General features: G+C 41.5%; 2 protein-coding genes across 3 annotated transcripts; one reads left to right on the top strand and one right to left on the bottom strand.

Annotated features, from left to right (window-relative positions):
• Positions 1-594: 594 nt before the first annotated feature.
• On the top strand, positions 595-39291 carry zdhhc17 (zDHHC palmitoyltransferase 17). The gene is made up of 17 exons (XM_080051278.1): positions 595-670; positions 11528-11634; positions 13218-13340; positions 15834-15911; positions 17367-17511; positions 18086-18150; positions 18861-19023; positions 19179-19304; positions 21307-21449; positions 24103-24215; positions 31082-31194; positions 35000-35062; positions 35180-35273; positions 36662-36745; positions 38164-38321; positions 38423-38517; positions 39051-39291. Exons 1-17 carry the CDS (start codon positions 608-610, stop codon positions 39187-39189), a joined length of 1872 nt encoding a protein of 623 aa, XP_079907404.1. The 5' UTR covers positions 595-607; the 3' UTR covers positions 39190-39291.
• Positions 39292-42092: 2801 nt separating this feature from the next.
• Positions 42093-56753, bottom strand: csrp2 (cysteine and glycine-rich protein 2). Of its 2 annotated transcripts, XM_080051269.1 has the most exons (7): positions 56632-56753; positions 53374-53502; positions 50310-50478; positions 48402-48531; positions 45898-45991; positions 42303-42397; positions 42094-42218 (listed from the first exon to the last, which is right to left on the bottom strand). In XM_080051269.1, exons 2-6 carry the CDS (start codon positions 53483-53485, stop codon positions 42321-42323), a joined length of 582 nt encoding a protein of 193 aa, XP_079907395.1. In that variant the 5' UTR covers positions 53486-53502; positions 56632-56753; the 3' UTR covers positions 42094-42218; positions 42303-42320. The 2 variants fall into 2 exon arrangements, with proteins under 2 accessions (XP_079907394.1, XP_079907395.1); XM_080051268.1 differs by having other exon boundaries at positions 42093-42397.
• Positions 56754-60948: the final 4195 nt, after the last annotated feature.

The raw sequence follows: 60948 nt of genomic DNA, 5'->3' as shown, positions 1-60948 counted from the left end.
AGCAACACATACAACATCACACACATGTGTTGGACTATGACCGACACATAATAATGCAGGTTTTAGGATTGTGGCGTGGGGTTTAAGACAGTCCGGGGAGGATATCTATCTCATTTTCCCCCTCGCTCGTCCACTACAACCCCACAGTGGCCAGATACAGCAATAGCAGGTTATTCATACATAAAAGCTTGGTGTTTTCAATGAGAATGAGAATGAAACTTCTCAAGATATATTGTGTGCAGTTAACATGCAGTTGCACGCAATGAAATTCTTACTTGTTTGTTTGCTCTCCAACACATGACAACATATAGCCAAAACAACATATAGCTTATAACAAAAATATAGTAAAACAATAAACAAATATAGGCTATAAGGGAACATGTGAACTGTGTGCAATATATCGTACATTGTAAATATTATTTGATATGATGTGCAACATGCTCTGCTATAATTGTGAACCGTGTGTGTTTGTGTTTCTGTAGCCATATGACATGGCCTGCCCATCAGTGTTTTCTGTCAAGCCCTCTCTCCTCCTCCTCCTCTGTTTGTGTCCCCCCTACACAGCCTCTATCGTTTCCCACAATGCTCAGCGAGCTTCACCACCAAGATGGCTGACGCTATGGAGGAATATGAGAAAGAAGCTGGCTGCGTCCCTATTCTCCATCCCGAGGTATGTTTTCCCTTCGCACTCCAAGCCGTCGCGCGCCTATACACACGAACCCACGCAAACCACAAAACACTAGCCCCGCGTACGGGCGGTTGCGTTATCTTGCCGTGCATTCATTTTTTTTTAGAAACTCCCGATGCCCCCTGCAAAACCACCGGTGGTGGTGGCGGTGGTGGAGGGGGGTGGCAGGTAGCTAGCGATGCTAAAGGTGCTAACGCTAGCCCCCTCCTCCCCTTCTGCTGCTGCATAGCAAGTAAATGCTGGGCAAGCATTAGCGTTAATGTCAACACTTCATTTAGGCGGTGGCTTCCGTGGCTGTGAGGCCGTGCGAATGGTAAACAAGTCCGTGGGCTGCGTGCTTGAGCCCGTCATGACGGGGGAAAAAGAGTCACGTTAATGCTTAATCCTCACAGGCGCACGGCGTTAGCACGGTTAAGCTAAAGTGGTACTGCTGGCTGCTGCGAGGATGCAAATTGGGGTCAAGTGTACGTCGGCATATTGAGCTGGGGTGTCCATTATGTGGTCAGAATAAGTTAATGAATGAAATGAATATATAATGAAAAAACATAATTGTTTGTTCGTGTGAATGTGGGCTGTCAGTCTCAGCTAGCTAACCCACAGCAGCCTCACTTGGAGGGGCTTGTCAGTTACGTTATGTGATCTGTCATCCAGTATCGATAAAACAGGCTTTACCGGCTATAGTATATTACAAATCTACTCAAGAAGGACTAATTGTGTAAATGAACGATTAAGGGAACTGTCTAAATTCATTAATCTTATTAACTCAGGGAAATTAATTCCATTGCAGCTGAATGTGATGCATGGCTATATAACCTCGCAGGAGCCTATTTGTTCAAAATTCTCCCCCTTGACTTGCTAGTTTAGACCTATTTAAGCCCGAGTCGCCCATCTTCACTATGTTTAACTTACATTACTATGCACATTTGCTAATGCTAACACTGTCACATGAAACCTAAACCAGAATGGCGTTTACATGGGGTGTAACCATTATTTTAACCTCAAACCAAAAACCTGTAATTCACTCCCTTATTTTCTACATCACGTGCAATAAAGAGCTATAGCTGCCCACAGAACATGTGTGTACTTAAATTGACCGGCTCTGTGTAGTGGCACTGTGTGGGGTTTGTTTACGGAACACAGCACGAGTATCAGTTATTATTATCTTTGCTGGGCAGGCACTCTTGGATAAATACAGTTGTGTGCCACAATGATAGTTGATTTAGCAAGTTGTCTAATAGAAAATTGCAGTTTAAACAATAGTATAGGCTACCTCCAGGCCTAGTCAGTAACCGTTAAATCTGGCAATGTGCAGTTCTAATGATTCATGTCTTGCACAAAGGAAGACAGTGGTTTGTAATGTTATCCTCCATCTCTTTGTTCAGCAAGTCTGTAGGACTAGAGCTCAAGCATTTTTAGATTATGAACACCTCCTCTATCTTGGATGCTGCAGTGTAACTTTATACCACTTTTGATCTGAACCTGTTGGGTTTAACCCACATCAGTTGATTGCTCAACATATTCTGTTTATCGCCACTCCAGACCTACGTGGAATGCAGCAGGTCGGACCTTATTTTGCTCTGGTGAACCGATGTCTCTATTTAGAATGATGTTTGATGTAATGGTATTATTGACATACATATTCCATTTGACCTACACCATGAAAACCATGAGATAGACAGAGACCAGCAAGTGTGGAAATTAGTGGTGAACTGATTAATCCAGCCGCTTGACCAATTAATCAAGCAGATTTACCAAATAGGCATAATATATTGACGCATCGTCTGCCTCTACTGGCCTGGGCCTTTGAAAAACCCATATCGGTCAACCACCAATGGAAATGAGAAACAGGCTGTTGAAAGCATGGAAACATACATGTGTTTTGGTACTTAAATAATGTAATTTTCTGTGTTGTGTTGAAGATAGGTTTATGGAACAACAGATGAAAACAGTGACAGCAGTCTCATAACCAGGTCAGGCATACCAAACTGACTTGAGCAAGGCTTTACACCAGGCCTATTCAACTAGCGGCCCATGGCCTTCTTAATTTTTTTCTGGCCCGCAAGAGGTTGCCTGCAAACCAAAAAAATAAATAGCAAAATCAAGGCAGTGCAATTTCTCTCACTTACTGAAACAGGCTCAAAACGTCTTATATGTACAGTAGTTCTGTTTTGTGATGATTCCAACAACATTGTTGAATTATAAAAAATTGTTAAATATGTAAGAACAAAAATGATTATAAATCTGTTCAAGATATGTAAGAACAAACGTTGTTAAGATACAATTCAAAGTGAAGAAGAAAGGAATGCGTCTGACAAGTTTATTCCATTTGGTAGTAATATATCTATTGAGTTAACACTACCTTGAGTTCGATTTATTTGTTGCGATTCATTGGCAGTTTTACTGTATGTGTGGCCCATGAACCCCCAGTGGTTTTCCTTTTTGGCCCACTTGTTAAGGAGGTTGAATAGCCTTACACCCAAACACACACTCACTCACTCACTCACTCACTCACTCACTCACTCACTCACTCACTCACTCACTCACTCACTCACTCACTCACTCACTCACTCACTCACTCACTCACTCACTCACTCACTCACTCACTCACTCACTCACTCACTCACTCACTCACTCACTCACTCACTCACTCACTCACTCACTTACGGTTATTTAAGATAACTAATAGATAAATGCCAATCTGGAATGTCTTTATTGATCAGTTTAGCCAAGGTTGTAATTGGTCTTCCTTTGCATTATTCTGGTTGCATACACACATCTAGTCTGCTACCAATTTGCATTCAAACTGCATTGTTTTCTGACAAGAGCAATTGCTTCCTCTCTGTGGCTCTGTAACTTTCAGGTGTAAACTGACCCAATCATCTCGCTGTTATTGCTGACGTTGAAAAAAAAAATCCTCTTTGACATGTAGGAAAGATTTTCCCAAATAATTGAAATATAGCTACCAGATGTTCTTTGCTACTATGAAACAATGATTCATGAGTGATTCCTTCCTCTGTTTGTTTGTCTGGATGACAGGCTTAAACTGACTGGAAAGTCTGATACCCCTTTTCCACCAGCGCCAACCAGGTTCCAGTTCCGGGCTAATGCAAACACGGCTTATCCAGCGTATTTGGGATTTTGTTTTGATTACGTCTCCTAGTAGCCACGTTTTTACGTATGGCGGTCAATAGTTTTAGTTTCTCTGGTTGGTCAGAATAATCCCAGCCACTGACAGAAGAGGTTCCCAGTTCCAGAACAGCAAATAGTTGGTGCCGCTCTGGGAACCGGTTCTCTTGCTGTGGAAAAGCAAAGAACTGGTTCTCTAAAGGCCCGAACACACCGGCCCGATAATCAACGTCGTAGAGTCTTTAGGGGGCGGGGACACAAATCTGTTTGGTGTGTGCCGTGAAATCGGTCGTCGTAGATGTCGTCGGGCTTCTTTTGAGCCGCGGGCAGTCTTTCAGTTGGAGCAATTTGATTTGTGGAGGGCTAGCGAATCAGTGAAGCCCGGAAGTGAGGCGGGTAGCACAAACAGCTAACAACAGTTAGCCATTGTTTTAATGTGTTTGTTTGTTTCGTTCAGCGAGTACTCACATGCATCAACCCTTGTTGACTGCTCGACAACATGCTCGACACTCTGCTAAAAATGGTGCTCTTTATGGTCCATAAATATAAATACGTATTTCTATCTATGTTTATGGTCTAGAGAGCCGTCCCATCATTTCCGGCTTCCGTATTTTTTCGGGCCACAATACAGATTAGCGCCGCTGTTATGGAGACATTACGTCCCGCGCAAGCGCAGAGCGTACGGAAAGTCAGCAGTCGGCTTGGTGTGTTCTTTGCACTTTTTTGGCCGCGACGGGAAGACTGGAGCTGCCGGAATCGGCAAACTTCATTTTCGGGTAGTCGGACTGGTGTGTCCTGTCCTTAATGGACACCGCCCCCGAAACTGCATCGGGGGGAAAGGGGTCTGAGAGACTCACTAACTCGGTGGAGCAGACTTGTCAGTCTGGATTTAGTGTTGGAGGCTGAGCCTGTGCTTAACTTTACATACAGATACAAAAACACAGGAAGATAGAGGTGGCTGCTTTCTGTCAGGTGAAGCTTAATATACAGACAATAACTGGTGGCAAGGATTTAGGGCACACTCACACTAGACAAAGTTGCCCCTTACTGTGCCCATGCGCAATTGTGATTGAGAATGTGCCCTTAAAAAGTGTAAAAATGCAGCCAATGTCACGGCATGGCAGAGCTCAGGGAGTTTTATTTTAATGCTATTTATTGACCTCTGTTTTGCAGGAGTGGGTGGCAAATATTCCGCATAGCTAAACAATATTGGGCACTGTGTTGACTTAATATACAACACCACACAACTGGGCCTGGCCCTGCACTCTGTCCAATGATTCAATTTCTCTGATCTTGCAAGGCATAAAGCATCTGCCGTGAATTTGGAGGTGCCACCGCCCAGCTTGGGTAAATTATTGCACAAGGGCATACACAATTTGACCCTTGGCTGTGCATCTAGCTGTCATATTGAAGTAATATGTGCCCACTGTGGCTTCATCATAAATTGTGTTTATTTTCTCCTTTAAGCCAATACAGGCCTTGGCTTCAAGTTCTGTTTCTCTGTTGTTCAGCAGGGTGCTGCTTGGAAACTGGGTCATCTCGTAAAATTGTAGTGAAGCTGAATGCAGGAGGCACCTGAATTAGAGCATCGCAAGTTTATCCTTAGAAGTGAAGTAACTCTTTTTTTCCCTCTCTCTCTCTTTGAACCAGTTCTACATGTAAAATACAAACATTTGTTCTCCTGAGAAATCTAAGGCATAACTGCCCTCAGCTTCCAAACTCATTTGAAAATGCAAACAAGCGTGTTTTTGCATAAAAGGCACGTTCAGGTAGGGGGAACGTGGACAACCACTTGATTTAATACTTTAGTGTTTGTGCAAAGAGATAAATGCAATTTTTTCCCCCCTTGGAGCATTCCCATTATTTCCCTCACATCTCTCATCTGCTTCCTCCCCATCCATGGATGTAAACTGTGTTTTGAATATTGAATTATCCCTTGAAATGGCTCCATATCAATTTTGAGCAATGGCTACAGCCAGCAAGAAAAACATCACAATAACAGAGTAATCTAGTCTCTGCAAAATAGTAATTACAGATGCAGCGCTATTATCTTTTCTATTTCTGTATTTTTTCCCCCCCAATTGTATCCAAACATCGTTCTTAAACTGAGAATTGGTTAGCCTGATTGCACTGTTGCCGTCACTAGTATTACTACTGCTGATAGTACTGTTGATTTGACAGAAAACATGGAGTTTCAGAAATGGTGCTTTCTAACAGTTTTACCTCAAGGAAAGTGACCTGCAAACCCCCTAAGGAGTGTTTGCCATATGGCTCTCACCGACCAGCACTGTTGACAAAAGCCAAGCCTGCTGCCTCACCCAGCGGATAGGGTTTCAACCTTAAAATCAATGCCTAGCGTGAGATGGATAATATGCTTCAATGACAATATCCTCACTGCTGCCTGTCTGGCTGTGAATGCATCACGTGTACACACAGGCACGTAATTTAAGGAGTGAGAAAATACAACAGGCTGCAATTATCACTACAGTGCCATATGCCACCGTCAGCTTTTTTTTAGATGGCAGGCGAGAATGGAGACTGGCAGTAGCGGTCAAAGGTTACCACCACGGAAGTTGAAGATGCATAAAGTTCTTTACCATCTGGTGTGTGGAGATGGGCCGTCTGCCCCCTGTCCCTGGACTGACAGAGAAGCAGTTTTCCACATCAATAATTTGCCAGCACTTTCCCCTCAACTCAATATCCAGATGAGAGAGGAGGCTTTGGTTGCGTTCCGAATCGCATACTCTTTCTTTTTTCTATTCTACATCCGACGATAAAAAGAATCTAGTTAGGATGCAGTAGGCATACTATTGGGACATACTTTACTCTCTTATTTCATCATAACATTGCACCTTGATCTTGCCTTTTGCTTTTATATCCATCGCATCCCCGTTTGTTTTCATATGGAGGCTTCGTCGATGTGATGTCACTTCACGTGCGCACTGGATTGTGGGTCAGAATCGCCCAAATAGGATGCAGTTTCCAACACTAACAATCTTGGCCGCATGAAGTAGGACATCCGGGTACTTCTAACCATCCTAAATCTGGCCACAAGAATCGGGACATCCTAAATCTTTTTTCTACATACTATATAGTAGAAAGTATGCGATTCGGAACGCAACCTTAGAGTTCAGTCTTAGGAGGAAAAACTCAACACAGTCACATGGTAACTGACTCACACCTGCCCACTCTTTTTTCTGTGGAATGAGGAAGTGACCAAAACTTGGCAGGGAATATTACAAGCACCTCCGATGGCGGCATGGACACATTAAAAATACTTTTTTTTTTAAATGTGTCGCAATCTACCCTTTATTCAGTCTGACTTACTCTCTAAAATGAAATCCCTCTTCTGCTTAGCTTCTGTGTTGGGTGTTTGTCCCTTGTATTACACACCATCATGGATACTAGTGCTTGATGAAAGCTGACTCTGCTGTTAAAGTAAAAGCATTGACTTGGGGGCAACAGCATCAGAGAATGTAAAGAGGATGGATACAGGTCACTGGTTTTATTTGATTGTGACATGATGTAGAGTTGTCATTTTTGATGTGATGTGGTTTTTGACAGCTGACATCACAAGGTTTACTGACGTGGCATTAACATGTTGGTTGTGCAACTAAAGTGGCTTTATTTAGTTATTTATAGCTACAAGGAAACCATATTTGAGTTGCGTGTTGCAACTGTTTTCACTTTGTGTCAGAATATTGAGACACCACATAATTGTTAAGATACTTGTTAAGTTTGGGTAGATGTCAGGGTTTTTCCTGGCTCAGAATGGGCCTTTGGGGGGGTCAGTACACGGCCGACTTTTCTTGGAGTCGCAACTATTTGCAACAGTAAAGGCAAACGGTTTGTGTATTTTAAGAGGGTGTGGGGTTGGGAGAGGGGAGTTTCTGTCCAGCTCAAGAGCATTTCAGCCAGCCTGTCAATCACTGTGTTACCATGGAGCTCACTGACGCTTATGAAATCACAATGAACAACCTGTAGATATGAAGTCAAAATACTAATGATGAATATCTATTTAATACTTTAATTGTTTCTAATTGATCTAAACCATGGAAGAAGGTAGGGCTGCTCGATTATGAAAAAAATCATAATCTTGATTATTTTGAGTAATCACATTGTGTTATCACGATTATTAAAGACAGTTAATCATTGATTTAAGAACATTATGCATTTATTTGACTTTTAACAAGGTTTTTTTCTAATAACACCATGACTTTGGACTTTAAACAAAGGCCTAATTGAACTGAAAACAGGGAGAATAGAAATAGGCTAAATAAGTGAAACATATTTTTAATAATTTAATAAAATAAATATGTCAAAATAAAAATAACCCGTTGTAAATGGTGTTGATAGGGCACGTCTTTTGATAGCATTAAATGTAAGGGCATGATTTATTTATGTCAAGGAGCAGGGTGGATAGGCAGTTGCATTGTAGTGTTGACAGTTGTGGTGGCAGGAGTCAAGGAGCTTTAAACTTCCTGTGTTTTTTATTCAGTGATAGCTTGGTCATAGACCACTATGATTCAACTTAAAGTGAATAAACAAATTGGTCGGGATGTTGAGAGGTGCAGATCAGGTATTATATGCCTTTTTCCTCTCTCTCGCGGTCGCGTATGTCACGTGACTCGCGTGTCCGCGCGTGACATATCTTGCACATTATTTTAGTTTGTTGTGACAACAAAAACAAAAAACAATTAGTTTTACCTTTATTCTCGTCATCTAGAAGTTTTTCAAAACACCCAGCAATGCGCGACATCTCCCTCATACTCTCTGGACCAGCCGATAGCTAAACTATCAGGTGAGGGAGGGGCCAAGCAGGGCTCACGGCTGAAAGGGTTTGCTGCATTTAAAAGCCTGCATGCCCCGGCATGCGGAACAATGATAGTTTAATAACGATTATTTTGTTTTCATGATTGAGGGAATCTGTAATAGTAATCGGAAAATGAAATTCAAGTTATTGCCCAGCCCCTCAAGAAGGATGACTTAAATTGGGCTGAATTTGGAGAGGCTTTAAATAGATATATTTATTCTCAATCTTTATCATTTTGGCGCTAGTGATTTTCCTTTGGCGCTGGATAAATCCGCTTTGGCGGGCGCCAACATTTTCTCTATGCAGGAAAAACCCTGGATGTGTGTTTAAGTTCCACCTTTCATACAGCTAGCACTGGTTAAGAAACAAACACAAAAACATAGTTTTCCAGAATGTCACGTACTACATATTTTTTATTAATTCATTATTTGAACTATACGTGCTATTCATGTATGCACACACTATACTGTAGGTATTCAGAGTTGACCATTTTATTACATAATGAGAGTTGAGTCTGAACTAATTGTTTTTATATAATAACTTGGAAAATAACAATTTTCAAATTGCGAGAGCTGCTGTTTTATTAAAGGAATACTTCACCCATACGGAACCAGCGTTCTATCATTATAAAATAACTATTGTAATATAATGAATGAGGTTTTTCTTCCCTCAGTCTTCCCTTAGTCTTCCCTTGGCCCAGCTGTCCTGCAAATCCTAGCCCTTACTGTGATGTCACAGTAAGGAAAATGTAGGGTTAGACAGTGAGACCATAAAACACTCTTTCTGCCTTTTCTCAGGCTAGGATGATCCGATTATTTATTTATTTTGCACATTCATACTAAATAGGATCTCCGAGTTCAATACACCTTCATATTCCAACCGGTGAAGTAGGCCTTTAATAATTATTAACGGTGTATTAAACCTTTTGCTACAGATTAAAGGTAACTTGTAGAGGTTTTGAGCACTATTGAGCAGTTTATCTATGTGCACTGCTGGTCCCAGTTGTGTTGTTTTTCCACAGGTGCCAAGAAACACTTAAACTTAAATCGGAGAGAAAAGGAATGCTTGCATTTTCAAACTTTCTGGGAGGAAATTACTTTGCAAATGTTTTTATGAGGAGACAGCTCCACAGGGCACCTGTAAGACTGTGACAGTTCACTGGCTGTAATGACAGCTGTCACTGGCTAATGGTAAATAGATATACATTCACATATCTAAGGGTGGTTTTGTGGAAAAACTTTTTCATGATTTAAAAAAATTTGAATTTTCTGTGTTGAACCAACATTAAAACAATTATTTATTTTATTTTACATTAATGATCCAGGTGTCAGACCTGTGGTTTTTAATGTTTAGAATGTAATACAAATTTAAATTGGCAATAACGCTGTTGATCAGAACATTTTAATTTGAAAATTTCAATAGCTTCCAGCCATTCCATCTCAGTGTAAAACTAAATCTTTGTGTATTAGTTTTCCTCATGCGGCCTCTCCATCTTGCTTGCCCCCTCCCCCCCTGTCTCCATGCTGGCAGGATGCTGGCTCAGCACATCCTCAGCTCAGCATGGTATACAGCTCTTATTCTCTGTCGCCCGCTAGCCTCGGGCTACCCACCAGCTCCACACACCAGTCTGCCATGTCTCACTGTTATTTAGCAGCCAAAAAGCCTTGCATGCCAACATACTGAGCCCTATAAAGGTGGTGAAGCTGTTGAAACACCCCAATGTTTTATTCCAACCCAACAGTGATATCATAGTTTTTTCTTTGTCTACCTCCATCTTTAGCAAGCTAAGCAGTTTGGCAAATATAGCTCAATTCAGTAACTTGACTTAAAGGTGGAGTCAGCAATTCTGGACAATGCTTGGTGTCAAAATCACTTTTTGAGCCCCATTTGTTTACATAGGCCTACCCTTTGTTTACATACCAGTTTACAGAGCCTAGGTTGTGTATTAGCGCTTTACAGTGCTCACACTGTACAGACAGGTTCTGGAATCGTGAGGAGATATTAACTGATTTTGACAAAGTGATTTGGACAACAAGCATTGACTCCACCTTTAAGTGTGTGTGTGTGTGTGTGTGTGTGTGTGTGTGTGTGTGTGTGTGTGTGTGTGTGTGTGTGTGTGTGTGTGTGTGTGTGTGTGTGTGTGTGTGTGTGTGTGTGTGTGTGTGTGTGTGTGTGTGTGTGTGTGTGTGTGTGTGTGTGTGTGTGTGTGTGTGTGTGTGTGTACCAGATCCAGCCCTTGTTTCCGGGCGATGGAGGCTAATTGTGGTTTCCGTGGCGTTACTATGGAGGCTAATTGAATGTGAGCTGCACAGTCGCCACATCTGTGCCACGGATTAGATCTTCAGCAGAAACAGGACTAGACAAGCCTGTGTCTTTGTCCCTCTGCCTTTTATATTTCCTCTCTAAATGCCCAGGTCAATTATTAAAATGAATGTTTAAGTGTCTGGTAGCAGAAGGCACTGTGTGTCTGCCATTGCCGGGGGCTCTGTCCTGTCGTCCTGTTTATCTTGCACTTTATATGTCATTTTGCTCTCTAAATAGATCTGGCTAGCTGAAAGGTTGGCAAGTTTCGGAGCACTCTTCTTTCTTCATTGCGCCCAGATTCACAGACGTCCATTTTTTCTTTGCCTTTTTGACATGTCGTAACAGAAAAGGCCCCGGTGGAAACTAATAACATTGAAAATGGCTCAATTCCAACAATCATTGAAGTGCAATTCAGCAGTTAATGACAGCATTACACATTTGTTTGACAAGCCTAAATGAGAAAGGATATATTCCGCTTTGAAGCCCCAACACACACACACACACACACACACACACACACACACACACACACACACACACACACACACACACACACACGTGTCCTCTCTAACGTTGTCTTCCCTCTTTCTCTTCAGGAAATCAAACCCCAGAGTCATTACAACCACGGCTACAGTGAGCCCGTCAGCAGCCGCAAGAACCATGTGGACGACTACAGCACCTGGGACATTGTCAAAGCCACACAGTGAGTGGGTGATACGGGTGCATCTGCTTATCGTAGTCTCATAAGGACATCTGGATACGCTTTGGGTCAGCCTGTCATGTGGTCAGATTTTGATACATTGTTTGGTCCATGTCCTAATTCACTGTGTTCTGTCTCACTATGGTAAACACATAGCCGATAGTTTGACATTTAAAGTCTTGTTCGGACGTGGGAGAGGCTAAGATATTCTAACTCTAGTGACCTGTTTGAAATCAATTTACACAGCAGACCGTTAATGCATAGCAAATCGTTTTTTCTTAGGGTTTCGGCAGAGGGCACAAATGTGTTAAAAGCTTGGCCTATTGGACACCCTATACACTCAATGGAGGTGGACACTAGCGAGAATACCTTTACTGATCAGATAATCACGACAATTAAGCAGTTTAGAAACAGTGTGTGCAATCAATAAGGGAGGCAGCGATAGCACAACAAACAATTGCAGCGTCATTGACATAACACAATTTTATCACACCATACTGAAAACTATAAACTATATGGTTTGTGTTTTAATTCAAACAGATGGTCAGTCTGAATTGGATAAAGATTGACTTTTTAGAAAAGTGACTAAGGCCCAGTTGACATTGTTGACCACTTACTGACTGGCCTAATAGGAGCCCTCACTTCTTCACTTACGTGTTCTTTTTTGTTATGTTATCAAGATTCCAAAATGTATAAATGCGGAACGTACGCCACCAATGTTTTCTACTGTGGTTGTGTTATTGAGCACATGTCATAGAAGTCATTTCATTTCTTAATTATAGAATGTGGGGGGGGGGGGCAATGTGGAAATGTCTTCCTTGGGGCGCCCTTAGCTCAGTTGGTAGGGTGCAGCAGACCCAGGTTCGATTCCCGCCCGCGGTCGTCCTCTGCATGTCACTCCCCTCTCTGCCCCATTTCAACTCTCTCTCTGCACTATCAATAAAGCATAAAAATGCCCCGCCCCCCCCAAAAAAAGAAGAAAAAAAAGGAAATGTCTTCCTGAAAAAGCAGTGGAAGCTTTGTCTGAGATGTAGTTGCATTTCACAACAACATAATTAAGTTGTTTTGATTTAAGGTTAGTAATATCCGCTTAATGACAGCGAGTGCCAAATTAAGCCACAGTGTGGGTGTGTTGTTTGTGTCAAAGGAATTATTCAAGTTGTCAGTTTGTGTGTGAGTGTTATTAAGTATGTCTGCAATTTGTCAGTGTTTGTCATGTATTTAGTCTTTCTGCGTTCCAAATTGCATGCTCTTTCTTTTTTCTATTCTACATACTAAATCTGACCATAAAAAGAATCTAGTTATGATGCAGTAGGCATACAATTTGGGATATACTTTTACTTATTTATTTCAACCTTACATGGCTCCTTGAGCTTGCCTCTAGCTTTTATATCCGTCGCATCCCCGGTTGTTTTCATTTGGAAGCTCCGTCTATGTGACGTCACTTCCGGTGTGCACTGGCTCGGCCAAATAAAAATAAAAATTCTACCATACTAAATAGCAGAAAGTATGCGATTTGGAATGCAGGGTTTGTTTGCACGTTTATTTGTGTACCTTGAGACTTAAATCCCTCTCTCTTTCCTCAGGTACGGCATCTTTGAGCGATGCAGGGAGCTGGTGGAGGCGGGCTACGATGTGCGGCAGCCAGACAAAGAAAACGTAACACTCCTCCACTGGGCCGCCATCAACAATAGGATAGACCTGGTCAAGTGAGTCCATTCAGTTCTTACGTAAAGATTTGCCTACCAGTAGGGTTGCAAAATTTCGGGAATTTTCAAAGTTGGAAACTTTCCATGGGAATTAACGGGAATAAACGGGAATTTACTCAATTGAAAGCAAACCAAATGCACTAAATCCTTCTAACTATGTTATTTCAGTCCTGGCAAACGTTCTAGACTGTAAAAAGACTGTTTTTTTTGTGTACGTTTTATAATATTTATGAACATTTAACTTCAAATCAGATTTTTTTTAAAGCTTATTGAGACACCCAACTTGATATCATATATTGCTTTTTACTAGACCGGGTTTACAGAGGCTTAAACAGTGATTTTGAATATAGTTGGGCAAAATCTTGACTAAAACTACCAGATTTCATGCAAGTACACTTGGCAAGTTGCACATAGCACTACTGCAGGGGTACTGAGGCCACGCCCCCTACATGCACTGTGCATTCCTCCATCACATGGGGGGGCATTTACTTAATTTATTGAATGGGTTGGGTCAGACAGATGACTTATATTTTACTCAACATTCATCTTTTTGTTGTTCAGTGAAATTATTGATTGTTCATAAAATATCAAAACTTGATAAAGTTCTACTTACAAATAAATCTGTTCAAATGTAATGTTTTTTTTATTGTATTAGTTTGCATGGATGTCTGCCTATGACAAAACATAATGTTTATATGTTAAGATTATTGTTTGGATATGAAAAAAAATCATTTAAATGACCGCCATTTAGTTGATTCCTATATTTCCCAATTTTGAATATTCCCGAGCGAAAGTTCCCGTGGAAAGTTTCCGGAAAGTTTCCAGAAATTTACCAGAAACTTTCCACCCCTTTGCAACCCTACCTACCATACATTATAAGACTCTGAAAATACTTTTTAAATTCCTAAAGTCTGACACCATCTCACATCTAACAACAACATGTCATAAGTCACTGAGTTTTTGTAGGATTTTGTAATGACAAGGGATCTTATATTTGCAGGACTAAATGTGTAGGTAAAGTACTAGGTTTGTGTTAAAGTGTTGAACTATTCCTTTAAGACAGCTTTGTAACCACGTTAAGGCGCGCGCCCCAACTCTAGCAAGCCTCCCATGATTTCATTCCGTCATTGGAAATTTGTCTTTGACGGTGATATCTTGTGAGAAGTCGATTTTGTGCAAGGTCGGACTCGGGATTAGTCGCAGCAAGGGGGCCTAGAGAGTTGAGTTTGTGGTTTGATAGATGTGAGTCTGAATCCAAAGACATATACAGTTGCACTGGTCAGTCCCCAGAAGTTTACTCAGGCAGCTTACCATGAATAAATAATACATAGACATAATTCAAGGCTGCTGATTTTCTCTGTTTTCCCTTATCCCCATCAGAGCAAAGCAGATGCCTTGTTCTTTAGCACACTTAGAAGATAACCCATCTTTATTCAGGGTGCTTACAGAAAAAAAGGCTAATACTAAGATGTATTGAGGTGTGAAAGACGACATAATTGTTCTCCTCCTCTGTTAATACAACTGTCAGTGTCAGACCCTTTAAAGCACCTCTTGTCCTTTTAACTAATTACAGCAGGATTTCAGAAGTCAAGTCAAGGATTTAAGAAGTTTAGCTCTCCAATCAAACCCGGCCCTGCCCTTAATCAAGGCATTAACAAAGTGTTGAATGTATAGTTCTATGTTATCAAATGGATTACTAATATTAAAACTATCCATTTTAAAAGTTTAAATATGTATTTAGATCATATACAGATGGATGACATCATATGTAATTTTCGTACTCATTGAACCACATCTGAGTCTTATTTTGCTTCACTTATTCAAGTTTATTTAACCCCAGGTCGTTTAAGTAATGGCTGATTTGAATGCTGTGCTAGTCTCCTGGATATTCGTTATTCATAGTTTGCATTTTATTGTTAACTTATATAAGTTAGATTGATGAATTAACAAAGAATATATTTCACTTCCCATGACACAACTATTGACACTATTGATTCATATTCTCAAATAATCAACCTATTGTTTAGTCTAGAACTGTCAGAAATTGTGAAAGAATGCTCGAAACGACTTCTTCCAAATGCTTCTATTGTCCAACCTACACCAAAGCCAAAGCTTATCAATTTACAATGACATGAAATAGAGAAATCCTCACTTTGGAGAAGCTGGAACCAAAGAATGTTTGGGAGTTTTCCCATGATAAATGACGGAAACAGTTGTCATTTGTCATCAATTGTCAAATAAGTATATGACAGCTGCAGTACAACTTGGCGATTTTTATTTGGTGGAAAATAAATGTTTGGCTAGGCGTTGCATACTGACTACATTCTGCGTGGGCTCCAGGTCTTGGCGTGTGCGACACCCATCTGCATTCTTTTCCTACTCAAAAGAACAGCCAGTCCATTCTCGATTAGACCAGCTCTACAGCCTACACCTAGATAAGAATAACCAAATGATATGTCTGAGTTTCACCTGCTGATTGTGTGTGTGTAATAGGTACTACATATCAAAGGGCGCCGTAGTGGACCAGCTGGGAGGAGACCTCAACTCCACACCGCTGCACTGGGCCACCAGGTAACACACACACACACACACACACACACACACACACACACACACACACACACACACACACACACACACACACACAGCCTTTTTTTGTTTTTATTTGAAATATGTGCTTTTGAAAAATATTTCCTTGCAACCTTCGTTTTTCCACTCATGATAGATGGCAACTAAGCGACACCAGTGTTAGCTTCTCTTTTCTGAGTTTACAGGCAGCCATAAATGTTCGAAATTATAGTTTTATTGTACTTTCCAGAGATGAAATTAACAAGCATGGCAAGGTCCGTTCTGCCATAATCCAGGGCCACCGTGCCCCGAGGAGATGAAGGCACTCAATCACTCATTCAAACACACATTTATGAACTTATTCCATAACCCTTTAGTATTCTCTGCTCGTCGCCGCTATTGGTTTTACGACAAAATCCTCCATCTCAACTTGATTGTTTGAAGGTCTTTTATTCCGTGTGATCACTCAGCCATGTTGTAACCAGTGATAAACCCCGCCCCTCCCAAACACACTCAGGGGGGCATGAAGCGCTCCCGTCTTGAATTATTGATAAACTAACAACAGGAATCCTGTGTCACCTTCCACCATAGCCGATGACCTTTCAAAGCCCCCAGGCCCCCTCTGTCTGTCTGTACGACCTCAGCCATTTAGACACAGGCTAAGTGCTGGCTGTGACAGGCTTTGTCCCTCCAGGTTCAAACACTGTTTACACATGACTTTCATATCATTTTTTACCCGTATATTTTTGATCTTTATTATCCTATTATAGGGGGGAAGTTTACATTGCAGTTAGTATAGTAATGAGAATACATTTTACAAAGTCAGTATGCTGTAATAAAAGCAGGTATCAAATTACTGAGACAAACATGAAATGATAAGAGCAGACAGGCAGCAGTATGAGGCTGCATCATTTCATGTGTAAACATAACAGCTGAGCCGCAGTGGGAGTAAATGAGACTACAGCCTGGTCACTTCCTCTGTGTCTATGTGGGTGATAAAGTGAGCTATTTGGTCCTGCATGTTCCTGGCTTTTACCTATACAATTCTGCAACATTAAATCATTTAGTAGGTTTACACTGCTGACACTAAAAGAAAATATGTTTTTTTTTAAAGAAATCCCCCACAAAAAACAACCACTTATTATAGCCAGAAGCTAAAAAAAATAGATAAAAACATCTGGGTCTCAAATTTCCTACTGTCCATGAATGCATCTGGGCAACTCTCTGGGTCGTTGTGTTAAATAACTCCAAAGTTAAGCCATAAAAGCACTGCATCATCTGAATCTAGCATTCCATGTGTCCTTTCTCAAATAATTGCCAAAAACCATTTGCATGATCATGAGATGCAAGACCTGCAGATAGTGTAAAAAAGGGAATAAGTTGTCATAAAAAAGTGAACATTTCTGATTTTATTGTACCTAAAATTGATTCCTTTGGTGTTTCTCCTCCCCCCCCCAGACAAGGCCACCTATCCATGGTGGTGCAGCTCATGAAGTATGGCGCAGACCCGTCTTTGATCGACGGCGAGGGCTGCAGCTGTGGTCACCTGGCCGCCCAGTTTGGCCACACCTCCATCGTGGCCTACCTCATCGCCAAAGGACAGGTAGAACACACTCACCTGTAGAGGCTCATTGGTCAGGAAGAGAGCAGCATCTTAAAATGCACAGAATGGTCCTTTTTCCCGACAGCATTATGTGCTTGACTGATAGGAGATCTGAAGGATGATTGACGATGATCCACATTTAAAGGTCACCTAATATGCAATATGGACTTTTTCAACTTTAAAAATTAGTTTGGGTCCCTGGTGTGTGAAGAGAAAAAATACAACCCTCTCTCTTTGTCTCTACCTCCAAATTTCTGAAACCTGTGTTTCAGATTTCAAGGCCAATCAGATTGGCCAATTTTGAACCTGACAATTAGCATAATACAGTATGTGACCTTTTAACAACACGGGTTGTAAATCGTAGAATAGGCACTAAGCTACTCCCGTGGCCTTACCATCTCTCTTCCCTGTTTATGTCTGTGTCATTAGGGATTTGTCAGTCATTTGGGGACAAGTCTTGTGTGCTGAATACATGTAGTACCAGTCCTGGCCATCAGGGGGAGCCCTGCTGCTTCTCCTCTCTCTTCTCTGTCATCTCCTCCAGTTTGTTTATTGTGTCTGTCCTCTCCATCAGGATGTGGACATGATGGATCAGAACGGCATGACTCCTCTGATGTGGGCGGCTTACAGGACACACAGGTGTGTATGTGAAGACTTACTGTCCCTACAGCTTGAAGATGAGTTGTTGAGTTCTGGCTCTTAATGGACACAGATAGACTTGATACTGAATACATTTCAACATCAAGAACCTGATACCTGGGAAATGTCTTGAATTCTGACACTCAAGCTGTGGAGAGGTTCCCAAAAAAAAACCCACGTACAAGCAAGAGCATGTTTCTGCTGACTGCACACGCACACACACACACACATACACACCGTCCTCAGACACACACACACACACACACCGTCCCCGTCACCAGACACACAGGTAAACATGTTAGCCCTGTATTGTGGCTAAGTTTCATGTATTTATTCCCTGATAAGCATCTTTCTGAGGGATCTTTTCTATTTAATATCGAGTCATTTAACTCACAGACCCAAGATGGGAAATAACATAGTTGACAGCTAAAAAATAGATGCTGCTTGGGAAAGATGGGGCTTATGATTTAGAAAGTATATCAATCAAATTTTTAATAGATGTATTATGACATTAGGGGTGTTAGATGAGATAATCAATAATGAAAATATTTGTCAGTCTCAGCCTTAATCACCACCTATCTCCTGTCTTGATGCTAACGTGTGATTTCTCAAATGTGTGTCTTGCCCTTCTTCAGCCTATTTGTCAAGTGGGTTTTCTAAGTAGTTTGACCTCAGCTAAACTTGACTTGTGTGTGTGTGTGTGTTGACAGTGTGGATCCCACCCGGCTGCTGCTGACCTTCAACGTGTCCGTCAACCTGGGAGACAAATATCACAAGAACACAGCGCTGCACTGGGCCGTGCTAGCCGGCAACACCACCGTCATCAGCTTGCTACTGGATGCTAACGCTAACGTGGACGCACAGAACATCAAGGTAGGGAGCTTCCTAGTAGCTTCCATCTGCTTTCTCCATGTACCAATATTGCTGTAGTATTTTTCTGCCGGAGTAAAAACTTGTGTCAACACAGGAGACCGTCATTAAATGTTCCCAGAGTATTCAGTGATGATAGACGTTTTGTTTTTCTTTAGGGAGAAACTCCGCTAGATCTTGCCAAGCAAAGGAAGAACGTTTGGATGATCAATCACTTACAGGAAGCGCGGCAAGCTAAAGGCTACGACAGCCCGTCCTACCTGAAGAGATTGAAGATGAACAAGGTACACACACACACACACTCACACGCACAAAAACATATGTTCAAATATGTGACATTATATCGCAAATGAGAAGGGCAGGCAGACAAAGGTTATGGGAATTATGGCTACTGCCGAAGTTGTAGAACAAACATTAGACAGGCGGCTAATTTAAATTCCCTTCACTAGGATAGCGCGTTACCATCTTAACACACAGCTTTGTGGCCTTCTGTTTGACACCTCTGTCTCAGTTCAAACAGACGTGTTGAGACCAGCCTTGTCCAGACTGAACCTTTGCACTGCTGCCGTGTCCCAGCATGCCCCGGGGTGTTGTGATCACCTTTCATTGTAAAGCTGTCAGTTTGTCAAGACGTTTACAACCTCTCAAGTCTCCAATCAGTCAGTCTGACAGGAAGGAGATGACTCTTAAAGTGACGGCGTATATTTGAACAACTAACTTAAAACACCGCAAACAAACACAGTAACTTTTATAGCATCTGCTCTGACTAAAGTGGATGATAATCAACATGTGTCCTGATTAACAACCACTTGCACTGTTTTGATAGAAACAAAATTAAATGGACAAAATTCCCACCCACGGTATGTTTTGTCGCTAATGTATCAGTTTGCTGTATCGGATCAGATAACCCCAGGTTTCTTTCAACTCTATGTGAAAATGTACCACAAACTTAAACTTTTTCTTGTTGTTGCTAGGCTGTTTTAACTCTGCTTGCATTTGTTGTTGTCTTTCCACTTCTCTGCTGGGATATTTGGTAGATGATGAAGGTAAATTTTCGCATTAGACTGTAGGGCTGTCACTTTTTATTCCAAATTTGAATATCCGTTTGAGCGCAGGGTGAAAATGTCATATTGGAACTGTAAATGACCTGCTCGATCAGACCATTTGAAGGAGCAGTTACCCATGTGATTGCTGACAGGAAATTTCAATTTCTTTGAAAACGTGAAAGCCCTACTAGACAGTGAGTTTGCATACAAATAGACTAATAGAACCGATGTCCATTCTCCGTAGAGATTAAAACAATGTGTCACTGTCTATACAGACGAGTAGTGTACCAATACCAGTAGTTTAGTGAGTAGAGCTTCTGTAGATTACATAGTAAATTGCTTATATTGCTCCTAAAAAATCTAATTTCACATATCCAGGGTTTGGGACACTTCAGTCTTTATACCCAGGCATTTTGACTTCATCAACAACTATATGTCGGCTGTTATATTGTGCAGAATCTAATGTGATAGAGAAGATAAAAGCTAAAGTTGCTGTGTGCATACCATGAAGCTTTGCATCTTGAGCTATGATTTCTTTTTATACTGTCAACACTGCAGCTTCAGCATCCTCCATCCCAACCCAGAAACGGCCATTCTAGGCTCGTCACAACAACCAGAGACTATAGGTCGTACGAAAGCTTTGTCTATCCAGTATGGGAAGGTTATCGCAAAAAAATAAATGATTCTTAAAGTTTGGAATAAGGAGATAGCCCCCTGCGTTGAGGAGTTCTGAAGTACACTATTTATGGAGAAAATCCGTTATGAGATCTCAAGGAAAGAAGGAAAATGTAAACAGATAGCCTATCCTGGACTTTATAGCAGCGCTGAAGTGACTTTTTATTTTTTGCTTCACATTTACCATTTAGTTTAAACAATGTCCTTAGAAACCTGTAAAGTAGAGTACGCCATGTTAGTTGTAGTTGTTAGTTCTGTGTTTGTGTTCTGGAGGGGGGGGGGGGGGAATCTGCTGCTTCAAATAGAAACTATTGGAAAGTCATGTTGTAACCGATCACCCAGTAGGTAGATGTGCACTCTCATGATTCACCATCATTCATGACTGATAGGAATTTTAGATCAAACTCTGTCCCCTCTCTCAGCTTTTTTTTTCACCTCCATCCTCTTGTCTGCTTTGTCACCATTTCTATGACATGTTCTCTCCCCTTCCGATATGTCCTACCTTTATGTGTTTATTTCCTTGTGATTTATCCATCCTAATCGGTCTATCTCTTGGTCTTAACAGGAGTTCAGGCAGAAGGTGATGCTGGGAACCCCCTTCCTGGTCATCTGGTTGGTTGGTTTCATCGCTGACCTGGACATCGACTCCTGGCTCGCCAAGGGCCTCATGTACGCCGGGGTCTGGATCTCAGTGCAGTTCCTCTCCAAGTACGACTCAGTCACACACACACGCACACACACACACACAGTGGTTGATGTGTGTACCACTTGTTCTATAGTCATTTTCCTGTTCTTTTATTATCTAAATTGATTGATTGTTGTCATATCATTATTTGTCAAAATCAGTGAAATGTCTCCTTACGATCCACTACCTGGCCGTACTGTGTGTGAGCTGCGTTGATTCCATCTTTAAGTTATGAGCTGGTTTGGTCAATTTGAGCTTTTACCACTATCTATTAACCCATTGATGACTATGGCAATCTAGGATGCATGTCCTTAATGCCTGAGGGTTTTCTGAAAAAATAGTATGAATTGTCAAGTCTACCAAAACCTTAATATCTAAGCCTGTGTAGCACATAGAAACATGAAATAAAATACATTTAAAAGTTAAGGTTCACAGGTTTTATTTAAACATGCTCCCTTAGCGCTTACAAACCAACAAAATGTTCTAAAAATCGTCAAAATTAGATGGGGTAGAAAAAAAAGAATAAATAATATAAAATATTTAAAAATAATGTGCTAAATGAGGTTATAATCCTGCTTCCTTTTAGCATGGATAGTAGTGACTGAGTGGGCAGTGGAGGGATAAAGATAGACAGATATAGGAAGGAGAAGATAGCTTTATTTTATTATTTAGTTCAGTTATCACTGGCACCATAAATCCGACTTCCCAGTACAACTGGAACGCAGACTGACTCCTGCTGTCGGGAGCCGATCAGCTGGTCCAAACGGCTGTATACCACGGAGATGAAAACGAAACTGAAACTTAAAGCTCCCATATTATACACTTTTCGGTACTATTATACACCATATTATATGGTCTTAGTGGTCCCTAATACGTTTTTCTTTAATTGTTTGCTGAAAAAAACTTTCAGATAATTTATTATACTATGCTGATGTTCAGCTAATCTCACAATGGCCTATTTTTTAAAAAGAGCTGCAGCTCCCCTCGTAAATATACAATCTTTGAGCTGCCCCTGTCCGGAAGCGAAGCCAGATACGCCTCGCCCTCTGTCTGTCAGGGCCGTGGACCAATAAGAAATAGGGGTGTGGGCTGCACAGTGGAAGCTTCTGGCTTTCCAGTTTGTGAGGTCAGAAAAGGGGAAAATTCTGACTGGAGTATATTGGGGGGGAGGGGTGGGGGTTTCAGAAAGGGGGAGAGTGAGAACAGGAGAGATTGTTATTTTTTTAAATATTTTGGCAGTCTCTAGGCACACCGTGGACCCATGGATATGTTAGAACACATTTAAAAAGTGTATTTAGCATAATATGTGACCTTTAACTATCGCCTGGCTGGGCTGAATTTGAGTTGGAGTAGCAAAATATAGCCTAAATTCATAAATATTGTTAATAAATAGATGCAATGTGTTGTGTGATTTTTGTCAGTAGCCTATAGTAGACCTAGATTCTGCGCTCCGAACGCCACTAACTGTTCTGTAATACACTATCGCCGACACAGCTGGCGTATTTTTTTTATAAATATTTTTTATTTATTTATTTTTTATTTTTTTGATTGGCGTGATTTTCGGCAAACCACACAACTTTTGGGTGGTCACGTGGTCTTAAAAAATCAACAAAACCCACCTCATGTGTATTTGAACCAATCATGGTGCATTCTATGCTGCGCACGCCATGAAAATTAGATAAAGTAACAATGCTGCACGACGCAGCATCAGGCAGGAGATACAATGTGGCATCGCGCAGCAGCCGTCATCAATGGGTTAACCTGAGATAAAGTTACAGCCATGCCATGTTAGTTAAATTTGGATTTAGCGTTTTTTATGTTATGCGAGGAAAAATGCACACTTCATGGCACTGAAACAAACAAACTGTTGGTGCACATATTCTTAAAAAAACACGTAATTTCTAACATTCCACCCCATGCAGTGGCAGTGACAGATGCTCCCTTAAAAACACACACACACACACACACACACGTACGCACACGCCTTGTTAAACCCATTACAAAAGCCATCTGGTCCTGCTGCTTTAGTTTGTTGTGTCCCTCACTACTGCTAGCTCTGTGACTATAAACAAACCACGCATTAGCCTGTTAGCTTTACATTTACTGAAATACTTGAAATACTTACTGGGTTGGAGAAAAAACAAACAGTTGTGAATATGAGTCCAGCTGCAGTGTGCGTCATCAGGTCCTGGTTTGGTTTATTGTTGCTGCCGTCTCACTGCACGGTTCACATCAAAGACTCAGGTTTGCATTTGTCCATATGTGCTACAGCAAACAGGTTTGGCATCTGCAGGAAGAATGCCTCGGTGTATTGATCCATACAATGTATATGAGTCAGGATAAGTCATGAGCAGAGCACGGTCTGAAATGGGATTGATGCCTATTAAAGGAAATACAGGCTTATTGAAATTTGGCCAAATCTATTAAAGAAAACAACGGAAAAAAAACAAGACCAAAGTTATAATAAACTGGAATGATAATTAGCAGAGACAGTGCTGCTTGTCAGGCTGCGTCTTGGTAATGTGCACACTACCTGATTGACTGTAAGTGCAGTGCAAAAAATAAGGCAATTGCAATTTTTAAAGAGGACAACAAACCACATAATATTTACCAGATGACCATTTGAATACATACTGCTTCCTAACCCCTCTTCTCTCTCTCTCTCTCTCCTTACAGGGCTTTCTTCGACCACTCCATGCACAGCGCTCTCCCTCTGGGAATCTACCTGGCAACCAAGTTCTGGATGTACACCACCTGGTTCTACTGGTTCTGGAATGATATCCTTTTCTGTGTTAGCAACTGTTTGGACTTTGATGTCTTGGAGGAGTAGTTTGACCCTTTTGTGGCAATTTCCTTTGTTCTGCTTAGTTAGAGGAGGAGATTGAGACCAATACCTCATATCCATCAGCAGCCCATTAGCTTAGCTACAATGAAACAGCTAGCCAAATGTGACACAAACTACCTATCAGCACTTAATAAAGCAGTTAGAAAACGTTTGCTTTTGCTGTGCCACTGTGACGGATACACCGCATAGGCCTACATACAGGAGAATTCAATTAGAATGACTTCCCATGAGGCTTTGCTCTGTGCAGTGTGAGACTGGTTCCCTTTGAATCTAGTCGTCGATCCATCAGAAACAGTCGAACTTTGAAGAGAGAGAAATGCCTACTTCAAGTGCGTTCCAAATAGTTTGGTTGGCCAATGCTGCACTTACGTCTGTGTGATGGATGAATTCAAATCCTTTACATTCACATTGTGGCATTTAGCTTAGCTTTAGCCTCATCCAGTTCCCTTAGTAGTGACAGAGAAGTGATTCAGGGTTGTGCTAAAGGACACTTCACCTAGAAACTCTTGGAGTGAGCACTTACCTTTCAGATGTGTATTAATAGTCTCTAAATCACAAGTAATCCAGGGATTTCACTGAACAATGACTGCACAGCCATTCCTCTACTTTCAATGCAACATTAGGCCACGACTCAGGCTCTATCTGTGGCTCCTTCCAACAGATCACAGTGATAAATGCGCTCCTCTCTCTCTCTCTCTCTCCACCTGTTTTAGTCTTATCCATCTCCCCAAATCCACTTGGGAACAGTGGGAAGTATGCCAGGGCCTTGAGACCTGGGGAAAAAAGACATCAATTTAAAACCTTGCACTTCCCTGTCACCATTCTCTTTCAAATGGACCGTGTAAGTCTTGGCTTTTTAGCAATTGTACATTTCGTGATCTTTAGGGAGGACGTATCTCGATAAAATATGGACGTTTTAAAATGGATTTCTGTGCTGCTTTCTGCTATCATTTCAGTCGGAGAATACAAAAAAACTGTTACTGTGTAAAGAGCTTGTGTCGGCAGACTTGGAAACATCAGTGAGATACAGTTACTGGCCAGTTGCAAGTGAATGAACGGAGCGAGGGAAAGATTGATGTAAAGAGCAGAAGGAGTAGTCGGAGGATATCATGTTAAACAAATGCAGGGCATGGAGGGGTCTCTTTGTACCGGATGTGTAAGTAAATATGTAGAATCAGTTATGGGTCTGAATCAACATGCGGCTTAGTTCTTACTGTCTGAATCATGAACAAGCAGTTTACTGTGTACCAGCTGCAGGGGTGAAACCAAACTACTCCAAAGAGCTTCTGTCTCACTAGTTTCTTGTCTTTGTTCATGGATGAATTGCCCCTCTGTTCGGGGAAGCTGCTAATTGTGTTAGGTGAGAGGCGGGGACAGTTTGTGTTTGTGGAAGGCTTTTCCATTTGACGCCTCATTGCTCCACTAATGAGAACCGAGTAAGATAGGTTTGACTTGAACTTATTGGAAAAAAGAAAACTGCTCTTTTTTTTTTCTTATTTCAAAGGCTGCTAGAGATTTCTAAGCAAGTCTTTCCTTTAATATTTATTTATGCTGTTTCTTAGCCCACTGCAAGGACATACCTGCTATTAACTTGCCTCCTAAGCCTGGGTTTTTTTTCACATGTGCATTCATCTTCAAAGAGCAAAAGGCCATGTCCTGTTCTCTGGTGAACGTTTGTTTTGGACATGGGTCCACAGTTGTCTCTTTGACTAACAGGCAGGTTCTTTCATGTGTGAAGCCATTTGCTGGGTGAAAAAGGAGCGGTTTCGGGCTTCTCTTCTGCCCTCCAGCCCACCAAGGTTGTCATAAATCCTGTGTGTCCGCCATTTTCACTCATTATTTCTTTGGTCTTGTCTTTTGAGTTCAATGACCCGCTGTTTCATGCTCCCGACAGTACGTTTTGGGGGGGTTTCTCTTTTGCTGTCTATTGTAACCATGGTCTCTCTCTCTCTCTCTCTCTCTCTCTCTCTCTCTCTCTCTCTCTCTCTCTCTCTCTCTCTCTCTCTCTCTCTCTCTCTCTCTCTCTCTCTCTCTCTCTCTCTCTCTCTCTCTCGCTCGCTCGCTCGCTCGCTCGCTCGCTCGCTCGCTCGCTCTCAGGTGAACAGTTAGTCTTTGTTAAGTTGCCTACTTGCACACAACTAAGTCCGTTTTGGAATCGCATATATTTATGCAAATCAAATGACTTGCAAATAAGGAGTACTGTGTGTGTGGTTGATTTGGTGTTTGTTTTTAATAGAAGCTACTAATACATGTAAGGCTCACTTGAGTAAGCCTGTCCACACTGCTGCACACATGCATCATTGCATACTGGTCGACAGAAAGACAGTAGTTTGTATGACCTGTTTACTGAACAGGTTTGAAGGCACAAGTGTTTCAAACGGAGCACACTTTTGAGCAATGTTTCTGGCAAGGCATCCCTACTTTTTGCACAAGAGTTAATAAATCAGCTGGGTAACGAAGCTTGACTTGAGCCATTTAAATGACATCATCTCATTGCATCCTCTTCTTCTGACTGGAGGATTATCTCCACCAACTGTTTATCTCGATGGGTCCAAGTCCTGTTATTTTCATTTCACAACGGTTGGAACGTTTGCATTTTCTTTTGAAGATTTTCCTGATATTAATTTTAAATATGCCATAGATTCTGATGGCTAATGTCAGATTGTGGGTGTTGGAAAGTTTGAAAAAATAAAAAGTTTAATTCAAAAGTCGTAAAGCTGTGAGGGGAGGTGTTTTTCAGAAGCTGTTACACTTTGTCTGAAGCATACCGATGCTTTTATACACCTGGAATGTCCCTCTTAGTGTTCTCCAGCCTGTGTAGTGTCTTGGGAGGCATCAGTTTACTCTCTGACCCCTCAGAGCCTGGCTAGTGGTCACATAAAGGGTTGAGGCCCAGTGTGGGTTGATGGTTGTGTCCCACATTCTGAAGGGGCTCTCAGTTTCAGTGAACTTTTATTGTACTTTGATTCGAAGTTGAGAATATTAACCATTTTATGGGTTGAGAGGCTCCGACATCTGGTTGAAAGAAGACAAATCCATATCAATATCTACTGCAGTGGGAGACCTTTCATTGAATTACTTCTAATAAACAAGAAGGTGTTGCAATGCAGAAGGAGAAACAAGAGACCTTGTTTTGGTGTGCCATATTTCTCATCATGTCTTCATATGGCAGTGTAGTTATGCAGGCCAGTACTTTGCACACCGTCCGTCCAGGTTCTCTCACTTTTTCTCCAGCAGTTTTGACCCACTTTCTGCCATTGTCAGCTCACTAGTACCCCAAGGCCTGTGGCTCAAATCAGATCAAATGACAAAGGCAGAGCTGCTTGAGAGTACTTGTTTCCCCCCACCAGACCTGGATCATATTTTCCCCCAATAGACTTTTTGCTCATAAATATATGTCCAGCAGGTGAACGTCTGAAAACAACAGAACGACAATGTTGGAATGAAATATGAGTCGGGGCAATACCTGGAGCTTTAGAAGACCTTTCCAACGTACACATGAATTCCCTGTACCATACCGATATAGCATTCATTTCACTATAGTATGTCTGCACACTATAGCAGTCTTTAAAATACCCCAAACAGTGACAATTCTTTCCCTCAACTGTTAGGGAAACCTGGTCAAATCCACCGCACCCCCACAGCTTTTCAAAAGGTACATATTTGCTAACAGGCAGCCATTTGTCTGAGGCGTTGTCACCGTCTCTGTGTCGCCACTAATCACTGAGTCAGTCGACCAAGAGGCATTCTGGGAGTGTTTTTACTTATTAGCCCTTTACAGTAGGTGTTACTGCAGCCCCCAGCTCTTTATGGAGATACTTATGATGATCAATGGCTACATGCCGTCACACTCGCTCACAACTAGGGAAGTGCTTATCGGCCAAGTCATAACAGGGCTGGATGGAGTTGTAATGTAAGCATGCTTCAGTGAAGGCAGTGTTGGACAGTCGCCCCACCACTTTGGTTCCAGACTGAAATTACAACTATTGGCTGGATTGCCATTAAATGTTACGTTTTATGGTATAATTTCAACAACTTTTTGATCGTATTTCCTCTCACGCTATTAACATGTCATGATTACAAAAATTGTACCCCGATTTTATGACGAGTACCTGCACAATCCCATTAGTCTGTACTGTACTGTCTGTTTAGTGCCTATCAGTGAGTACTGAGGATGGTAAACATCGGCGTGTTAGCGCTGCCATTATGAGTGTGTTATCATTTAGCTCCCAGAGCCTCTTGCATGGCTGCAGACTTGGTTCTTTCTGAATGCACTTGGTCGACAAATGTTTCCCCCACATTGTGAAAACCTGTGGGATTCTAGCTCGGTACCATATATGTATATGCGTTTTTGGCATATATTAAACTTGTAATAGTGCAGGTGTTTCATTTTAAACCTGGAGTATGTATGATCCCAACATATTCATAACACACATCAGCTTCTGCTCTCAGGTTTCTCAGTAACAGAATAGGCCCCTGAGTATTTCTAAGTGGCTGCTGTTACATTATATTCTAAAAATGACTACTTTTTGCAGTAGTATGTTAAGCAGTCGTGTAATACCTCTCATTGAAAGATGCAGCAGTGGCAACATGCAGATTGGTTACCTCATTTTTTACTTTTGATCCACAGCCACAATTCTGTACTCTTGAGTAATTTCTATTTATGTCCAACACAGTGGTGAGGCGTTCACTGTCTGGGCCTATCAGTGTCACTGGTTTCCTGTGGGATTGAGCTGACTCATGCACACCTGCACCACTGACTGGCTCCACAGCTGTATCTACGCTGTGTGTATTCCTGGAAGGAAGTTACCATGAGTTATTGTGAAATGATCAATCTTCAAATGAGTCGCTCTCTGCGTCACAGTCCAACACATAGTCCAGTTACTATGAAGTGAAAATCAGGAAATAGTCTTATTGAAGTGTTTCTGGATAACAATGTGAAGGCCAAGCGTTTGTCTCGCACACTACTGTTGTTAAAGACCTATCTTACCGGTGGGAATATGAAGGTTTATTGAATTCTGAGATCCTATGTAGTATAAATGTGCAAACATTTTTCAAATCGGTTCATCCTAGCCTGAGAAAAGGCAGAAAGAGTGTGTTATGGTCTCACTGTCTAACACAGGGGTGTCAAACATACGGCCCGCGGGCCGGATCCGGCCCGCGAGATGATTTGATCAGGCCCGCGACCTGTAGAGCATACATTTCTGAGTATGTCAAAAAAAAAAGTAAGTCTCTAGCCCATTCCTGTGAGGAGTTATGACTTTTTAAAGAAATAACCGAAATGCTCACTCCTGCCGCTAGGGGGCAGCCTAAATAAAAAAAGCACATTTTAGCAACGTGGGAAATGGTAAATGGCAATCCTGCTTCACCGCTATTAATGTTTCCTACAGTGCTTTATGGCAAAGTAAAAACCAAAAAAAAAAAAACATTTTTATTTTTAGTACATTTATTTTATTACTTTTTTATAAAAATAAAACTATTTTTATTTTTAGTGCTGAACAATTAATGTACTAGCAAGCGTGGTGTGTCTGTGGCTCTGTGTGCGCAAAACGAGCAGGAGCATGCTAGTGTAGGCCTACAAGATTTATTTCCTAATTTTCAATGCTGCTTTATTTTTATGTTTTAAATTGGGAAAAACGAATTCCAAAACAACCAATAACCTCTGTATTTAAAAATAAATCAAAACAGTAGAAGTTGCACTTTTATTTAATTGTATTTTGTCTGCATGTTTGCACAAAATGTGTCCCTGTACATATAGTAAACAAAATTGGACAACTGTAAGGTCAGTGCCTGTTGTATTTGTGTATTCAAATAAACAGTTGTTTATTTCATTAGTGCACATTGGCATCTTTGAGCAAAATACCCCCAAAATTTTTGCTGCGGCGCTACGCGCCGCACCTCCTATTCCCATGGCCGGCAGCAACCTTTACTAAGACATCTCCTGGGGGGTACAGAGATCCCTTGTGATCCGTGATAATGTAGGTTACAAATGTAGGCTGATAAAGCATATTACTGAAAAACAAAGTTAGGGATTTGGAGTTATTTTGCCATTATTTTACTAGTCCGGCCCACCTGAGATCAGAGAGGCTGTATGTGGCCCTCGAACCAAAATGAGTTTGACACCCCTGGTCTAACACTACATTTTTACTAGTATGACATCACACTAGTACAAATTTAGGGTTAGGATTAACAGGACAGCTGGGCAAAGGGAAGACTGAGGAAAGACTGGGGGAAGAAAAACTTCATTCATTATATTATAATAGCGATTTTATAATGATAGAACGCCGGTTCCGTATGGGTGAAGTATTCCTTTATGTAGATGCCAGTTCAAAAAGTTTGATTTGCTTAAGTCATTTGATATTTTAAATTAATTAGCCATTTAAAGTAAGTTGTATTAGTTATCAACAGTTCCCTTTTTTGCCAATATACCCATGAATGCAAGGGCAAATGATGCTATACTTTTTTTTTTTTTTTTTAAACATTGCATTTAATATAAAAATCTCCATGTCATATCTGTGTGTCCAGACTCGACTAAGGTTGGACTCCATTAAAGATCTGTTTTGGTTTAGTTCAGCGATCATGAATTCAACTCTGGTATCATATTGATGCCATCAGTCCTCTGACAGCATGGCTGTGGTTAAAATGAATGGGTTTTGATTGTGTTGAAACGAGAGCTGTTGACAGACTTATTTATTTGTGGTTAAAATGAATGGGTTTTGATTGTGTTGAAACGAGAGCTGTTGACAGACTTATTTATGTGTAGCCCTTTGTCCAGCGTCTTCCTTAACCCCGCTGCACATCTCCCCTTTGCCACGGTGCACCTTCCCTTCCTGATAAACACAGTGGCTCTCTTCTACAACTTTGGCAAATCCTGGAAGTCTGACCCGGGGATTATCAAAGCGTCAGAGGAGCAGAAGAAAAAGGTAAAGTTACAGGCAGCGAGCACTTTGGTTGAATATACTGTTTGAGAAAGGTTGAATATACTGTTTGAGAAAGGTTGAATATACTGTTTGAGAAAGGTTGAATATACTGTTTGAGAAAGGTTTCCTGTGTTTCAACTTTTATTTCTTTTAAAGGTGGAGTCAACGATTCAGGAGAATGCTTGTTGTCAAAGTCAGTTTTTTTTTTAAAAACAGCAAATATCTCCTCACAATCCGCTACCTTTCTGTACTGTGTGTGTACTGAGAAATTATCCAGTGTTAATACACAGCCTAGGCTCTGTAAACGCTAGCTACGGTGGGCCCCCTTTTTTTACATACCCGCCTATGCTGCTTTTTAAGACCAGATTTCTTTACAGACAGGTGGCAGATCACAAGGTCATTTTGATCGATTGATTGATTTTGACAACAAGCATTCTCCAGAATCGCTGACTCCACCTCTTAGAATAGGTCCATTTCTTCCAGGTTACAGGCATTTCAGTTGCATCTGCTTGTTAGAAACATGATCAAATTGCACTTTTTACCCTGGTGGTGTTTTGACATCACGTATTACATGACAGTACTTCCAGCTCATAGCAGTACGCTGCTTAGAAGTGAGCGATGGCTGATTGTCTGTCCAACTGCCCCCCCCCCACCCCCAGTCCTCTCCTCTCTGTCCCTCATTTTCTCTGCTCTAATGGAGGACAACAGAGGCTCTGCTTCCCACCAGGCCCTGTGATTGACGAAGTGCTAAATATACCCTGCATTGTTAGCACAGAGCAGGACTCACTTCTGTTCAAGCCGGACAGCAACCTTTTGATCTAAGGCACACACACACACACACACACACACACACACACACACACACACACACACACACACACACACACACACACACACACACACACACACACACACACACACACACACACACACACACACACACACACACACACACACACACACACACACACACACACACACACACACTTCCTATGTTACTTCCTATGATTTTTGTGTCTTTCGTTTATTTGTTTAGAAAACGCAGGAGGAAGAATACTGTCAGGGCAGATTAGATCCCCTGTAACAACTGTCAATTACCATAAACAGAGTTCACAGTGATCGGCATTACGTTTTACTGAAACAAATGGTAAAAAAGAAAGAAAAAAAGGTAGACAGGGTAGTAAATGAGAAACAGTGCAAAACACGAGAGGCAGTGCAACAATGAAACTCGGTGCAGGACATAATACAGTGCAAGTTAAAGACAATAGTTATACAGAAACAAAACGCAAAAGAGAAAAACAAATGAGTGATTGTGTCACTAGATTGTGGCCCACTTCACAGCTTCCAGCGGGATCAGTCAGCTGTAAACCCCAGCCTCAGCTTGTTACGCTGTCACCAACTCTTTTGTTGCCGTGCCAAATAAACCTTGGCACAGATGAATCTCTCACTTGTTCATTCATATTTCTGCATCATGTCTGTCTGTTTTTCCTTTCTTTTTTTAGGGCCCGAGCACAGACATGTGCGAAAGCCCTATTGTAATCGGTACGATTTTTATTCTTATTCTTTTTCCGACTCTTTTTTGTCACTTTTGACCCCTTTCCCGTCGTGCAAAAGTTGAAAATCTTTGCGTACCCATCAGACCTGCAAAAAATTTCAATGTATCAGTGGTTCAGGATTTGATCTCAAAAACGGCGCCCCCTATGGCCAAAAAGTGTTTTTCAGGAAATGCATGCTCAAAAATTGGGCTAGAAGCCTGAAATTGCCGGACAACATGTAATGGCCCAAGGCGCACATAAATGCAATTTCATGTCCAGGGCCAAAATCAACAGGAAGTCGGCCATGTTGGATGTAGTGCCAAAAACCGCCAAAACCATCTTTTCGCATTTCGACGAACTAGTCCTAGAGTTTTCACGCCAGGGACGTCAAACCACTTCTCAAATACAAAAGACCCTTGCCCGATGAGGAATTGCGAAAAGGTCAGGAAGTTAGAACAGTACCAGGGATCTATTGGGGGTCAAAGTGTCGCGTAAATACGCACCTCATGAAACTTCAATTCATCATAGCTCAGGCTGTGTTATACCTAGCTGCACCAAATTACAACCCCAAATGTATCTTTGCAGGCCCCACAAAAAAGCCTCTTGAAGCCCCGCCCCAAAATCAACAGGAAGTCTTTAAATGTGAAATATGTGAATAGGGGCGGGGCTTAATAACACGTTGGCCATAACTCCTTAACCATAGGTCCTATCATCATCAAACTTGCTGGGTATGCGCAGAAGTCATGTGGTAGCATGTCCCTCTAAGCTTATCGCGATGAACCCATAGGGGGCGCCACAGGGGCGGGGCTTAATAACACGTTGGCCATAACTCCTTAACCATAGGTCCAATCATCATCAAACTTGCTGGGTATGTGCAGAAGTCATGTGGTAGCATGTATCTCGAAGCTTATCGCGATTAACCCATAGGGGGCGCCACAGGGGCGGGGCTATCCACAAATTGGCCATAACTCCTTAACCGTAGGTCCTATCATCATCAAACTTGCTGAGTATGTGCAGAAGTCATGTGGTAGCATGTCCCTCGAAGCTTATCGCGACGAACCCATAGGGGGCGCCGCCTATCCACAAATTGGCCATAACTCCTTAACCGTAGGTCCTATCATCATCAAACTTGCTGGGTATGTGCAGAAGTCATGTGGTAGCATGTCCCTCGAAGCTTATCGTGACGAACCCATAGGGGGCGCCGCCTATCCACAAATTGGCCATAACTCCTTAACCGTAGGTCCTATCATCATCAAACTTGCTGGGTATGTGCTGAAGTCATGTGGGGGCGGGGCTTAATAACACGTTGGCCATAACTCCTTAACCATAGGTCCAATCATCATCAAACTTGCTGGGTATGTGCAGAAGTCATGTGGTAGCATGTATCTCGAAGCTTATCGCGATTAACCCATAGGGGGCGCCACAGGGGCGGGGCTATCCACAAATTGGCCATAACTCCTTAACCGTAGGTCCTATCATCATCAAACTTGCTGGGTATGTGCAGAAGTCATGTGGTAGCATGTCCCTCGAAGCTTATCGTGACGAACCCATAGGGGGCGCCGCCTATCCACAAATTGGCCATAACTCCTTAACCGTAGGTCCTATCATCATCAAACTTGCTGGGTATGTGCAGAAGTCATGTGGTAGCATGTCCCTCGAAGCTTATCGCGACCAACCCATAGGGGGCGCCGCCTATCCACAAATTGGCCATAACTCCTTAACCGTAGGTCCTATCATCATCAAACTTGCTGGGTATGTGCAGAAGTCATGTGGTAGCATGTATCTCGAAGCTTATCGCGATTAACCCATAGGGGGCGCCACAGGGGCGGGGCTATCCACAAATTGGCCATAACTCCTTAACCGTAGGTCCTATCATCATCAAACTTGCTGGGTATGTGCAGAAGTCATGTGGTAGCATGTCCCTCGAAGCTTATCGTGACGAACCCATAGGGGGCGCCGCCTATCCACAAATTGGCCATAACTCCTTAACCGTAGGTCCTATCATCATCAAACTTGCTGGGTATGTGCAGAAGTCATGTGGTAGCATGTCCCTCGAAGCTTATCGCGACCAACCCATAGGGGGCGCTGCCTATCCACAAATTGGCCATAACTCCTTAACCGTAGGTCCTATCATCATCAAACTTGCTGGGTATGTGCAGAAGGCGAGCGCGTCGCCGACAATTCCGCGCTTCCGGCTTGCAGCATGTGTGGGCGAGGGCCCGGTCATCACTGCTTGCAGTTTTAATTTAATCTTGCTTTTGTTTTTGGTGTAGACAATTGTGGAGCTGGCGGAGACGGGCAGTCTGGACCTGAGCATATTCTGCAGCACTTGCTTGGTAAACACTGGCTTCTCTCTTTTTTATAAGAAGCTCACAATACAAACAGAACAAGATCAAAGCAATGAATGACACAACTAATAACTGTTCATGTGGCTACTTTTTTTTCCAAAACAGATACGGAAGCCCATCAGGTCCAAACACTGCGCCGTGTGCAACCGCTGCATCGCCAAATTCGACCACCACTGTCCCTGGGTGGGGAACTGTGTCGGTAAGTTTGTAAAGTCTGTTCTTTTGGCTAGTTTTGCGTCTTTGAGCAGTTGGAAAAGCGCTATATAAACCCGATGTATTATTATTGGTTTTGTTTGTGTCCTTCCTTTATCAATTCCATGTCCAACACATGTCCTGACTGGAGTCTCTGCTCTTTAGTTTATTCTACGTACATACACAACAGGAGAAACATGTCGAGGGTAATCTGAGTAAGCCAGGATGCTTTTTAATGAATACTGTTAAAAATGGCCTGTACAAAACATCACAAAGCAAATAAGCCCCAAAGACTGAGGAACAGTCAAGATGACAAATGAACCTGAATTATAACAAGAATGCATTGCAGGGGCAAAGGCTTTAATGGCAGGGAATGAAGACAGGAAAAAAGTGTGTCTGTGCCTGTGTCTGTGTCTGTGTAATGCAGCTTTGTGAAGGCCTATTTAAGCTTTTAAACAATTTTGGAAAGTGAGGACATTTTGCCTGGTCCACTCCTCACTTATTCAAAAGCCTGTTTGGGGGTTTAGACTTGGTAGACTTGACTTGGAAGAAGAAGCGTGTGTGTGTGTCTGTAAGCGTGCAGGTGGTCAGGAAGAAGCTATAAAAGTGTGGAAACTGTCCGAGCAAACAAGACGCCCTTTGTCATGGTGCCTGGAAATATATCCAAAAAGCTCTTTAAAAATCATAAACTAGGCTCTGTAAAATGGTATTCAAACAAAGGGGGCCCACCTCAGCCAGCAACATGCCAGTGTACTGAACCTACACTGTGTACTAAAACTGGACATATTTTCAGTGCACACATGGTAAAGACGGATCGTGAGGAAATAGTCACAGATATTGACAAAGTGATTTTGGCAACAAGAATTCTCCAGAATCACTGACTCCACATTTAGTAGTGGAAGGTGCACTGTAGAGTTTTCCTAAAAACAACAACTTGAGTGCATTTCCTTCCTCTTAAAACCTTTGCAAAGCGGCTTTTTCAGCATTGTTTATATCTATTTTCACTAGCTTGAATTGTTCTTCTTTCCTGTCTTTGTTGGCACATTGCTGCCTATTATAGCCCTGTGAACAGTGTTATAGTGCAACATCATTAATAGGCCTGCGTGCCGGTGACCCGCTCAAATGGAAATCTAAAGTTACATTTTCAATCAGAAATAGACTTCATAGTCTTTTCCCCCCTATTTCTAAACACGTTTTAAATTCAACTCCAGGAATAAAACACTTTATGATTGATGAAACACAGCCATGCAGTCATCCCGTCTTATCTCTGCTGCTGTTAAGCTCCTTAACTGGCCCTCGTCTGCATGTATTTGTATATTGAACAGTCTCTTTAGCCAACACAACAGTACAGCTCTATGGATGACCCTGTCTACTCTGTTTATCATACGTCTACAGGAAGTGGGAACCACCGCTACTTCATGGGTTATCTGTTCTTCCTGCTCTGCATGATCTGCTGGATGATTTACGGCTGCATTTCCTGTAAGTAGTAAAAACCTTTTCTATTAGCTTTTAAATTCTCTCGGCACTTAAAGGTGCACTGTGTCACTTTGGGTGTGTCGAAGAAGTAAACATTTCCTCAGGTATATTCGCATAACTTAATAAACAAACTTTCCCTCACAGTAAAATTCAGATCCCTAGAACACTGTTTAAAGTTTAAAAAAAATGAAAAGCAAACTTAAAGCCACTACGCGTAACTTGGTCCCTTGGCGGCCCCTTTGGACAAAAGCGGTAGTATTTTTACGACGCCAGCTGTCGTGAAACTGTTTTCTAGCTCGTGCCGGGCGTGCGAGATTCAAATAATCAGGAAGCAATATAGTGCATGTCCGTGTGTTGAAAGTGTGAGGGCACCGGACTGTTTTCGGCTCCGTGAGAGTGGTTAGTGACACAGCATCAACTAATGCCAGTAAGTGCTACACACACCTGATTGCAATGAGTTGATGCAGTGTCACCAAAGTACTCTCACGGAGCTGAAAGACTCTGTGTCCTCACAGAAAGCGAATGAACGATAGACGGCAGTTAGTTATGGATCACGATGAGGTAATGTGTTATGTTGTTGTAAATAATGACTATTTCAGATGAATAATGGTCATCTGATGATGGTTAGGCAAAGTAAACTTTGTGTTAGTAGGCTACCGCTCATTCATTTAGGAGTAAACACTGCAGTCTAGTTCACATTGTGTATATGTTGCTTGGCAACGCCCTCCCGCTCGTCTACCACTCTCCCTTTTAGCTTTTCTTCATTGCATTTTCTTTTTTTTCTTTTATGGTTCAGCCCCGTTATCAGTCATTATGACGACAAACAACTGTCTCAAACAAGGCTCCCGCTCCCCTTCCCTCACCTGGAGGGATAGGCTTCTCAAATCGCGTTGCAGCGCCACACTGAAATCTGCGACCAATACGGATATGTGACCAAAGAGCCTGCACGAGCGAACCGAAAATCGGACTGGGTGTGCGACCAGACCAAACGCAGTAATAAAAACTATATAAAAACGTCTTTCTTTGCACTGATGGTCTCGTTTGCTGTTAAAGGTAATTTATGATTATCAGAGGAAACATGAGACTGTTTAAAAGATATTTAAATGTTACTCGGAGCTGCTTTAAGAGTCACTGTTTCACTGTTGTTGTTTACAGAAACAGGGCCACGGTGCTTTCTTCACAAACATGTTCTAGTCTTACGTTTGGTACAGGGGCCTCCAAAATGTATTCCGTTTTCATTCATAATGATAGAATCATTTATACTATATTACACAAAGAGAAAATCTGTTTTGTAAACTACCTGCACACTTCTCAAATGTAAACAAATCCCCCTTACTGCATGGTGCACCTTTAACTAGTTGTATCTCTCTTCTAACTCTTTCTCTCTCTCTCTCTCTCTCTCTCTCTCTCTCTCCCTTCAGACTGGAGGATCCACTGTGCCACCAGTTACGCTAAGGATGGCTTCTGGCTCTACCTGACCCAGATCGCCTCCTGCTCTCCCTGGATGTTCTGGATGTTCCTCAACAGCGTCTTCCACTTCATGTGGGTGGCCGTGCTCATCATGTGTCAGCTCTACCAGGTCTGCCCTTCACTACTGCCACTAACCACCATTTTCTTGATTTATATTTTATAGTGTTTAAGTGCTATGTGTTCTGACCGGTTTGCACTCGCGTCTCTTAGATCGCCGCCCTGGGAATCACCACCAACGAGAGGATGAACGCCCGGAGATACAAGCACTTTAAAGTCACAGCCACGTCCATCGAAAGCCCCTTCAAGTAGGTTCATGTTGTGTTATGTGTGGCTATACTGAGCACAATCTAATCAGCTGGTTTTCAGTCCCAACATTAAAATGAGAACTCCTCCCCAATACGATCGGAGATCTTTTTTTTTATAACCCTGCTAATACCAAACTCCATCAGCGAGTTTGAAGAGCATGTATAACTTTATTTTTAAAACACTTACCCTAGCCTGAAGCTAGAAACTCTGTTATATTCATCGGATTCTCAAATGACCAACTGTCCATGAATGCTCTTCGAGATGCAGTCCCAATGTATGGAAGCTGCTAGGCCCTTCTAAATACATTACATTGATTGATGAGCAAAGTGACAGCTACCTACAGTATTTGTCGGGCTAGACTATATCACACTGTGCAGACTGCAGACTAATACACTTAAGAAGCGGCTCGTATTGTAACAATGTGATTAGCTCTTTGTGTGTGGAATTTATACAGGTACTTATGACCCATCCAGCTCAATAGGAATGTTGTTGACCCTGTTTTCCCCGTCTCTCTCTCTCTCTCTCTCTCCAGCCACGGCTGCTTCAGAAACCTGATAGATTTCTTTGAGATCCGCTGCTGTGGTCTGATCCGGCCCGTGGCGGTGGACTGGACCTCGCAGTACACAATAGAATACGACCAGTCGTCTGGCTCGGGCTACCAGCTGGTGTAGAGGAGAGAAGAAGAAGAAGAGGGGTGGAGCAGTCGAAAGCTTTGCGGGGGTGGAAGGAAGTTTGGATGGATTTACCCTCCCACTAAGCCCCGCCCCCCCTAAACCACCCCACCCCCCCCTCCGACGTTCATATCGGAGCGATGCTGTTCTCGGGAGCGCTTGCTTTCATTTTTGGACCATCTCTCTCCCTCACCGATCAAAAAGAAACATTGGACAAAAAGAAATCAGCCAGGACTAGCATGCTGTTACGGGGACACCACAACACCCTACTACACCCTCCCCTCCCCACCACCACCACCTTTACTACTATTACTACTACTACTATTCTACAACATCGAGACTTCATTTCTCTTCTCCCGAGCCCTTTGGACGGTGCGCTGCTGCCAGGCACGACCGGAGAGGAGACAAGGCCTGAGACGGAGCCAGTAGGAATCATTTTCACAATAAAAGCTCTTTCTGTTTCGGAGCGGAGATGTTGACGCTGCAGAGATCCATCAGCGCTGTAAAGAGTGGCAGTATGGTTTCCCTTCCCCTCTCCCCCTACGTTATAACCTTATTTATGGTGTCCCTGTTGATGTGCCCTGTATGTCTTTTTTTGTTTTTGTTTTTGATTGTGCTGAACTGTGGTGGCCGAGGAAAAGCTGAAGGAGTGTTGTTGTTTTTTTTCCTTGTTCTTTTTATATAAACCATGAATTTGTTTCCGAGTATGATGAGAGATAAGGGAATGTCTTTTTAAGAAATTGTCTTGAGTTTGCGCCGTGATGAATTATCTTGAGTGGAGCTGATGGAGATTTGCCAACATAGCTGAACTTATCAGAGGAAAGAGATTGAGCCGTCGGAGGAGGCCAACTTCTCGCCTTGTGAAATACAAAGCTGGGTTGACTGAAAACCTTAGGATAACTTGAGTGTTTTGTGGTTGTGCGGTGAAGTCTAATCGCAGGATTAAGTGCATGAATTGAGACTCCTCCAGGCCGGCGGCCGCTGTAGAAGTGACAGATAAATAATATCCTACAGACAATGTGATACAGGTATATTTATTTTAAAACTATTTATAGATAATAAAAAAAAGTTACTATGTCCTAGCGCCATAATTTTTACATTACATCATCATTTTAGCTGAGTAGGTTTTTATGAGAAACTTATCAAAGTACGTATAGCTGTGTGAACGCGGAAGCCCCGGGAACTATAAACTCTTTTATAGACGGTTACAGCGAGTGTATTTATTAACAACAGAGTCGAGTAAGCAGAGAGAATAGATATGGGTTTACAAGACAGGTTCATTCCGTGTGTTTTTCTCAACGAGCTGTAAAAGTCTTATTTGCGTTGTCTTTTTTTTTTTTTTTTTTTTTTTTTCCTCCATCATTGCACTGATTGTTTTTATTTGAGTTACTTTTTTTTTGTGGGGCCGTTACTGAACACGGGCCCGGCAGCGCGACACTTCCATTGTTTACAGAGAGGAAGAGGAGGGGCCTATCAGACATGGCCGACTCATCACTTCCTGTCTCTGGACCCCCGCGCAGCAGCAGCAGCATGGACTGAAGTGTAAAGAATGTGCATCTGTACATAAACAATATATACAATTCTGTCATTTGTTTATTTCCCGTCAGTGTTAGTCCAAGGTGCTCCTGGAAAAAATATATTTTTTTTTGTTTGAGTCTGGGGGGGATTTCTTCCAACCCGAAAGGAATGGAAGAAAAATCAAGTGACTATACTCCAAGTGTGTGGCTGTAGCTTTTAGTAATGTCCGACACTGCTGTCTATAGGCAATTTTAACCCCCTGAACTTTTCCCCCCTGCCAAGAAACTCCACTGCATGTACGATGCTTGGGACCGCTGGGCTCTCGACCCCTTCGATTCGGCCTCCTCACCGGTGACAGCCCGGCCCGCCACGTGTCTGTATATAGTGAATGTTAAGTATTTGCAAGTACTTTTCTGCATTACGTTCAATTTGTCCGTTTTTTTCTTTTTCTGTTTCTTTCCATCAAATCCAGTGTGTTCAGTGGACGTTTTTTTTCCTTTCAGGTCGCCAAATTTGCAGTCGCGCCCTAACTGTGCAAGTGTGTAATAAATTTGAATGTTCCATGCTTGTGTAGTCATCCTAAAAGTTTTTTTTTAAATTTTTTTTTATATATATTCTGTCATATACCGCTGGGTTTGTTATACCACTGGATGTACAAATTGTAAAGCAAAGACACTAGAGAACTAAGGCAGAAAACGCCAAATTTTTTTGTTTTTGTTTTTCTAAAAAGCTGAAATGTGATCATGCAATAGTTTTAATGATAGACGGAGGTTATATTACATTAAGGCCTCCGGAACTACTTTTTGGGCCTCATGTTTGCATCATCAGAAGGGGACGGTTATGTCATCATTTCATGTTTCACTAGCCCCGCCCACCATCTCGCCAACCAACCAATCACCGATGTCACTTCTGCCCCACAAAGACGACACACATCGGCCATGTTTGTTGTGTGCTTTTAAAGGTTACCATGACTTAGCTGTAGATTTCATATCCGTACCTACCAATAACTTACCACTTGTGTTCCAGTAATGCCTTTTAAATGAGCGCAGAAAAATGTGGCATAGTATTTTTTTTTTTTTTTTTTTTTTTTTGTCGGGCAGAGGTTAGCTACCCCAATCCATCCAGGACAGGAACTAAAAAGTAATCGTCAGTCCTCACTAGTTCTTCCAGCAGCATTAAAACGTCTCTGTTGTGTCCACCCCCCCCCCTCTCACCTCACCATGTGGGTTAAATATAATAAAAAAGATAAAGCACATAATCATTTCCAGTGCCTCTCTGCCCACCTTCAGACATCACTGTAACTCCGCTTCAGATGTAAACATATGGGCATGGTTCAGTTTTAATGGCTTTAATAATAAAATACAGTCAAATGTGAACAACTGGTTTGTTTTATTGTATGTGTTTAATTCATATCACAAGGAGCAACTATTTCAACATAAAACATTGGATGGGGGGGGGGAAGTGTGGTTGATGGTCTTGTTGGAAAGGTGTGTGTGTGTGTGTGTGTGTGTGTGTGTGTGTGTGTGTGTGTGTGTGTGTGTGTGTGTGTGTGTGTGTGTGTGTGTGTGTGTGTGTGTGTGTGTGTGTGTGTGTGTAATATCCATTCAGATCCATCACTGAGCGTGCACCAGAGCTCCGGCTCCTTGGCCGTAACCGAAGCCTTTGGGCCCGAAGTTCTTGGCGTAGCACGCTGTAGAAGGGAAGGAGAGGAAAGAATGAATATGAGCGAGCATTTTATGGTCTTCTGAAACTGCATCCTTCCATTTCTGACTAAAATAGAGCCACTTAAAATCTTTGTGACAGATGAGGAAGAAAGGGATTTAATGTTGATGTTGCAGGCTTAAGCTTGTTTCGTATATTAACTGTCAGCTCAATATATTTGTGCATCGTCCATGTAAAAAAATATATATATATAATTTTTGCAGCTTTAAAATAAAATTGCTTTGGGGCGACCTGCTTTCTTCCATATTAACCCTTTCATGCATGAATTATGATATCCTTAGTCTGGATTTTTTTCTCAAGTGATTTTATACTTCTTTAGGCATGAAAAAATATAACTTCATTTTTAACACATTTTTCAGAGAGTTTTACACATGTCCACTTGGGTGGACTCCATGCGTTTTGACTTCTCAATTTTGACCTTATTTATTTAACAAAACAGTGAAAAAAATGATATATTATCTGAAAACTATAAAATAATATATATTTTCAATGCCTGTTCACATATATTAACATATTCCAATACTTCAATCTAATGCAAAAGCGTGGAATACTTTTTTCAATCAAAATTTTCTATGAAAATAACAGACAACTTTTTCCTTGGTTCTCCAAGGAACCATCCCATCCCATCCCATTTCTCTTTTTCAGGTGTAATTCAGTAGTACAGCCTACTAACTTGTACATCACTTCATCAAAGGTATTTTTATATGAAAATTGGCATCATAGTGACACCAACTGTTTTACACATAATGGAATAATCTGGAAAAAATGTTTTTTTTTTTTACACAAATACTTAAGTTGCATTCAAATAACATAAATCAATTGATTTTAAAACAAAAGTTACAGCAAAGTAAGCTTTTTCAAGCACAACACATCTGCAGTCATAGTATTTATTGAAGTCGGTGATGCATGATGTCCAATTTAGTGGACAGGTGATTAAACATAATTTCCTCCCAATGTAAAATCAATAATTGGACATTTTAACAACTATATGACTCCTAAGATGTTACTTGTTGTTGCCATATTTTTTTTACCTGCCAGGCTCTCCTATTTTAGAAGTATTTACAGGATATTCCTGAGCTACACAACTTTTCTGCTCCCTGTCGGCCATCTTGGTTTTGACACATTGTGGCTGCTCTTACAATGGTTGGCCACTGGTTGGCAATGCATTGGATGACACAACAGAGTCCACTGTAGTGGCTGATATGCAACTAGGCGATCTACACCCATGCATATTCAAGAAAACAGCATTTGAATAGCTGTCCACTGTAGTGACCACTATGCGTGAAAGGGTTAAGCAGCAGACTCCATCACTGAGCTACACATGCTGTATTTTCCGCCATGATGTCATTGTGTCGCTCAATGTGGAAACAGATGTTGCTGTCGAGATGTTACTAGAAAAATGTACTTGATGAGCCAGCATGCAAACTAAAGCAGCCAGATGATCATTATTACACCTGTGCTTTTTTTTCCTACTGTGACAGGTCCAAATGTCTTCTCTCACAGTGCAGTTTCCCAGCGCTAAACCTTGAAGCTGTTTACCTCACATCAACATGTGACATTTAAAACAAGCTCACTGCTGCTCAAGTTGTGGTTAAGCAAGCAAGAAGGTGCAGAATTTCGGACTCTTATTTTATTTATCCTGTGCAAACCCACACTCCTGGCTAGTTTTAAACACGTGCAAGGTCATGCTCATGTTCATGATGAGGTAAACTATCTCCAGCTGCTGCTCACAATGTCTATGTGGGAGGACAACAAACCGTCAACTGATTGATAGCAGCGGCAGAGTTTGGCCTGTTTGGGCTTTAGAGCTGAGATGCAACATTCCTACTCGTCAGGACAAGGTTTCATTATCAAATTCAGTAAACATCCATCTGCTGACATCTGTGTGTGTGTGTGTGTGTGTGTGTGTGTGTGTGTGTGTGTGTGTGTGTGTGTGTGTGTGTGTGTGTGTGTGTGTGTGTGTGTGTGTGTGTGTGTGTCTCCTCTGTTTAGCCCAACAATTCCATGTCATTGTGCTGATGTGGAGTAGGAAATCACCATGGAGGTCAGACTGCACATGTTGCTCCTCACTGAAGCCTGGGGGGACAGTGAGGCCTAGCTTGAAGAGGCCAGCACCAAACCAACACAACCAAGGTGAGGTAACAGGTAACACTCATCTGGGACAACAGTGCGGTGAATTTTAAAAGGCTGTTACTTAAGAGCCAGTCCATGATCCAGGTATGATATGTTCAGATTAGCTGCCAGTAGCGGCATTACTCAGCACTTTGTAAACTAAATGATATATCTATATATTTGAATAACTAGTTAATCATTTTCATGAGCAGCTGATAATATTATGCTGTGTCTGTAAGCTTGGTCATGCTGCACCTGACACTGTGTTTTCTATAGTCCTAACCAGACTGGCAGAGTTTGTTGTGTTTGAGCTGAATGCTAACATCATGCTGACAGCGTTAGCATTTAGCTGACCGCGTCATCAGCGGGCTAACATTGTCATGTGTCGACCATCTCTGTTGGGGCGTGATAGCATGCTTACACATGGTAATCAGCAGTACCGCTAAAGCACAGCTGTTCTAAAACTGACCAGATTTCAGCGCCACGCCCCCTCATTACTCACCTAATTTAGCACTACCTCCATCTGTGATAAGCACACCCCCAGACACCACTGAATTTACAGGCAGTCAGATTCAGAACCAATCAGAGCAGAACGGGATTTTGGAAGGCGGGCTTAAAGAGACAGGCTCTAAAACGGAGCGTTTCATACTGAGGCTGAAAGGAGGAGATTTAGCAATGGCACTGTCAGAAATATAAAGGGTTTTTATTGACACTACATAAAGAAAACTTTCTAGGAGAAACCCAAATTACAATTTTGAACCTTTAAAGTGGAATGAAGATCAGATTGAAAAGTGCATGTTACATGACAGCGCTGCCTACTAGGCTGCTGCAAGTGCCATTGTATTTCACTTCATATTTTATTTAATTTTCTGTGAGAGTTAGATCTAAGAATCCCAACGGCTACTGTTGTGCTCATGGCAAAAAAAAATAGAACCTGAGCTTGTTGTATGTGTATATAGTGGGTGTGTATATTCTCCCCTGCTTCTCTGGTGTTCATTTCATCTTGTTCAGCTCTTGTGTGTCAACATGTGTCTTCATAATCCTACATTGTGAGTGAATTCGGGGCCGCTGTGTAACACAGTTGACTAAATATGTTTCATATTAATGGACGCTTTAGTAGGAACATTTGTTGCTGCAGGATCACTCCGAGTGTTGCACGGTGAATTTATTCTACTCTGCCTCTGCCAATATTTGTTGGCTATCGACAATGTATTTTTTACCTTGTGTTATTCCTCTTTGTGAAATCTGCAGTGATAACAGTGGTCCTTCAGGAATTCAAAAATGCAACAGAGACAGTTCAGTTGTGAAACTGGATAGATATAGAGATAATAGATGTAATAGAGAATGTGAGCTCACCTTTGCAGTAGATTTCTCCGTCCTTCTCCGTCTGCGTGGTCGACTCCAGGCTCTTGCCACACTTTGCACAACGGAAGCAGTTCTTATGCCACGGCTACGAGGAAAAAAGGAGATTCATTTTTAGTTCATTTCAACACCAGCTGTTCCAAGTCTGTCTACATGCATTAAAGGTGGAGTCAGTGATTCTGGAGAATGTTAGTTGTCAAGATCACTTTGTGTCAAAATCTGTGAATATCAGTTTACAGAGCATAAGCTGGGTATTAACATCAGATTTTTTTTTACAGCACACACAAAATACTACCGACAGCTAGCGGATTGTGAGGAAATATTCCCTGATTTTGACAAACAGCTATTTTGACAACAAGCGTTCTCCAGAATCGCTGACTCAAGCCTTAAATTAACCAAGGGAGCCAGGGGGAAAAAATTAAGAATTGTGTTAGCAGTTATTTACAGCTGGTAGTTGCAGGTGTTTCTCGGGAGCATGTGCCATCATTCATCTTCATTAAGCTCCCACCGAAGCGACTCAGTTTCCCAGAAGCCCCGGAGGCATTTCTGAACGTCTTCATTATTACCAGAAGATTACACGTTACGCTTTGGATTTCCTCACATTACAGAAACACATCAACAGCCCTCCGCCCGCTGACATCAGCCACTTTTAAAATCAACTGGTGTGTGAATCCCACATGTTATCGGGGTCCACTCCCTTTTTTTAGAAGAAGAGGAATTACTCAGAAATAATAAATACATGTTTTCTTTTGCTTGCCCTTGGACATGGTTTCAAATGCGTCACAGTTACGACTCACTGATATTCCCTAGAACTAAACATCCTGCCTATGTATCTTAAAGCCTCTGTGTAGTGACTTCATCTTGTGTAAATCTGTGTGTTGTGTCGACGACGCCTGCCAGACAGCGTTGCATGATTAGCGCCAGCTGTTGAGTAGCTCCCATCCAAACTACTCGCAGTGGCTTCGACGAGGGGGGGAAAAAAACTTATTTGTGTTCTTTCATTAAGCAGAGACCACACCAAACTTATTTCATGTGGTTCAGAGTGGTTAAAAGTTAAAACATGTGAGTCCAATCCAGTCAAACAAGTCCCCTCCCCCCCCTCCCCTGGTTTGTGATGTAGATCTTGGTCGTGCTGAGTTCAAGTAACCCCACGCCGCTTGGGTTTCTGTGGTCGCCGTTTGTGCTGGAAACTGTATATAATAATTGTTCTGTGAAGCTGAATACATACTGCACATATGAGAGGTTATAAACTCACACAGCGGCTTTTATTCCGTGGAAAATATTAAGTTTTGTAATTGTTGTGTACAGTACACAGTGCTGATAAAGCCACCACCACAGAGTTGCAGGAACACATTCTTTTGAGTCTGTGGTGCGAGATCAGATTCCAAGGCTGTCAGAAGCCTTATTAGTTCGCTTTCCGTCTGTGTTGTCATGGCAATAGATGAATCATCACCTTTCGCCAAGAGCCATCATTTTTGCAACTTGGCTCAACGAGTGAAAGCCAAATTGTCAACTTGGCTAACATCTTAGCAGTTGCCGCAATTTAGGGCTGACAGTGCATACTGAATCCAAAGGGGTTTCTCTTTTTTTTTTTACAGCAAAAACATCCTTCTGGCTTTACTGTTTGCTCTTCTTTACAACTATATTTGACACATGCTAGATATGGGGATAAACAATGATTCAAAATCGGGCAATGCTGAATTGATTTTGATCAATTCATAATTCTCTTGGCCAATCAGAAAACTATAATAATCTATTTTATAGTTGAAATCATTAATATGCAACACAATGTCCGTAGCTTTGCTAGCAGCTCTGGGCTGAGGCTGTACTGTAATGAGTTGAGCTAAATGCTATAGCCAACATGCTAACATGATCACAAGGGCAATGTAGACATGTTGAACGAGTAGGCCTACAATGTTACTCACAGTCGTTTTGCATGTTAGCATGCATATGTTAATAATAAGCACTAAACATGAATGAGGGTGATGGTATATTGACCCTAGTTTGTCATATTTGAGCTACGTTATGCTTTTGCTCTACTACACCTCAGAGGGAAATGCTGTAGGCTACTCTTTCTCCCCTACATTTATTTCACAGCTGGAGTCACCAGTTGCTTTTCAGATTAGGTTTGAACTTTTTACATAAAATTGTATGTAAAGTAGTCGGCTCTACTTACACATAAATCCATCAATAATGATCCATGAATATACAAGCAATCTAACAGGCCATTCTACATAGTGACAACTTTCATTTTGATACTTTTAATTACATTTTGTTAATGTGAATTATTTACTTTTAATTTTGGAATGCAGTTATGGAGTGTTTTTACAGTGTGGTATGGCTTATTTAGCTTGAGAGTGATTTGAGTACTTCTGCCACTTGTAAATATAGCCTAGTATCTTTAGGCTTTGGGTCAGAGCGGTCAGGCAAAACAAGCAACATGAAGGAATGGCCTCAGGTCTGTGGTGGAAGAGGCTATAGATTGAACTCTCTCTCACCTTTCCCGCTCCCATGATCTTCTCTGCTGCATAGACAGAGTCTCCACACCGGGCACATTTATCTGAACCCACAAACTTCTGGGCAAATTTGGAGGTGTTGGGGTTGGTGGTCGGTCTGTGGGTCTGTGTCCTGGTGGAAAAAAAACAAACATGTATTATTGTTTCTTTAAAAGCCTAAACTCAAAGGTTTACACTAATTCAGTATGACTACAAACTGAATGATCTCCTCTCTGAAGGCCCAATGTGATGCTTTGAAAAGTCATTGAAGTCAAAGAAAACTTTTCTCTGAAATTGAACAATCCAAAATACATTGTCAGCACTTCCCCTTTTAAGGTTTTTCTTTCTGGACTAGAAAATCGCCTTTCCTGTGAAAACACTTAAGCTACTCATTTACTAATAGTTGGCCAAGTATGACCCAAAACATCAACCCCTGTGGTAATAAATACCGTACTTATGTATAAACTAAACATTAACCACAAACATTCATTTATATCTGTTGAGAAAAACTTCATAAACAATTGCATTTTTAAAAGACAAAGGGTCCAGCAGTACATTTTGAGCACCCTTTTTCCTCTACTGTGTGCTCAGGCGTGGAGGTAAAGTGAGCGGGGCACCCAGGGGCCCTGGAGCGCTGCTGCTTAGTGAAGGGTGACTGCCAGCCCCAGTGGCCCCTCAATGAAGCCCTTTGTGGCAGAGGACACTCTGCTTACATAATAAACTCTTTCATAACAAGGCATAACCTGGCATTTGTAGGGCAGGAGTGAACATTCTGGGCTGGGGAGGTGTGTGTGTTTGCTGGATTTTGATTTCCTTTTTTATTTACTACCACACTCACATCAGGTCAGAGAGGTCATTTTGCCCAGAAAGTAGACTTGTCCCGTTCCAGGCTTGAAACCTGTTGAAAGCAATGAACCCAAACTATGAGTTGATGTATTCAGCTTTTAGATTAGATCGCTTTTGACTTGTTTTTCTTCTTAGATCTACGCTGTTCCAACAAACCAGCTGGGAACTGTTGCAGCAGAGCTGGATTTGATAAAGAGGCAGACTGTGTAGCAATATTCCCTTCAAGGTTTTTTTTCCTTTTTCTTAAAGCTTTGGGGTCCAAACAGTCCTTAACACTAACAAGAACCAGAGCCTGTTAGCATTTCGCTACTGTACAAACTCTCTTAGCCGGGCAGCTGTGGCTCTCACTGTCATTTGTCCACTGAGTCACATTCATGTTGTTTTCTGGTGCTTAAAGCTGCTTTACTGGCGCAGGCAAAAAATAAATACAATCCAATTTTATCAAACATTTTGACCATGTAAGCATTCAACAGTAGCTCTCCTGAATTCTGTGTGAAGTATTGTTTTGTTTTCTTTCAAGTGTGTGTATTTGGGAACTATTTCAAGCTCAACTCCATGAATACACGCTGCTTGGAGACAATGGTCAACAGCCAGCAGTTATAAACATCCTCAAGCAAACAGAGCGCCACTGAACTGGCTGACATGTTGGACCTCACTGCAACAACTGTGGCTATAAAGTCTGATGAATGTTCAAAGGCAGAGAAAAGGAGTGCTTGTTTGTGAAAACCAAGGCACTCTTTTTGAAGAAAAAGTTAAAAAGCCTTTATTAATATGGCTAATGCATAGCAAAAAGTTAAAAAGACGCACCAACGCGTTGTGGTACACAGTCCTTCTTCAGGTTGGCAGTAGAAGTCACGCTGAAGAAGGCTGCTATGAATGTAGCTGTATCAATAAAGGCTTTTCAATTTCTGATTGTTCATTTATTCAGACATCAGTGTTGTCTTCAATGTATTGAGTTACTTGATTCTGAATCTGTGCATCTCATAGCTGTATGCAATCATCTTGAGCCCTTGGAATAAATGACGGTAACACCCAGTGCTCATGCAGCAGCAGACCCAGGCTTACTCTTCGTGTTTGATTCCCAGGCGCTCTCCTCGGTCCATGTTGAGCGTGCCCGCCCCCTGGCCGTAGCCGTAGCCTTTGGGGCCGTACTTCTTGCCATAGCAGGACTTGCAGTAGATCTCCTGGTCGTGAATAGCCAGTGTGGTGCTGTCTAGGCCCTTCCTGCAGACCACTGAGGACACAAAGGGAAGAGGAGGAGGAGCATGAATGGATGAATGGATGGATGGAATGGTGTCACCGTGAGCCTAACAAAGAGATACAGGATCTGCCTGTGTTAAGAATGTCGCTGACATGCCCTCAGAGAACAAACCCAGTAACTGATCTTGGTGTTAGGAAAGAAACTTCACCTTAGACTGAAACAGAACTCCCGACAATTCAAGAGCCTGTCTCTTTAAGCCCCGCCTTCCAAAAAAGCCCAGTTTGCGCTGATTGGCCCTGAATCTTACTGCCGGTTGGAATCTAACAGGCAGTTAGATTCAGGTGTATCTGGGGGTGTGCTTATTACAGGTGGCGGTAGTGCTATGCTAGGTTGGTAGTGAGTGGGCGTGACTTCTTCCCTTATGACATCATAAGGGGAAATAAATCTGACTGGGGTTTTTGAACACAGGTTTTCAGAAAGGCAGAGGTAGAGAAAAAGAGAGAGGGTTGTTTTTTTTCTCAAACTCCAGGAGTCTCTAGTCACACCAGGGAGCCATGTTAATAATGAAAAACCATGAAAGGGCATATTGCATAATAGTTTACCTTTTGAGGTAGTATCCAGTGGCTTTTGTATTTTCGGCATGTTGGTGCAAAGTAAAGAATGCATTGTTTGGAAAATATCAAAAGCATTACAGCGACTTAAGGGTGTTGGGATTACCGCTAGTAGAATTCTTCCCACGCTGGCCTGAACTATGTGTGACCGTCTGATACGGGTCTAAGATTTCACACAACTGGCTGGAAAGATGCCTCCGCTCGCAATCGCTCTGATCTCGTGGGCCAACACTTTACAAATAGGAGCTCTGCGAGAGGCCATTACAAGGCTCCTGCATGTCTTATCAAAATCCCTCCTGAATTCCTCATATATTTCCAAAAACTTGTTTGTTGCGATTGTTACGGCTCCTCTTGAGTCACAAGTATATCCAGTTCCCCCTCCACACAAGGTTACGTCATTACTCAATGTGTCGCCAGTGGCATAGACTCCATAGAGTGTAAACAAAGATAAAAACTCAGGGTGAACGCACAAAGGGTCATATGAGGCTCTCTTTGCAACTGAACTGTGTGACATTTCTGCCAATATGCAGCTGCTGTTCATAGTCGTACACACACATGAAACGTGGTGAAATGTCAGACTGAGAAAGTGTAGGAAAAGTCCGAAGCGGGGCAGAGTACACATCAAGTTCCTTTTGCTCATTGCCATCACACAAAGCTGCCTTTGTATAGGGAGGTGGGGGAAAATAAACAGATCTTTTGTGTCTCTGATTGCTTTGGTCTTCCCCTGAAAGCAGCTAAATGAGAGTGTTTGATAAATCCTGCTCTACGTGAGAGAGGTCTGGTCTTTGCTGGAACATCTTCTTCACTGACATTTCATGTGTGGTCCTGGGTCAGGACAAATGACTGAACAACCAATGGCCAGTCAAGAGAACTGTCCCATTGATGAGCGGTGGAGAGGTGAAACTGAGTCCATCCTTTCTCCCCTCTCTTCACTGATTGACTGATCTTTTTCGCTCTTGCTCTCTCTGAACACAACACAGCAGAAAACAAACTGGACTATATATAGACTTTACCACATAATAAATACAAGTAATATGTGCAGGTTGATGCTCTTGGCAGGAGTTATGTTGACACAATAACAAGACGTTTGGCAAGGTGAGACAGCAGCTAGTAAAATGTCTGAGCGGTCTCGTACTACTTGCTGTAGTTTGGTCTGGCTTTGCGAGACTAGAGCGGTGTGACACTTATACTGTTTGTATTAATGGCAAATGTATTAACTTTCTGTCACCTTTTTCAGTACCCTGAGGTTCACATTACCCTTTTCACAGGGTAATGTGAACCTTACCGCTTTAAAAAATGCCAAGTTTGTCTGCAAAGTTTCATGAGTTGGACATGAACTGAGCTTGTGAACGAGATCCTTATTCCTTAAACCTCCTACGAGGAACTTGTTTTTGAAACAGTCTAATTTTTCCTCTGATCATGAATTACCTGTAAAAGCTAACGAGACCATCAGGGAAAACAATTATATTTTTATATAGTTATTATTAATGCCGAGTCTGATTTTCTCCGCTAAAATCAGACAAAACAATTTACAGTAGGCAGACCAGAACATCCTGTGTTTATGAACGCTACTAAATCAAAGTTTACTTTGCTTCACCATCGTCATATTACCATTATTAATCTGACAGTCACATATAAATACATAACCTTATCTCCATGCCTGCCATGTCTCTTTCACTCACTTCCTAAATAAATGCACATACTGCTGGCATGTGCTAGCCAAGATCATTAGGACACTACATCATTTGTCCATAGGGGGCGCTAGAATTAACTTTAAAGTTCCTCGCCACCTTAGATCTATCTAACTGAGAAAAACAGCCTCTCTGAGGGGCCAGCATTACCACGTGACAAGACAATTTCCAAGTCATACTCCGGTGATGCACTTTCATGAAGTAGGGGGACTCACAAGAGACAGGTAAAAACTGTATTAAAAAAATTGATTTTCAAAATCGAAGCAGCAGAAACCAAGTGGAAGAAACCAAGCATGGGGGGAAAAGCTCCCAGATCGCATTGCAAGATCCCACAGGTGCCATAAGGATATCATCATGGTCATTTCTTCAGATGTTAGAAAGCTCTTGCACAGGCGCAGAAGACATCGCATTTGATTTGTTCTCAGAGTAGAACTGTGTTTGAAGGTTAAGATGACATACATCATACATTTAGGGAGCCTGAGGGGGTGCAATCAATGAAAACAAATGTTGCATGATTTTGAAAAATGTTTGACGGTGACATCAAATATAGGGGTTCAAAATCATGAGTAAACACTGCTATGGCCCTTTAAATGTGGCCTTGGTCCAGGAGTGTAGGTGTTACTTACTGCAGAGGAAACAGCATTTGTGGAAGCTCTTCCCGTCGCACTGCACCTCCTCTGCGTGGTAGACCGTCCCGCGGCACGCTCCACACTTGTTGCCTCCTCCCCAGTTGGGCATTGTTGTTGTTGGTGATTCTAGGAAAGAGATGCAGAGATGATATGAGAGGCTCAAGAGAGGCAGGCTCACTCTTGTGTTTGCCTACTCAAATGTCCTCCTCTAAACTTTTGCAAAACAAAGGACGTTTTCAGTCCTTGATCACGAGGGAAACATGATTTTGAAATTGAGCATTCCTTCATTCATTTTCACACACATTTCCACCTGGAGGACGTGCCAAGTGAAAATGTGTGTAACCACAACCACAGCACCTGATCATATCCAGTGGTAGGGGGGGGAAATGCCTGGCTCAAAGGCATGTCAACTTTAGTTTTGTTATGCCTCTGTGCCAGCGATTAGCCAAAGGCTGGAGAAACTCTGTTGTTTCAGGTTGTCTGTCCATTCTTGTGAGTGCAATAATATCTCATGAACGCTTTGAGGGATGTCCTTCAAACTTTGAACAAATGTCGACTGTGTCTCAAAGATGAACTGATTCCAGTTTGGAGGTCAAAGGTTACCGTCACCTTACATAGTGTGAGGTTGCAGTGACCTTGGTTGCGTTCCGAATCGCATACTCTTTCTTTTTTCTATTCTACATACTACGTCCAACGATAAAAATAATCTAGTTAGGATGCAGTAGGCATACTATTGGGACATACTTTACTCTCTTATTTCATCATAACATTGCGTCTTGATCTTGCCTCTTGCTTTTATATCCGTCGCATCCCCGTTTGTTTTCATATGGAGGCTTCATCGATGTTACGTCACTTCACGTGCGCACTGGATTGTGGGTCAGAATCACCCAAATAGGATGCAGTTTTCAACACTAACAATCTTGGCCGCATGAAGTAGGACATCCGGGTACTTCTAACCATCCTAAATCTGGCCACAAGAATCGGGACATCCTAATAATTTTTTCTACATACTATATAGTAGAAAGTATGCAATTCGGAACGCAACCCTTGTACCATATTGTAACTTCTCAGGAGCTTTACCTTCTTCAGAGCATTGCCTACCACCACTGTAATTTCACCGCCAGAGGCATATAACCCCCAGGCATTTGTTTTCTTCTTGTTGTGTAGATGGAACCACTTCTGCCTTGGAGAACCTGTGTTGCTAGATTTTGGTTGTTGAAATGGTGTTGGGTGGATTGAAAAACACTCAACCAAGTCTTAACTGCCACCCTAAAAAAAAAAACAATGCAAAAAAAATAGGACAACCTAAACAACGGGGCAGACTAATACCAAAGGAATGTTAGCGGGCTGCGTGCCTCAGGGCTTTTGTTGTCTGACGGGCCGTGGTACAAACAGCGGAGGAAGAAGAGGTGCGAGCTGGGAAGTAAACAGCGGTGTTGTTGAACCCAAAATGATGCAGCAATTCACGGCCTGACTCACCCGAGCATCTGTCTGTAATTACAGACTTGGAAAAAGGGGTCAAGAAGAGGGCGTTTATGAGCTTCCTAAAGGAGACATCATCACTTTGAATCACGCCTGCTGAGTTACTGTACTTTGGAGGATGGAGAGGCTATAATTAAAAAGCGCTGTTGTTCTAAAAATGTATTTGAAAAGCGAAAAAAAAACACCAACGTAAGTAGGGGACTGGAAACTATTAATCCTGTCAGTCAGCGGCTGGATTAGAGACGGTGGAAGTTGGAACAGGCCCGAGCTTGAGAGAGGGGATCAAAAGACCACTCGCATCACCATTATATTAGCCTGAGGGGAAGGCTCCCATGATGAAAAGCTCCGTGTAGATGGAGGGTGTAGTTGACTGTAATTTACATGTATTTTAGTTTGGCCTTTTAAAGTAATAGCTTCACCACGCCTAAGGGCTCATACATGGCACTTTTACATTGGAGTTGTCAAAGACGGATACTACATGCTGTTATTCCATGTCTTTAAAGCAACAGTGCGTGACTTTTTCATATGAATGAATGTGCGTTATTATTCAAGCCATCGCCAAACGAGTTGACACAAAGTGAATTAAGCCTATCAACTCCGCAAAACTCTCTATGTATTATATAGCTGATTCTATTGCTAAGAAAAAAACCTGGACGTACAGCAGAAGGTATCAAAATCCATACGCGATCACCATAGGCTTAACCTCATGTAGATCACGCGCAGACAGTGTTGTTGTAATTATTCAGAATTCCTCATGGGGGCAAGAGAAGTTAAGCACTATAGCTTTACATTTTGGCAAGTTGCATTCGGTCGCCAGTGTTGTTCTACCCAGAGAAGAATCTGGAGCAGCAATTGAGATCATCGTTGGACACAACAAAATAAAAATCCACCGAACCGCGACTAATTTCATTGTTTTCTGATCCATGCAACTGCTGGAATACATCACTGCCTTCACATGGACTTATATCAGATTTTTTTTATTAAAATCTAATATTTTTTTCCATCCAGGCTCCTGTTACATAATTGTTCAGGAGACTTATATTATTGTTGATTCATGCTGTGACCCTTCACTTGGCTGCTAGACCAAGTGCATCAGCTGAATGTTAGTTCACATTTTATCAATGTCTTTCATTGTTGACCACATTACTGAGAAGTGCATTCTGTGTCTCGGTGGCTGAACACGTGAAAAGAAACAGTGAGTTATCTCTCTCTCGCTCTCGCGCTCTCAATAAAAAAAGTTATTAGTGACGATGTTAGGCCAACATATGGAACACAATGGAGCTTCAAACTGTTAACTAAATTTACAACGCTGTACATGTTAGCATTACCCATTCGTTTTTAAGGCACTCTTTGACTAACATGTTTAGCTATTCATACATTACTCACAGCTTCCATTTTCAAATAAGCTTTCCTTTGTTTTAAATGCAAAAAAATGGGAAAAAAAGGAAAATAACTCGTTTGTAAACATTAGCCTATAAGCAATTACAGGATACGTTTTCTAGTTTTACATTAGCGATCAACTTCCAGCTTCAAATAAATGGAACTTGTTTATGTATAAAATTAAATTGTAAAAATAAAATGCAAAAAAAAAAAAAACACATAAACAATAGCTACATTTGCACTTCAACAGACTGAGTAACGATACTGACACCAACATAATTCATTTTAAATAGGCCATTCAGTAATTAAAAGTAACCAAACTGAATTAGGCTATAGGCTAAACGCAATACAATTTGGTACAATGTTCTAAATAGTAATGACATTACAAGTTACCTTAACGTAGAGTTTAATAAAAGCAGTGCGGTCTGTGAGAGTGTCTCAGTTTGAGCTCAGTGTTCACTGTATATATCCAGACAGATCCTCGGCAGCAGAATAACTGTAATCCTCTGACTGCGATGCCACATACTGCTTCACCGGGAGGAGGGCCTTCTTTAGAGGGGCGTGAACGCAACGCTGCTGCCTTCAGGTGCTGACAGAAAATACGGACAATTGTGTTAACCGAGGACATTGAGTAATTTATTTCAGCTATAAACCTGGGAGAAGAAGAGTGTGAATGTAATAAGGTCTGTAAGAGGAATAATTTATAATCAGAGAAGGGAGACATTTAGTTTCATTGTCATTGTTTTGATGGCTATAGTAGATATTAAAATATAGGCTAATATGTATTATTATTATATGCATGTAAAAACATCTTTGTTTGTCTTCAATACATTTAAATATAGACTATGCTATCATTGAAAATGTGGCCTACAGTGGCAGCCTTGATAGTTATAAAACAGTTCTATGTTCTATGGCTTAGTCTTCTCTCTGCGTGGTGTGGGGGGTATCTATTGTTACGGGACCCTTGATGAAGGCATGTTGTATTACTGCTCTACCATAAAGGACATGCCTGGCACTGTTTGAATGGTTTTGGACAAATGGCTGTTATTTTAAACCTCTTTTATATACAGTCTTTGCTTTAAATATAAAGCAGAATGTCTTCAAGTATTGCCTTAACATCACTCATCATTTTGTAGATGAGAGCAAAATGAGTTTTCTAATGTGTATACAAACTCAGGTACTTTTATACATGTATATCTATGTATTCAACATTTCTATTATAAAAAAGTCTCCAAACCTGCGGTTATTATACCCCCTGCTGGACACATAGTGTAACTGAACATGCCTTAATGTCATGGATGATGACATGGCAACAGGCTGTTGGATCATGGTTAAATTAAATGGTTAATTTTGTAAAATAAAGCCATCTTTTATTTTGTTACCTTATAATATGCAAACTTTGCATACAGTGAGGAGATCGTCTTCATATGTTTCACAATGGAGAGTATAATATATTATAAAAACATCTACCTAATAGACCTGTCCTAAAAAAAGAAACATCTGATTTGCAGGGGTGGAGGAAGTATTCAAAAGGCTGTTACTAATGTATACAATATTTCTATCAATTCTAAATATGATTTGTGCGCTAATATCTTAATTCATAAAGTGGAATACAAGTACAATATATCCCACTGAATTGTAGTGGAGTAATAGTATAGAGTATGTAAAGAAAATATTCAAGTAAAGTATACAAGTACCTTAAACTTGTTTTTAAGTACAGTACTTGAGTACATGTTTTAAGTTACATTCCACCTCTTCTTCTTCTTCTCTGGATTTTATGGCGGATCGCAAACCGACGTATAGGTGCATACCGCCACCTACTTTACCGGGGTGTGTAACACCAGGCTTCATAAACTGCAGGTCACATTCTTAGATCATAAAATGAGAAAAAGAAAAGAAAGAAAGGGGGGAAGAGAGAGAGAGAGAGAAAACATGTTATGATCTAACCCTGTATTTTTTATAAAACTGCCCTACTACAGACCGACTCTGGCTATTGCCACTTTCAGCCAATCAGCCAATTAACACAATCCATTGTTGATTGTTAATTACATTCAGCTGCTTGAAGCCAGCCACAGCCTGATTGCAGCCTGCTCAGTCTAGCCCTCACTCATACTGACCTTTCCCCCATAGCAGAGCAGTCATAACAAAGCTCTCACAATCACATATGCCTCTGTCAAAAGAAACTCTAAAATGAAATAAGAAAGGACTACGTTGTAAATCAGCCGAGAGAGGCTTACAAACACATTTCCATTGTAAAATGAGACAAGTTGTGAATCCAACCTAGAATTATTATTATTATTTTTTTTTTTTTAAAGATATTTTTATGGCATTTTTATGCTTTTATTGATAGTGTAGAGACAGAGTTGAAATGGGGCAGAGAGGGGAGTGACATGGAGAGAACGACCGCGGGCCGGAATCGAACCTGGGTCCGCTGCTGGCCGAGGCCCATGGGGGGGACGCCTTACCAACTGAGTTAAAGGCGCCCCCCCAACCTAGAATTTCTCTCAAGGGATCAAGAAGTGACTACACATGGAGGTTTCAGAGGAGCCCAGAGGAACATTTGTGTGTTGGCATCTCACTCACACTTCAGCCAAGGTCAGTGTTGTTGGCCATGGAATTTGTGAGAGTAAAAAGTTGGAATCAACTATTAACCACCAGTTATATTTCATGTAAATAAGACCTGGGCTCATATTTAACCAATTGCTCAAAGTGAAAAATGATTTACTTTTAACCTGAAAATCTATTTGTCAAACTTTTATTTAGAGATCCCATTGGAAGAGGTTAAGGTTAAATCCTACATTAGGACCACAGGACACACAGGTGAACACGCGTCTATTGAGGTAAGTGAGTTGAATTGGTTTGATCTCAACTATAAAGAAAAGTGTAGCTTTAGCCTTTTATTTATTTTTCTAACTTAAGATAGATGACATTTGCTCACACGGAAGTTGGAACCCTTCTCCACATCAGCCTCCAAAAGATTTAGTTTGAGTATTTGCTGCTAACATGTACAAAGAGTTCAAGTTATTTAAAAAATGTGTTTTGCCTCGATTAAATACAAAGAGGTTGAAGCAGATTAGAAAAGGGGAAAGAAAGGGGTGTGTGGAATGCAATTAAGCTCTCTGGCTGGAGTGGAACAGGCAGTTACATGGCATATACAGTACACGGTAACCACTCAGCTAAAAATGTGCTCACATTTGTCTTTTCTGAGCTGCAAATCAACAAAGCAGCACTTCACTGATGTGCCACAGCTGATAGAACTACTATACAGTCCAGTAAGAGGTGCAGTCGAGTGCTAACCTCTAATAGCCGCAGACTGCAGAGATCACAATATGGGGAGGGTGTTTGTATGAGGTGATGTGTTCAGGTGAGCACAAGGTGTCCTATGGGCTCGGTTGTGTGACAGCATTTTATTTCTGGTGCAAAATGCTCCACTTATCTCTGCTTTTTTCAGCCATGGCTTTACTTTTGGACTTTTCCTCACCTCAAATACGTTGTGTCTATATAAGAGGAGAGCTGAGCTGCACCTCTACCTGCTTCAATCTGGTTTTTTAAAAGTCTCTCATTTTTATTACTGCTTAGTTTTCGCTCCAAGACATTCTTTCTGAGTTACACCATTTGGCTTATTAATCCCAGGTGTGTTGTTGCCAGGTTTATAGAACTCTTCAAACAAAGACCTCTTGTTGAAGTGAGTTGTTACTGATGCTAGTGAAAACTGCCACTTACACGTCCCATGAGGTCTTCTTATGCATCGCTGCAGTGGAATTTCGGCCCACTCTTTATAGCAGAAATGCTTCAGATTCTGCATCTCAGTTGGGTTCAAGTCAAGAATGTATTTTTTTTTATCTCCACCTTACTTTAACTGGTGTTTTAGAGCACTGTGTTGTTGCTCTGCTTTGTCTCACAGACAGATGACATGTAATATATAAATGTATACTATTAGGCATAATTATAAACAAGTGTTGGTCTCCTTTTTAATAATGGCAAATCAGTCCAGGGAACTGTTTATCAAACTACAAAATAATCACAATTGGGAATGCAAAATTTGTCTTAAGAGGACCATTAATTAAGACACTAGCTCCTTTAACAGAAAATTGTTTAATGAGATTGGATTATTAATACAACATATATGCTTTAAATATAGGAATAACCAATCAGACGGTGAAGTCTATGACATCTGTCCCATTTTTCATTCTTTGAAAATAATTCTAATATTGTGTTTTCATGTATAAAACAAATGTGTAGTACATTTTATTAATCTGAATTCCTTAATATGTCCTGTATGTCAATTTACATTGATCTCAAATCAATTTATAATATATATATATATATATATATATATATATATATATATATATATATATATATATATATATATATATATATGTGTGTATATATACGTATATATATATGGATGCAATGACAGCAGCTTGGCTTAAAATACATTGATAAAGTAATTTATCAGTTTGCATTTGTCCCATCCTGCAGCCTCTCTCACTCACTGCTCCCTTCTGTCAGGCCTAAGCCATCCACCAGATGCAAACTTGAACGTGAACTTTTCCACCAGACTCACTACTTTACCAAATCATCACTCCAGTTCTCACTTCCCCACGTCAGCTCTTTCACCTATTTCCACTTCCCTTACATCATTCATTTAAAATCCCTGCGTTGTTCCAAATTGCATACTCTTTCTATTTACTTTACTATACTACA

This window comes from Ammodytes marinus (assembly GCF_949987685.1).
Source record: "Ammodytes marinus genome assembly, chromosome: 22".
NCBI classification, from domain to species: Eukaryota; Metazoa; Chordata; class Actinopteri; order Uranoscopiformes; family Ammodytidae; genus Ammodytes; species Ammodytes marinus.
Note: the sequence above shows the minus strand (reverse complement) of the source record. Positions and strands in the feature narration are given on the sequence as shown.

Excerpts from the sequence above, each read along its gene's own strand:
- zdhhc17 (XM_080051278.1), top strand. The coding sequence starts at position 608 with ATGGCTGACGCTATGGAGGAATATGAGAAAGAAGCTGGCTGCGTCCCT. Across the intron at positions 13,341-15,833 it reads AATAGGATAGACCTGGTCAA|GTACTACATATCAAAGGGCG; the intron begins GTGAGTCCATTC and ends TGTGTGTAATAG. Across the intron at positions 24,216-31,081 it reads CTGGAATGATATCCTTTTCT|CCACGGTGCACCTTCCCTTC; the intron begins GTGTTAGCAACT and ends ATCTCCCCTTTG.
- csrp2 (XM_080051268.1), bottom strand. The coding sequence starts at position 53,485 with ATGCCCAACTGGGGAGGAGGCAACAAGTGTGGAGCGTGCCGCGGGACG. Across the intron at positions 48,532-50,309 it reads CTGGGAATCAAACACGAAGA|GACACAGACCCACAGACCGA; the intron begins GTAAGCCTGGGT and ends TTTTTCCACCAG. Across the intron at positions 45,992-48,401 it reads AGATCATGGGAGCGGGAAAG|CCGTGGCATAAGAACTGCTT; the intron begins GTGAGAGAGAGT and ends TTTTCCTCGTAG.